Here is a 72089-nt window from a genome sequence, read left to right as displayed (position 1 = left end):
TTTGTAAAAGGCTCGAGTATGGACTATGTCGTTTTTATGGTCTATGGTTGATGCCATGGCTCGATATGGCCATGGCTTGCAATGTAATTTTTTGTTTTTAATATATTATACACACTCACTTTTTGTGAGTTTTGCAACAAAAAAAATCTTTTTTGAAATGTCTTCTTACCAAAAAAATTCCATACCAAAACTTTTCCGAACCATGGGAGATTCCTTTGGTATTTAAGCACTGCAAAGTTATATCTTCCTTGTACCTTATGCATCCCTTTCGTAAAATCAATAAGAAAGAAGGCAATTTTCCTTGTAACATATGCATCCCTTTCAAAAATCAATAACATATGCGTCCCTTTCAAAACTCAATAAGAAAGAAGGGCCTCTGGGTAGTTATAGGTAAGGGCAATGTGTTCATGCACCTGGGCACTCCACTTGGTGTGGGCATTATGGATAAGCAAAAATTTGACTAGTTCTTGACCAAAATAAACAACAAAATGAGAAGGCAGAAGTTTGTGCTCCTCCCCTTCTATAGCAGAGCCACGGTGATTAATACTGTCATGATCCCATACATCTCATTTGTCTCACCACTACTGAAACTGAGCAAATCCAATTGGAAAGAATTTCTAAAGCCTATCAAATGGTTCATGTGGAAAAGCAACACAAAAACCTCAACCCCCTGTCAATGGGGGAGATGGGAATGGGTAGTTAGACCAGAGAATCAAGGCGGAATTGATTAATGAGGCAAAGCTGGCCTCAAAAGGGGGCACTTGGAAGAATGCCACAGTGCAGGACAAGATTGAGGCGCCTTCTTGGACACTCCTGAAGCTTGGAGGCTGCATAGGGGAGTTAGTTCAAAAGTGCACCAAAGCAGCCTCAACCTTTTGGAATGGGGGGAGAATTTTAGGTACTCGAGAAATTCCTCCCTCAATTGGTCCCCCTGGCTCTCCAAACTTGGGAAGTGTTCCTTGGACCCCCTCTGGAGAGAAGTTGCACGCTTGGTAAACAATAGAGGAATCTCTAAACTCTCCCATCTTTGGGATGATAGAAGCTATTGCTGGAAGGATGTGGAGATCGTAGAGTGATGCAACATAACTTGGGTATGTATAAAAGGCTTCTGATTGTTAGAGTTTTGGAAGTGCTTGTAGCCTCACCTCCACCTGTCAATGGATCAAAAATTGATTGGAGAGCTTGGCATTGGCCGAAAGACGGAGTGTTCTCACTTCCCAAGACCCAGAGTACCTATAATGTGTTGATATACAAAGTGGATTGATTCAACCCACTCAACCAGAATCTTTAAGAAAAATTGGTCAGAAGAGCGTTGGGAAAAGAGTGTTAAGGCCATTTGGGAGAATAAAGGGCCGAAATACATGAAGGTATTCATTTGGAAGGTGCTCTGGGGAGCCTTGCCTGTAATGGAAATTCCCTATGAACTTTGAGAGTAGCGGAATTAGGAAATTAGGTGAAGCACTTTTGAGAGATTACTTTGTGAGCATAGCGGGTGAACTTAATTGATGGTAGCAACATAAACATGGTACTTAGTTAACTTGGCATGAACAATACTTTTGCAAGAGAGAGAGTTTAGAGAACATGACAATAATTGAGGACCGGATTCATATGGAGCCGGTCCCCCCTCCGATAGGCATTTGTATTATAGTTTCTCCCATCAAGAGAGACTTGGTACAATACAATCTTTGTGTTCCTTGTGACCTATGTGATGCAATGAAGATGGAAAGCTTCATGCATCACAAGCATAACATAAACTTGTAGGCATTTGTATTATAGTTTCTCCCATCAAGAGAGACTTGGTACAATACAATCTTTGTGTTCCTTGTGACCTACGTGATGCAATGAAGATGCATCACAAGCATAACATAAACTTGTAGAAAGCATTAACTATCCCAAGTCTTAGTCCCAAGGCCTCAAACACCTTCGAAGGTGGAGAGAGCTAGCGAGGAATGAGGATAGGGAAGAGGAAGAAGAAACATTCCATAGGAGAAAGAAATAGTTCCTCACTTATCATTACTCTTCTTGCTAGCATACATAATAGCATAGCAATGGAGATGGAGAAGATTGCAAGCTTAAGCATTGAAGCATGACTCTTGGTTGGATTTGCATTCCATAGCCAAGAGTGTTGGTGTAGGCTTTCACTCTCACAAGCTTGGAGAAGGAGGTGGTGTTCTTCAACTTCAACCAAGTGAGAATGGCTTTCCAAATGAGTGTGTGTGTGGAGTATATGCCCCTAGCACCCTCCTTCCTTTCTTTGGGCGAAAATTCTACATGCTACAAGCTCATTGGACCCCTTTCCCCTTAGCCAATCACATACAGCATGCAGTCAAGCATATGGGTAGTCTTTTGACAAGTGTCCTCCTTACCCTTAGAGAGAGACAGAGCTTGAAAATATCTAGATGTTTGTTAGATGGAAGTAGAATCTCATTGGACCCCTCTTTAGCCCAACCAATAGCATTCAAGCACACCATGTGGTTAAGCTTACTGAGAGTCTAACATGTGTTCCATGTGCTCTTTTAGAATTCCCCTAACGTTGAGATTTTTATGCATAGGAAGTTTCTCAAGCAACTTCTTCATTAAGTGAGTAGGTTCTTTTTTTTGACTCAAGCATCTTACCCCCCATGCATAGGAAGCTTCTCAAGCAACTTCCTCATTAAATGTGATAAGTACCTCGAGTACCTTAGTCATCAAGCATGACAAGCACCTTAGGTGGGGTTCCCACCTCAAGCACAGCCTTATCTTGCTTAAGTTTAGGTCGTGTTCCCACATCAAGCACATCCCTAGCTTGCATAAGTTTAGGTAAAGTTCCCACCTCAAGCACAACCCTAGCTTGCTTAAGGTTCCCACCTCAAGCACAGCCCTAGCTTGCTTAAGTTTAGATCGGGTTCCTACCTCAAGCTCAACCCTAGCTTGCTTAAGGTCAAAGGACTTTTAACATTAACCATTGGAGGTCTTTAATGAAGCTAACCCTAAGGTCTTTTAAGCTTCATTAGTTGCACATTTCTCTTTGATAGACTACTTCCTTTTGGACCCTTATTGAGATGTAACCATCTCTCCTTTTTGGTCCCGTGTTGAGATAGGTCTAGAAGCACATGTCTCTATTCTAACTCTTGTTCCCATTTATTCTCCCACATTAAATGATCAATTTAATATGAGAAAATCATTTGGTAAAGTTAGATATTATATTTTATGACATTGCCTACTCAAATCAAGGTGCGTGCTAGAGGGCTAGGCTCTAACACCTGTAGGCCAACCTCTGAAGATCCCCTTCATCTATTCTCCTAGTGCCCTACCGCACGGGGGCTAGCTGCTAAGGTTTGCAAATGGGTACGGAGGACTTGGAAGATCATCTTCTTCACTGATGACCTGATCTTGGGAGGGCATGGATTCCAAAGCCATGCCATTTTGGTGTGCATCCAAATTACTAGAATCTGCTACCTTAACCAGGTTTGGAAGTCTAGGAACCTTTGGGTATTTGAGGTTGAACTGGATGTAGCTCATTTTGAGCATATTGTGTGCATGAGCATTAAGCTCATCCATGGTTTTGGAGCAAGAAGAGAGTCATTGGACAAGGATGTAGAATGGAGTCATGCATTGATCTGCTTAGAACACTCAAGAGGGTAGGTTTGTCACCGTTGGTTTTGTATCCTCTGTGTTTGTGTACAAGCCTCTTTTGGAAACCTAGCCCCCCCAACTTGAGGAAAATTGTATTCTTTTCGAGTTAATATAACTTTTCTCAACTCACAATTGTGAGTATGGCTGAAAAAAAAAGTGAAAGGGTCAACTGTGGCTTTCTAAAACAATAAGAAAGTGATTAAATCATTAGGTTGAGTTTAACTAAAATTATATATGGTGAAGCATTGTTCGGGAATGTCTCTTTTCTTAAGCGATGGAGTTTCCTCCTCGCAAAAAATCAAAGAAAAAATATTCTCTTTTTTTCTTAAATTTGTAAAATTTTTGAACTAAGTTCTCACTTGGCGCTTCTCCACCGAGGCTCCAGAAGGTGGAAAGGGGGAATGGAAAAAACACACATATGCCTCTCTATAATGGTGAGTATAGCGGGACTATGGGAAGAGCACTTTGACCAAAAGGCCCTGCTAGCAACACTTTAGGCTCGTTTGTGGGAAGGCTCTCTTATTGTTCTATTGGTGGTTGCTTTATAAAAAGATTGTGACTACCAACAACCAGTACTAGAGGCCATTTGCACATTTGGGGGTGTGGTTCAACCACCTTCCAGCCTAAAGGCGATATCTCCTCCTAAACTTTTGGGTACCAAGCTCGATGGTATAGGTAGGCCTTTCAAACACCATTTTCCTGCCCTACACTTAGGAGACATAGATTGGTTTCAAGTGGAACAACAATGTGCGTCCACAATGGCAAGATTGTATTAGACAAAAAAACACAGCACCTTTCTAACCCCACAAAAATTTGGGCCACCCCCTTGTACACTTCACATTCCCAAATACCTTTCTAGCATCAATTGAGGATTTTGTGCATTGAACATTGACCATGGTCTCACTTTCTAGTTGAGCTATCTCTCATTGGTTGACAAGATGATCATTATTGTAGTGGAAATCGTAGCGTGGAAGGAAGTGAAAAGAGGAGATCTTCTAAACCCAACCACAGTGGGTTCGTATTGGCTATACAATTTTCAAGCAACAATAGAGAACAACCTCCTTAATTAGACCACGGTAGCCTTTTGCATGAAAAGAGGGGTTGAGAGAAAATTAAAGCTCCACCTAGCAAAATCTCAATATAGTCAAGCCTTGTTGCTATATTTAGGAACTCCAAGGTTAGCCACACTTTATCCTCATAGGATAGTTCCTAACGCTTAAGCTAATAGCCTTTAGGCTCCTAGCCCTTAGATGCAATGTAGGCCACTTGTTAGAACTTGTTTCTTGACACTAATCCCCCTCATTAATCGCCCTTAATGAATACTTTTTGTCATGGAAAACAAGAGTGAAAAATCTATGTTGGAGAACACCAAAATTTTTGCCCTTTTCCACGTTTTGGGGTGCACCATAAATATTGTTTTGGCGACAACATCTTATTTGTAGGCAACTTGTCTTATATGCAATTCAAGATCCATGTTGTGAAGATCTTATGTACATTATCACCTTAGACAAAAATGATTACAAATGGGTCAAACCCTACTACTCTTTGTACTCTAGAGAAGATCATGTTAATGATTTTTTTTTTAAAGAAACCAAATGTGTAGGTTTCTTAAAACTAGCATGGGCTAAAGCTTATGTAGCCCAAGGGAGATATAGCCTCTATGAATCTAGTATGCATACTTAAGTTTGCAATCACTCGAGTTTAATGTGCCCATATGTCGCACCTGTCAATGCAAGGAACTTGCCGATACACCGCGTGTGAGCCACAAATGGCTCCAAGCACACAACAAGCCTAAACTAGTAAGCTCAAAGATGACGATGGTGTGTCACTCATCGCTCTACGCTTGCTTCGTGGAGGATTCCTTGCCACGAAGAAGAGGGAGATGCCGCTACGCCGCGCTTAACCGCCTCGCCGCCGTCGTGCCGCCGCATGCTCGATCGCACTCTCTCTCTCTCTCTCTCTCTCTCTCTCTCTCTCTCTCTCTCACACACACACACACACACACACACGCATACACACACACACACACACAAGGAGATGAAGAAGAAGAAGATGGAGATGGAGCAGGAGCACTCTTCAATTGCACAAATGAGAGAATGAGTGAATTTTAGGTTTAATTGACTTTTATGAGAGCTCACCCCATTCACACTTGGGCGCCCATGCTTAGCCAACTAATCCCTTGAATGTTCCAGTTAGAGTGCGCCTCTCATTGGCGATCACTCTTACGCTTTTCCTATTGGACCGACAAGCCCGGTACCTGACTCTACCAAGTAAATAATACAACGTCCGTCGTAGCTGATAGAGTGTCCGTGAGCCGTGAGGGTTAACATGTCCCCCTTCCTGATGTAGATTCCGTCCTCGGAAGGTATTGAGTTGCAGCACGTTCGTCGAGGTGGAAGAGCATTTGAGATGAATGTCCTTAGCCTTCTTCAGTCATTGCAAAATCAAACAACATTGGCACAGTAATTGCATTCTCATTTACAATTAAAAAGCATATGCAGTTTTAGATAGACAAATTGATTGGTAACAGAATTTTAAACCATTTGTCAGCAATAAATATTAAATTGCAATATAATCAAATGCATAAACAGATGTAAAGGTAAAAATTAAACAAGTTTGGGGTCCTTAATTTAATGGTCGAAAGGCACTAAAGATCGACTATTAATACCATGGGTAAGCTTCTTAATTTTCTCTGGTCAATTAAGTTGTTTAATCGTGAGAGCCAAGTATTTCATGTTCGAGGGCTGACTAGAGACTATACCTAGAAGACCTTGTAGTTAAGCTACAATAAAAAGAAATTCTCATGAAATCATCCCCTAACTGATTACCTTTTCTTTGACCCCCCAAATTCTTTTCACAGTGATTCAATTTTGATGTGTGTGCTTATTTTATATGCCTTGGGTTTTTTGCTTTTCAAGGAAAAGCGCCCACACCGGGAACCTCTAGGGCTCTAGTACCATAGGCGATACATGTGAGTGAAGTACCAAATCAAGCTGAGATTACTCTTCCAGTTTAAGATTTTACATTGTGGCACTTTGATTTTTTGTTTGTTCATTTTCAGCATTTTAATTTTGTAACTTTGGGGGGTCATATGACACTATTACACCTCCCAAGGCTCATCACACTAGTAAACACCCTTTATAATACTTAAGCTAAAGGTCAATAGGGACAAAGCCCACTAGAAAGCCCTAGTACATTTCACACAATGCTGCCTAAATCAAATTAAGAACCTAAGTAACCATTGATTATTAGGAAGACATTCCCCATAGTATTAAGAGAAGATCTCTAACACCTAGCTTGGTCAAACTAGCTTAGTCGGACTGCGTGATTTTTAAATCTCGACAAGTGATTATGACAAAAAGTTACATTGAATTTAATGTTTGATACTAAGCAAAGGTACTGAATATTATGCTACCAATCACAATCAAAGCAGACAAACATGGATGCAAAAAGATAAGGGACATTGCTAATGGATAAGAAACACCTGTTTGTGTTGATGGTCGCGCTTGATTTGAAGTGTGAACGAGAGAAAGATCCCATGAAGGTCCAAATCCTAACAACAGCAACACGTTCTTGTACACACTAAGAAACACAAGAATACCTCTAGGAGGCACATCAGTGGGAAGAAAGAACTTTGCTAATCACTAAACTCTAAAATAGAAACACTCCTATTGTATGAATCCTACCTACCCTCCATCACTCGAGTGATGGGAATCAAAGGTGTTTGATGACATAGGTTTCTGTTTCAGTGTACCGGATGTGAATGTGTAGGTCTTGGTCAATGTTTTGTCTTTTATTGTGCATACTTGTTTGCTAATTGCTCTTGCTCTTTTTTTTTTTTTGTGAGTGTAAGGCTTTATATGTACATTCCCTAAGATTGGGAGATTGAGAGGTCACGGAAGAAGGTTGAGAGGGGAGTGAGTGAATGATGATTGTCTACAAACACTCCCCCCTTCCTTGGGTAGATCATACCGTTTGAAATGAGCTTGTCACCCTTTGAAACCAATTGTTCCAGTTGGTAATATGTGAGGATTTTTGCCATTAGTTTTCTATTACCTTAGGTGCCTCATCGAGTTGCAAGGGTGGTAAAGTACTCTCCCAAGATCGAACTTGAAGTGGTTCATCAGGTGATTCTTAAACACTATGAGGTGTGGATTCCTTTGTAGCTTTATGGAGGTCCAATATTGTAGGTGGAGGCTGTGGAGAAGCTTTTACCTCTATGGATGCATTACATGAGGAGCTAGAAGCTTCATGGGACTCCCCTCTTTCTGAGCTAGGTGGAACAAATCGTTCTTTCTTTGGTACCCAAACTAGCTTTGGAGCGGGTGTGTAGCATTCTGTGATTTTTTTCTTTCCACGATCGTTGATTCATTTTGGAGCTACGGGATTGGGCTTACATGGGTCAGGTGACAAGTAAGAACACAATCTATGTTTTGGCACCCATATCTGATCATTTCCTTCATAGTAGCCTTGGGCTTCCAATAGTCGTTTAGGAATCCAACGCCACGTTTTCTTACTTTTCTTGGAGCATGTGGTACGTTTCTTATAAGGCTTCTATTTTTTAGCATCAGCCATGCTCGCTAAAGAAGATTTAGGGACCCACTTGTATGTTTTCTTTGTTATATTAGGATGAGTCTTGTCAGAAGCTATATTCATTGCTTGTAGCATATTTAAGGGTACGGGCATTTCATCCCCCTCAGGTGTTACCCAGGTCGTTCCCCTATTTCCCCAAGTGTCTATGGTTGCTGCTAGGTAGACCCAATCCACATTGTTCGACTCAGTCATCCCAGGTAGTACATCCATATAAGGAGAATCGTCCCCAACATCAGTGTCCGCTTTACACGTGTAACAATACTGCAATGGAGCCGAGTGAACTATGGTGTCAAATCTATGATGAATTATAAACCTGTTTGCTAGAAGATGTGCTCGACCCGTCACAAGATTGACTCGAATGATAGAATCTTGGAACTGCAAGTAGACATGGTTTTTAGACCAGTCATGCATCATTTTTGCTTCCCTCATGAAAGGACGTCCTAAGATCATCTCCGATGCCATAGTGTGTTTGGAGAAATCCATAACAATGAAGGTAATTCTTATTTATGTCCAAAGACCTTGATCTTGAGATCTTCTAGCATCCCAATAGGTTTAACAATAGACCCATTGGCCATCTTCACTACTATGGTTGTGGTCGCAAGGTGAAGTCTCCCCATAGTTTCCCATCAATTTTTAGTCACAATGCTAACCCCAGCGCCACCATCAAGGATTACCTTCATGATTAATCCCTTAGTAGTAATCGGTATGGTCGCATTGGATTCATCATCCTCAAAATATTGTCCCAACTTGTTAACAGGTAATTCTATAACAAGGTTCTCATCTAGGTTGGGTTGTGGATCTAAGTGTTCCTCCTCTATTGGCATCTCCCCAGCTCCATCCATCTGTGCAAATTGTGGTAGCCTAAGCTTTAGTTCTCCATTGAGGAAGGCTCGAAGAGCTGAGACTAACTCAGGGTCTTTATATAGTTTGGACATGATGGTGGTTCTAACTTCTGAAGACATGAAATCCATCAATTTGGCAATGTTTAACGACACCTTTTGGGCTTCAGTGCCTTGACGTGGAGAAGATTGGATCTTCATTTCTTCGATAGGATTAGGTAGTCCCTCTGTAAACATTCTTTCCATCAAGAAGTGAGTACGCCCACTTTCCCATGACTTTAAGTCACTTTCTTCTTGGATGACACTAGGTATGGCTAAGGGTCTATGGACTTGGTGAGGTTGTTGTTGCGTAGGGAACACGCGGTCTATAATCTGGATCTGCCTAGGTGCTGGTTCCAGATCCCTTTGGGTATCTTCTACCAAACTCCTTAATTGCTTGACTCGCTCAATCTCCTTTGTAGGGTTTGGATAAGTTCCTATCTTCTTCTTGGATCCTGGCCATTGTGGCTCATGAAGATCTTCCTTGTTGGTTTCTATCTTAGTGGTTGTTTTGGTCTCCATGGTTTCTCCTGAATCAAAATCCTCTTCAACGTTGTTCATATATACGGGGTCGTCACCAGTCCCTATGTTGGTCTTTGAACTGGGGTCTGACTTCACTGCTTTTTGTGATCTCTTTCTTCGTGTTTTCTTCTTTTTCTGAGATTGGGTAATCGATGCCGTGTCTCTTTCCTCAAGAATATAATTTTGTTTTTGGAGCATCGATCGTGTGCGTATGTTTACTGATACCACATGTGTACTTTGTGATGGCTCCTTGGTAACTTCAATCAAGTTTAATGGCGTGATCTTCGGTGCATTTGGATTATTTGGACATTGGGTAATCAAATGATCTATGCCACATCGATTACACATGAGTATTGGCATTGTAGACGTGCTCACTTGATTGGTTTGCATTAGTGTGACGTTCTTTTGTAGCCTAATAGGACACTCGGCTACACGATGTGGGCCTCCACACTCATAGCATTGAAGAGGTGGTCTCTTAGCATTGTAATTGATATTTTGGCCTCTTACCACAAGAGCAGCTACTTGATATACAGGTTTCACTTGTCCCCAATAGTCCTGCATGTAGTATTGTGGACTTTCTTCAAGCACATCCATCCCATAGGCAATATTAGGATCTATATCTTCCTCACAGCCTTCCAAACAAGAAATAGATGACTCACAACTCACTTGATTCACATAAGTGATTCTCGGATGTGGTGGTTGCGGTCCTAGCACTAGAGGTGATAAAGGTGTTGTTTGAATAACATTTTGGGCCCTAGGGACCATGTGTTGTGACGGTTGTTCAAGAGGTGAGGCTGGGATCAATGCAGGCACTCGAGGTGTGTCTGTCCATGCTAAGGTTGGTCTATTGGCCATCGCGCGCTTAAATACTATGCAATCCTTAGCTTGATGACCATACCTCCCACAGGGCATTGCAATTCCCATTGAATTTCACTCTAAAGGTAGAGCATTCACTGGTACTATGCGGACCATAGCATACTGAGCACCATTGTTGCTCCCTTCTTGGATACATGTGATTGTTTTGCGGAGCACGATTGTCTCTAAGACTCTCTTGAATAGCCTTCGTGAGATCTGCTAAAGTCATCTCAGATATCTTTGGCTCCTTAGCAATAGGCTTTAGGGTCATTGGTTGATGCCTTGATGCTTGTGAGTTAATAGATTTAGACTCAACATACACTCTTTCTCCTTGAATCATTAAATTATCTTCCAATTGGATCGCATTGGTGGTGACTGCTTCCCAAGTGGTGATACCTCTAATGACTAAGCCATTGTAGATATCCTCATGTCGTAATCCCCTAATGAATTTGTCAAGAAATTGGTTATGGTTGAAGAGCTCATTTGGATTACATCGAGAATTCAAATGCTTCAAGCGACTAATAAAGTCTCTCACCGACTCTCCTTCCTCTCGTTGGGCTTTCTGGAGCTGAGAGGCTACACCCCAAAGTACTCCCTCTCGTATGTATTCTTTTAAGAACAGTCTCCTAAGAGTAGGGTAAATCATGTTTTCTTCCACCCTTAGGGTTCTATACCATTCCCCTGCCTTCCCACTTAAGGTTAAGGCTTAAAGCATTACTCTTATGTAAGTCATTGTGTTCTCCTAGAGAATCGCATATTTGTTCAAACACTTCGATATGCTTTCTCACATCCCCGTCTCCACTAAATTTTTGTGTTTGCTTGGCTATTTGTACTGCCTTACTTTTAGGCTCTCTATCAGGCACATTATGCATATTCTTAGCAATAGATCGACCAATAGCTTGAACAAATGTTGCCAAGTCACATAAATGAGCAGGAAACGTGGGTGGAGGTGCTCCAGAGACTACATGTGGAGTAGGTATTGGCATTGGGCTTGGCGCATAGGAAGCCCTTGGATTCCACATTGGGTACGATGTGCCATGGGCTTGGCGCATAGGAATCCCTTGGGTTCCACGTTGGGTACGATGTTGTGCCATGTGGTGGTCCAAAGTTCATATGTGTGGCCCTAGGCATTGCAGACGTCGGATGTGACATGTTAATGCTAGCCGGTATAGTCCCATGGAAATAAGAACTTGGGTGTTGTGGTTGTGGAGCATAGGTAGTTGAAACAATGGGAGGGGTAGAGACTACATGAGTACGAGGACCCATGGGTGTATACGATTGGTACACACTTATAGGTACTGTTGCAGGCATTGAGCTACCATGTATCGGTGCTTTACTAACAAATGAGGTCCATGGCATGTTTCTCGGCATGCCCATCATTGGGGTAGGCATGGTAGCCGTGGTGTCATCAAGGGAAAGATGAGCTAGACTTGGAAAGGTGAAGCTATCACTTGTGGGCTCAGATTGCGCTGAGACCCCTAGAGAAACAACATATGGAGGATCCATCAGACTTACCGAGGGAGTCTCCATTTGCGATAAGGTCGGTTGTTTAGCCTTTCCTGTATCCAAGAATCTCATGAGACCCGTTGAAGGCATGTTGATCTCCTTGTTCTGTCTCTCTAAGTCAATGACCCTATGGATGACCTCACAAACTCTTTGTTGTTGATCATCCACACTAGTAGCGCCCATTGTGGATTGTAGGACATCTAACCAACCCACGTGATAGGTATGACCTGTGTATAGGTCGGTCAGAGTTTCCGTTTGTAGTTCGTACTCCCAGTTCTCATTTAGGAACGCTCCATCTAGGATTGAGGTGCTAGGGGTGTCCTTTGAACCAGATGCAATGTTGCTTTCTAGGGGTTGGCCCTTAGTGGTGCTAAGTCAGGAGCACTTGATTGGTCTCTTAGCAAGGATATTGACATAGAGGCTTTCGCTTTTAACTCTCTTCGTTGCTCCGCCTTGAGTAAGCTCTCAATTTCCTTTTCCCTTGCTGCAAGGATATATCGCTCAACCTGTTGCACTTCGGCAAGGCTTCTACCATCAGGTAATATGACCTCGAAGGGAAATAACTATGAAGAGTCAGGAGGTGCAGTGAATGAAGTATTCACGTGCACATTCTCTAAGGGCATAGGCTCTACGTTGGTCATGAATGGAGAATTTACTTCCCCCACCCCCCTCATATACATCATTAGCTCCATGTTCAGAGCAAGTGGCTCTACTAAAGGTTTCCTTCAAGCGGCTAAGCACGCTCGGTCCGGACCCCGGGCCCATGGTATGCATGTCTTGTCTTGAGCTATCGGGATTAGGCATTGGGAAACCCTCCATGAAGTCGTAGTCAGAGGAAGAGTCACTAGCCGCTACGTTTGGGTCTTGGTTTGTACTACCTTGGGTCCCCGTCGAGGGCCCGGAACCTAATGTAGGTGGATGTTGAGAACTCGCGTAAGTTGAAATTCTCTCTAGTTGCTCCATCTCTAGCACACAACCAGAGCGCACATGCATGTGCCTTTGGCACCCTACAAGCGTCGGCGAATAACCTCGAAGGTTAACCGCTTACCTTTTTTAAGCGTCCGTTTTCACTCGACGTTTTTAATGTTTTTTAAATGTTTTTAAATGTTTTCTTTTTATTAAAGTGTGTGATAGCTCGAAACGAGCGTATCACTTAGAGGATCGTCGTGTGCTTCACAACACAATTTTCGGGCATCTGAAGTTCCATTGGTCCTCAAAAAATCAATTTTTAGCTATATGTGAAGCTAAAATTCGTAATTTTAAAAGGCGACTGAGGCCTAGGCGTGAGCGTGAGCTTGGGCTTGGGTCTGGGAGATATTCCCGATCCCGGTCCTACCTTTAAATTTTTTTAATTTTTTTTAAAATTTTTAATTTTTAAATTTTTTAAAGGATAAGGTCACCGCAGCCTGTGCGAGAGCACACACACACACTCTATCTACCTACTTCTAATTAATACACCTACTGTTACACACTAACACACTCTATTAGCTCTCATAGATCTACTTCCTACTTACTGTACACAGAAAACTAACAGCCTTAATACACAGAGAATAAACATAGTACCTTTGGAAACTCCATTAATAAAGAAAACTAACAACCTTAATACACAGAGAATAAACATAGTACCTTTGGAAACTCCATTAATAAAGAAAACTAACTCTTAAAGGATAAGGTCATCGCAGCCTGTGCGAGAGCACACACACACTCTATCTACCTACTTCTAATTAATACACCTACTGTTACACACTAACACACTCTATTAGCTCTCACAGATCTACTTCCTACTTACTGTACACAGAAAACTAACAGCCTTAATACACAGAGAATAAACATAGTACCTTTGGAAACTCCATTAATAAAGAAAACTAACAACCTTAATACACAAAGAATAAACACAGTACCTTTGAAAACTCCATTAACAAAAAAAATACACAGTATAACACAAAATCCTTCTTCTCAACACACACACCCTCCTTCCTTACCTTTCCTACAATTGAAATTGCACCACAAAAGAAGCACAGAGTGCCATTCAAGCTTAGTGCATGGCATTCCCCGGCAACGGCACCAAAAATGTGCGCGTATGTCGCACGTGTCAATGCAAGGAACTTGCCGGTACACCGCGTGTGAGCCACAAATGGCTCCAAGCACACAACAAGCCTAAACTAGTAAGCTCAAAGATGACGATGGTGTGTCACTCACCGCTCTACGCTTGCTTCGTGGAGGATTCCTCACCGCGAAGAAGAGGGAGACACCGCTACGCCGCGCTTAACCGCCTCGCCGCCGTCGTGCCGCCGCAATGCTCGATCGCACACACTCTCTCTCTCTCTCTCACGCATACACACACACACACACACACACACACACACACAAGGAGATGAAGAAGAAGGATATGGAGATGGACCAAGAGCACTCTTCAATTGCACAAATGGAATAATGAGTGAATTTTAGGTTTAGTTGACTTTTATATGAGCTCACCCTATTCACACTTGGGCGCCCATGCTTAGCCAACTAATCCCTTGAATGTTCTAGTTAGAGTGCGCCTCTCATCTGTGATCACTCTTACCCTTTTCCTATTGGACCGACAAGCCCGATACCTGAATCTACCAAGTAAATAATACAACGTCCGTCGTAGGTGATAGAGTGTCTGTGAGCCGTGAGGGTTAACATTTAACATAACAATTTTCCTCCATAATGGCTGCTTAGGATTGCAATTAGAACTAAGTAAACATAATACAACTTAACTCACCTTATCACACTTAGAGAACTAAGTGTGTAGAGTGATATCGTGGTCACTAGCAGCACTTAATAAAGTCCATCTAAATGGTTCCTTCCATTTGAAAAGATCTCGTATGGACTTAAGCCTACCTTTTGATGGTACTCCTTCTTGCGGTCATGCAATTCCAACAGTATAATTGCCATCAAAGTACTGCATAGTCTTTTAAGTTGCATTGACTTCAACTACATGGTAGAACCAAACAAGGCTATGCATAGACACAAGGTTTCAAGTTAGGTCAGAAATGCTATACGATCAATGTTTTCAGAGCTGGACTTGCAAATTTTTTGTGTTTTGAGTTTGAATTTTTTTGCAATTTTTATGTGGGCATCCTTTTCTTGCATTTTTTGTTGGGTAGGGTCAATTTTCCTCTCCAAAGAGGCAATAATTTGCTGTAATGCCACTGTTTTGACCTGAAGAGAGATTGACATTCGTGCATCCACAAATGCAAAGAAGCACCTATACCCATAGACAATCGCTTGCAATAGCCTAACAAGCCTGCTTCTCCCCTCTCAAGATATTGAAGAAAGGTTGAAAAGCTATTAAAGGATGGATGGAAGCGGCTTATAGGATCGTAAGGGTACAAATGGCCATCCACCCAAATATCAACATTCGTCTCACAGACGATGCGATGTTCCTATGATGGCCTCTGCTCACCCTCATGTGCGGCCCTCGATTCAAACTCCGTGGGCAAGCGAATATGTGCACTTTTGATGTGCGGAGTACGTAGTCGTGGAGGCACATGATATGTGATGTCCGTGAGCACCATGGCAGTTGATGCGTGAGGAAGCAAATGATGAAAAGAGAGAGGGGGGAGGGAGATGGGAGGAGAGAAGGAAGCAAGATGGGAGAGGGAGAGAGAGGGGAGGAGGACGAGAGAAGGGAGAAGGGAGAGAGAGGAGAGGGAGAGGGAGAGGAGAGAACAAAGGTTTTTTTTTTTGGGAAAGATTTTTGAAAAAGTGGACTTTCAGTGCTTGTAGATCAAAAAAAGGTCAAAATGGTTTTTTTGATATGCATATATTTTGGGGGAGAGTTTTAAGTGAAAAATAAGTAAAAAATTTTAATTAAAAAATGTCAAGTTTTGGCCCTTAGTGACACGTTTTTGCTAATGTGGCCACACTCCTTTACTCGCTTCACTTCCAAAAAGCTAGAGAGAGAAAGTGACCTCTTAGGTCCATATCGTACATGTGCCTAAAAAAAGGCTAGAAAAGCCTATTCAAAACTATCTTCTTGAATGCCCCTACACAACATTAGCATAAATCCCTAAAAATTAGGATTCCTTACAAGGCCCATGCAAAGTCTATATTTTTCCTAATGGTTGCAATGGCATGGCACTTTGGAATGCATACATTAAAGGTTTTTTTCTCAACTCCCCAAGGTTTTTGGTAATACTTACCGAGAGCTTCAAGATGAGCTATACATCTTGTCAATCGGATATATGTGCACGAAGATAAGTGCGTTTGTTGGCAAAAAACAAGAATAGATGGTAAATTTTGATTTTTCTTGATTTTTTTTGCGCTCGGTACCGGTGATGTGGGGTGAATGCTTCAATATGAAGCCGGAGATATAGGTCTTAGGCCAATCTTTATGGTTTGGCATTTGGATACTTGAGCATCAAGTGCAAGCATGGGAAGTAGCATCAAAAGACTTTGTTTTTTATGATGCCCAAGGTGTTTAAAGGGGATTTTGAAACAATGATTTGGAGGGTTCCCTCATGGTAGTGAGGTAAAACCCACATGTGCAATACTAAGTTGGACTTTTGGGGCATATATATATATAAGAGTTGGACTTTACTAATGGTATCACTAGTGGAAAGGAGAGAGTCCCCATTGGAGATGGTGTGGAATCTCCCATCTCGCTTACATAGATGCAAGTGCTACGCATGTCACGGTTGATGTCATCTGTTGGGCATTTGTGGTGGTGTTGGTGTTGTGGTTCGTGGTGCCGTCCATCACAATTGTGTCGTTTAGCAGTGTTCGCACATGGTCAAGCGCCCTTGGGGCCATCCCTGGACAATATAAAAACCTTTTACATGGTCTCCTTGGTGGTTCTATTTACATTACTTCTTTTGAATGGTTTTTGAGGATAAAACATGATCAAAATTGATAAAACATCCAAAATTAGTAATATTGATAATAGTCCTCCCCGATTGGGAACCAATTGCCCTAAGTTGCAAAAAATAGAGAAAACTAGGAATCTTCAAAATTTGTGTGGAGACAAGGCAAATCTCCACTTTTCTCCATACAAGTAAAGTACTCAAAGAGAACTTCCCAATATTCATCATAATAACCTCGAAAGAGTAAACCAAAAAGGTAATCGAAATCCACGTATCAAAATGTACAAAATTGAAAGAGATTTTTGTTAGCAAGCCCTCTAACAAAGATCAGAAGAGCACGACAATAGTGAAAATCAATCACCTTTAACATTGCTCAAAGGGCAAAACCCAAAAATCATTGCAAAAACGTATCTCTTGATCAGTTATGATAGATTTAGGCATCTTATGCAAACAAAAATATGCTTAAGAAACAATAGAGCCGCTTACTTAGCTAAAAAGGTCTTCTTACAAAGCAGAAAGTAAGCCTACTTGCTAAATCTATCTACGATGGTCCAAATCAAATTGTTTTGTGTATGAGTGAGTGGCAATCCAATGATAAATCCGTAGAAATCTGTTGCTAAGGAGAGTCGGGAATAGGTAAAGGCATCAACAAACCATTTTGCTTATCATGATGATGTTTGATTTGTTGACAAATAAAACATTGTGCAACATATATAACATCATCTTTTTGAAGATAGGGCCAATAAAATTGAGATTCTACTATATAAGTAGTTGTGGCAATCCCACGGTGGCCTGTATAAGGTGGTTCATGGTACTCTTGAAGAACAAGTTGATGAAATGCAAATGGTTATGCACAGTCTCTTTTCAAAAAACAAATACACATCATGAAAAGAGTATTGTGCATGAACAAAGGATGTATGGTTACAAAAGCAAGCATAAATGTCAGCAAAAGTCAGAGTCATAAGTATAAGTATTAACCCTTTGTGGAAAATTTTTACAAGACGAAACAAAAATGTTATTAATTGATGGCAAGCGACTTAGTGCATTTGCAACCTTATTTTCATGCCATCGTTGATATTAAATGAGTAGATGAAAACTTTGAATAAAGGATGCCTACTTTATATGAAAATCAAAGATAGTTGGTTGTGAAAGCAAAAAAATGAATGCTTTGTTGATCAATTTTAATAAAAAAATCAAATCCCATCAAGTACTGTTTGCCCAAATTCAAAGCATGCACAACATCTAGTAGTTCTTTGTCATAATTGCAACAATTGAGCTCATTGGGTTTCAGCTTTTTACTTTTGCATGCAATGGGATGATTATCTTACATTAATATATCACCAATACCACACCCACTAGCAATTGCATGCAAAGCCACGACCATGAAGTCCGACTCAATACATTCAATAATGGCAATGCTTGTTGGCGTTGTGATAGACAAGGCATCACACAAGCTCATCCAATACTGTAACACAATATTAACCACAATAATCGACATGGCGAGAGCTTGAAATTTGGAGGGATCCATTGGAGAGTGTGCTGGAAGCGAGGTTGGAAAGTGGGGGAGAGAGAATGCTCCCAAGTGACCGATGTTGCAAATGTCTCTATAGAGAGAGAGAGAGAGAGAGAGAGAGAGAGAGAGAGAGAGAGAGAGAGAGAGAGAGAGAGAGAGAGAGAAGCGCACAACAGGACGTCGCGAGACAAAGCAGGGAGGTGAGGGGAGGGAAAGATACAAGTAGATAGGCACAAAGCCACATATGGAGAAGAAGAAGTTATCTTCGTACATTGCTTGTGGGTGTCTTTAAAGGAAAATAAAAATGACCGAGGCTTCCACGTGAGATTGCAAGCTAGCGAGCAACGAACACACCCGGTTTGAAGCTCCCTATGGGGTGGCTGACAAATTTCAAAAGGGCTTTCCGAATTCAGAGGGCCTTCGTTACAAAATGCACTTTAAGGGCCCTATGAGAAGGCGCTCTAAAGATGGGTTCAGACGAAGTGACGACAAGGAGTGTGCAGAAACCATGGCACACAACCATTGGAGAGAAACGAAAACAAAGGTTTCGGACCCACCTCAAAGATGGGTGAACCCCCCCGGGAAGGCGCATATTTTTGCCTGCCTTTTTAGCGAGAAGGAAGCTCGAACACTTTTCATCCTCTACAAGGTCATTCCCAACCAATCAGCTATAGATCACTGAGCTCTACCGCCAGCTCTTGTGAACACGCAGGGCACAACTAGTGTCAAGATAGTGTTTAGTCAGCGCATCCTGAACCCAATCTAAGCTTCTCAACCGGACAATGCTTTGAGCGGCTCATGTATGTGGTTTTAGTACTTTCACCAGCAAGCCTCTTACTTAAAAGGCCTGCTTTTGCAAAAGCGATTTCATGTGCTTTATGGGCAGGTGCATTACCTTGCATATAAAACCCCTCCATTAACTACTCTATAAACTTTGAGTGGCTCATGTATGTGGTTTTAGTACTTTCACTAGCAGACCTCTTACTTAAAAGGCCTGCTTTCGCAGAAGCGATTATATGTGCTTTATGGGTAGGTGCATTACCTTGCATATAAAACCCCTCCATTAATTAGTCTTAGGGCCGGTTCAGACTAGGTGGCGGAAGAGAAATGCACAGGGACGTCAATGCTCCATGGTGAAATTTGGTTGGTTGGAGTTGATCACTCTTTTGTGGGGCCCTCCATTTTTCTTCCGACCCAACCCCCCCCCCCCCCTTCGCTTTTTCACCGTTCCTCCTCCATACTGTTCACACTAGGCGACGACAAATTTGCACACATGTGTTTCTTCCGGGGGGGTTCAGTCTTAACCCAGCCTTAGCAAGACTCATAAAAAATGGAGCCTTAGCAAGACTCATAAAAAATGGATGGGAGGGCAGTTTGTGAAATGTAGAAAGGAGACAAGCTACTTGCTTGTCCTAATGCATTCAAGCTTATCCTTAAGACATTTTACCATTGAAAATATCAAGGGAGCCCATGGGAATAGGGGGCTTTAAGAAAATCCGCTATGGTGTCTTTTACCTGCCATCTACTGGCCCTCACTACAATACACAATAAGCTTTTCCGCATCTCGAAGTGCAGTCGGAGTTCTTCGTCTTCTTTCAGGCCCTGCATGCAAGGGTTTCTTTTCTCTTTTGACCTTGCGAGGCGAAATTCACAAAGCTAAGCGCCCAAATTGAATCCAGAACTTCAGAAGAGGGGGCAGCTACATCGGCCCTTTCCATTTCTCTCTTCTTTGCAATTCTTGCACTAGATTGAATGGCGCTTAGTGGGTTGCAGAAGATTAGAAGCAAGTACATTCCCCAGCTGCCACCTGCCTTGCAGGTAAGAACTCGAGAAGCTCACCTACTTTGCTCAGGGGCTCTCCATCATTTTGCATATAGCGCCTTCTATGCATTTTGCAATCTAGGATCCCGGTCATGTGCTTTTGCATCCAGTAAATGATTTACCCCATCACTTTTTTCCACCTCCTGAACTCTACTTGTGTCAGGGATCCCGAGTTCATCTACTTCGAGGTGATCCTACGACAGCAGCAGACCCCTCTGATGCATTGGCAATCAGCAGAACTTTTCCTCATACTTATGGACAACCCCTGGTGCAATTGTTGCGAGACGAGACAAATGGACAGTCTTTAGCAAAGCTCAGGTTAAACATTTCTTTTTTGTTGCCCGTGTTTGCAGTTTGGCTGGTACATTTTCAATGCTCCTGTATGTAGGATAGTCGCTCACTTCTTTTATGTGGCAAAGCTAGAGTGGTTATCTACTCAGAAACTTTGGTATGCGGCCAACGTTTTCTGGACCTGGATGCGCTTCAGAACATGTGATTTGTTGATGAACATGGTTATGTTGTGCTACCTTTGTAGGATTGCTACTGTAATGTACGATGAGATTCCGAGGTCGTCACGGGTTTGTTTTTTATGACCACTGTCAAAGCTTGGGGTGTTTTTTGGTTGTCGATCTTCAACCTTGTGAAGCTTTTAGTGGATCTCAACTCTTCGAACTAGTAGAGGGTACAGGTACAAGCAATTTTGTGCAGATGGAGGAGGGCCACCTGTTTGGAGAGGCACTGAATTAATGTTCCTCCTGAGAACGAGCCCCTCATCTTCTCTTGTCCAAATCTAAGAAATGTCCAGTGATTGACCTTGTTTAACAACAGCATGGCCAATGAGGAGGGTAGAATGTGAAAGGGAGGATGGAAGAGGGGTCGAATGGGGGTGCCGGGGGGGAGGGTTTAGGGAAGGAGGGAGGGTTTTTCTCATGAAATTTTTTTTTGACATGTTTTTACTGTGGTTATAGAGTTGGACTTGTATTTTGTGGGCGGCAGTCTCCTGGCGGTCACAACATAATTTCAGGCCTGTATGATGCTTTGAAATCGCACAATCCTGATAGCACTCTACTCGGCTTTGTCGGTAAGTTAACATGTTTTGCTTAACAAGAACTTTTTTTAATCAGGCATCTGCTGTGCACAGGTTGTCATGAGCATGTACAAGTTCTAATCTAGAAAAAGAGTTCTTAATAATAATTGCATAAACTTCAAATTTCTAGCATTTGGCAGGGTTCTTTGACACTTTCTCTGCTGATGGCAGGGGGCACGGAGGGACTTTTCGCACAGCAGACCTTGGAGATAACAGAAGCTGAGCTAGCACCTTACCGCAATCAAGGTTAGTTTTTCCTAAGTGTCCAGAAGAATGCCCACAATCAGATCCACGCATGCCTTTCATGTTTCTCACTGACTTGCTCAATGTCATTGATCTGTAATTGGGCATATGTGACTTAGTAGCTAGGTTAGAAATGCAGGTGGCTATGATTTGTTGGGCCGGACGAAAGATCAAATTAGATCTGTGCAGCAGGTGAATGATGCTAGAGCAGCATGCGAAACCCTGAAACTTGATGGACTAGTTCTAGTTGGTGGTAAGTATGCCTGACATAGTACTATCCGTCCAGATGATTGTTATTTGTTGAGTGCATTTTCATGTTGTAACTTATTGATTCTCTGGTGTCGCTTTGAAGGCTGCACAAGTAATGCAGATGCAGCACAGCTTGCTGAAACGTTTGCTGCCTCAGGCTGTCAAACTAAGGTCTGAACTAAGAAGCCTGTTTGTGATAAGAGTTTTACTTTACTGGATTACATGATAGTTGAAGTAACCTCTTGAGTCAATCTGTTGTAGGTCATTGGAGTACCTGTAACTCTCAATGGCGACTTGAAAAATCAGTTTGTGGAAACTGACGTTGGATTTGATACAGTTTGCAAGGTACTTTGGGTAACCTTATGATGTGATATGGCTGTTGGTGCCTTGTGTTTTTGTGCATCTGCCAGAGACCGAGGTCAGATATAAGATATAGTGTCGTGTCAAGCAGCCAGACTTACTGAACTGCTTGTCTCTGTAAAGTTCTCTAGTTGTAGCTTTTTCCATTGGTGGATGGACTGCGATATTCACTTGCCGGACTTTCCACGGTGAAGTAGCAGCCGGCACCCTTCTGCTCTTGTTTCTGGCAAGCATCAGTGATGGAGATCAAGGGCCATAGCAGACAGGCTGTGTGAGTGAATGAGGTCAGAGCAGAAGCTGTTTTATTCTGGAGCCGTTTCTGTTCTCTAGGAGATCGCTGTGAACTGGTTCTGCGTGAACAATTAAATCTTTTCGTGCAAGGGAGTCGTGTAAGCAGTCTTTTCTCAGTACTTGTCTCCTTGATGTAAGGCAATGACTGCCGTAGGCTTGACGTTGTGTGTTCAGTCTTGATTCATTCAAATGGCTTCATTCCGTTGAGAGACTTTGATCTTGACAAGTCTAATATAGAGACATTTGGGAATGTGAATATGTTCGCTCACATCATGTAGTTCATTTGTGATGATGATATTTGGTAGCTGCCTTATGAAAGGCTGCCATTGAGACTTGAAAGCATGACTCTTCTTGGTAATGAGTTGCTATCCTCTCAAGTTTGACAAAAGCTACTGCAGGTCTTCACAATTTTAAAAGGAGAGCGTTTTCTAAGTGTGAGGAAATCTTCTATGTTGGACCGCAGGTTATACATCAATAACTTCTGAATGTCTTTTGTGTCGTCTGCAGGTCAACTCCCAGTTGATTAGTAATATATGCACGGATGCATTATCTGCAGAGAAGGTTATTTGTGTAAAGCATTTCTATTTCCTTGATGCACACACATATAAAGCTGCTTGTTCTGATCTGATCTTGTGATTCTGATTTGCAGTACTACTACTTTATTCGATTGATGGGAAGAAAGGCTTCACATGTTGCACTGGAGTGTGCACTTCAGTCCCAACCAAATATGGTTAGTTGCATGTTTGCCCTTGTTCTTCACGTTTTTGCCTTGGGAGTCTGTTTGTACATCTGAGCATACCATAGATATTGTCTCTGTCCAACCTAGTATGTCCATCTTTGATGAATAGGAATGTTTTGAGTTGGTGTGAGTTGCTGTTTTGGTGGCATGTAAAATGATGCAAACGTGCCAATGGGGTGTGTGAGCGAGAAAGAATCTGCCCCTGTTGAACCTGGTGCTTCAAAACCTTTGCGCAAGAAGTCTCAAGCTCGGCATAAGAAGGCAACGGATAAGCATCGACATGACTTATTGTTGAAGGAGGATGACTGGGTGCTTCCACGGTTTGAGAAGTGTACGCGTATGTCGCACGTGTCAATGCAAAGAACTTTCCGATACACTGTGTGCGAGCCACAAATGGCTCCAAGCACACAACAAGCCTAAACTAGTAAGCTCAAAGATGACGATGGTGTGCCACTCACCGCTCTACGCTTGTTGTCGTGGAGGATCTCCGCCGCGAAGAAGAGGGAGACGTTGCTATGCCGCGCTCAACCGCCTCACCGCTGTCGTGCCGCCGCAATGCTCGATCACGCACACTCTCTCTCTCTCTCTCATGCATACACACACACACAAGGAGATGAAGAAGAAGAAGATGGAGATAGAGCAAGAGCACTCTTCGATTGCATAAATGAGAGTGAGTGAATTTTAAGTTTAGTTGACTTTTATATGAGCTCGTCCCATTCACACTTGGGCGTCCATGCTTAGCCAACTAATCCCTTGAATGTTCGAGTTAGAGTGCGTCTCTCATCGGCGATCACTTTTACCCTTTTCCTATTGGACCGACAAGCCCGGTACCTGACTCTACCAAATAAATAATATAGCGTCCGTCGTAGGTGATAGGAATGTGCGTGAGAGTTAACATGCCCCCCTTCCTGATGTAGATTCTGTCCTCGGAAGCTATTGAGTGCAAGCTCGTTCGTTGAGGTGGAAGAGCATTTGAGATGAATATCCTTGGCCTTCTTTAGTCTCACTGCAAAATCAAACAACATTGGCACAGTAATTGCATTCTCATATACAATTAAAAAGCATATGCAGTTTTAGGCAGATAAATTGATTGGTAGCATAATTCTAAACCATTTGTCAGCAATAAACATTAAATTTCAATATAATCAAACGCATAAACAGTTGTAAAGATAAAAAATTAAACAAGTATGGGGTCGTTAATTTAACGGTCGAAAGACACTAAAGATCGACTATTGATATCATGGGTAAGCTTCTTAATTTTCTCTGGTCAATTAAGTTGTTTAATCGTGAGAGTCAAGTATTTCATGTTCGAGGGCTGACTATAGGCTATACCTAGAAGACCTTGTAGTTAAGCTACGATAAAAGGAATTTCTCATGAAATCATCGCTTGAGTGATTACCTTTTCTTTGACTTCCCAAAGTCTTTTCACAGCGATTCAATTTTGATGTGTGTGCTTACTTTTTATGTCTTGGGTTTTTTGCTTTTCAAGGAAAGACGCACACACTGGGAACCTCTAGGGCTCTAGTACCATAGGCGATATATGTGAGTGGAGTACCAAATCAAGCTGAGATTTCTCTTCCAGCTTAAGATTTTACATTGTGGCACTTTGATTTTTTTTTTTTCGTTTTCAACATTTTAATTTTGTAACTTTGGGGGGTCATATAATGCTGTTAGTATGTTACCCTCCCCAGGCTCATCACACTAGTAAACTCCCTTTATAATACTTAAGCTAAAGGTCAATAGGGACTAAACCCACTAGAAAGTCCTAGTATATTGCACACAATGCTGCTTAAATCGGATTAAGAACCTAAGTAACCATAGATTATTAGGAAGGCATTCCCCATGGTATTAAGAGAAGATCTCTAACACCTAACTTGGTCAAACTAGCTTAGTCAAACTGCTTGATTTTTAAACCTACACAAGTGATTATGACAAAAAATTACATTGAATTTAATGTTTGATACTAAGCAAATGCACTGAATACTATGCTACCAATCACAATTAAAGCAAACAAACATGGATGCAAAAAAGATAAGGGACATGCTAATGGACAAGAACTACCTGTTTGTGTTGATGCTTGATTTGAAAAGTGGATGAGAGAAAGATTCCATGAAGGTCCAAATCCTAATCACAGTAACATGTTCTGTACACACGAGGAAACACAAAGAATATCTCTAGGAGGCACATCAGTGGGAAGAAAGAACTTTGCTAATCACTAAGCTCTAAAACAGAAACACTACTATCGTACTAATTCTACCTACCCTCCATCACTCGAGTGATGAGGATCAAAGGTGTTTTATGACATAGGTTTCTGTTTCGGTGTACTGGATGCGAATGTGTAGGTGTGAGTCAATGTTTTGACTTTTATTGTGCACAGTTGTTTGCTAATTGCTCTTGCTCTTTACTATTTTTGTTTTTTGTGAGTATAAGGCTTTATATATACATTTCCTAAGATTGGGAGATTGAGAGGTTAGGGAGGAAGGTTGAAAGGAGAGTGAGTGAATGATGACTGTCAGCAAACACTTCCCCCTTCCTTGGGTAGATCATACCGTTTGAAATGTGCTCGTCACCCTTTGAAACCAATTGTTCTAGTTGGTAATCGGTGAGGATTTTTGTCAGTAGTTTTCTATTACCTTAGGTGCCTCGTAGAGTTGCAAGGGTGGTAAGGTACTCTCCCAGGATCGAACTTGAAGTGGTTAATCAGGTGATTCTTGAACACTGGAAGGTGTGGATTACTTTGTAGCTTCATGGAGGTCCACTATTGTAGGTGGAGGCTGTGGAGAAGCTTTTACCTCTATGGATGTATCACATGAGGAGTTAGAAGATTCATGCGACTCCGGCGTGCCTTCTCAAAACGTAAGAGCACCCAATCATCCTCCTTCAATTTCAAGTCGCGACGATGGCGATCCGCTGCCTTTTTCTGTCGTTCTTGAGACTCCTGCAAAGTCTCTCGAACCTTGGCAAAAGCCGTATCCAAATCTCGCGAATATTCATCCGCTTCAAATATCTAATCTTTCGTGCTCAGGAAGGATGGAACCTTCGCAGCACTTTCAACAATCTCACATGGCGTCTTCCCCGTCGAAGAGTGTATCGTGTTATTGTAGGCAAATTCCACCAAAGGTAAGTTCTTTTCCCATTGAGTCTTCTGATCCGAGATACAAGACTTCAATAAATCTAAAATCACCGAATTGGCAATCTCAAATTGCCCATCAGTCTACAAGTGGAACGATGACGAGAACTGCAACTGCGTGCCAATGTTCTCCCAAATTTCCTTCCAAAACAAACCCATAAATCTGGGGTCTCTATCGGAGACAATCGTCTCAGACGCTCCATGTAATCGGAAAATTATCGTGATCATTCTGTGTTCTCGGGAGATCAAAAATGAAATCCATTTCAATACTTCCCCAGGGGCGGGTGGGTATGGGTAAAAGGGTGTAACAATCTTTGTGTCTTATGCCTGTCAAATGTCGACCGACGACCCAAATATCCCGGGAAGTAAGTGCCTTTCTTCTGCTTTTTGCCTTTCTTTTGCACATGGAAAAGTTGAGCAATCCGTGCATCAACCACGTTCTCCAGTTCCTTCTCCGTATATTTCTTGGAGGCAGAAGGTTTCTTGAGAGCAGGTTTCGGGAGTGGTGTTGTGGTTCTTTGCCACTCCATCTGTACCTCTTCCAAAGAGGTCTGGTTCATATATTTTGCCATCTTCGGGTCCTTGGCAAAACTGAGCATCATCTTCGTTGCATCGCCGATCAATTGACGACGCGTCATCTCTCTTTGCTCCGCGTGAGTAGGCCAAGGCGGGCCATACTCCGTGCCGGAATCTTCGTTGTGATCCCTGCCTCTGCATCTCCAGATGCAGAGGGAGTCGACTGATCCTTGCGTGAAGCCATAGGTGCCGTGGAAAAAAAATTGGGGATCGGATTTCCCGTAGAAGAGAAATCGGTCGTGCTCCGATACCACTGTAACAAACTTGGACACTCCAAGTCAAGAATCAACTGCGACAACACCAAATAACCGCTTCAAAGCAAGTCACAGATCACAATAGATGTACACTGGCCCGACGGAGTTCCGTGCCTAGAGATATTGGCCCCAAAGACTGATGCCCCTTTCGGTATTTCTTTTTATATTAATCAATTTGAAGTACAAGAGAGTGGCTAGGGTTTCACTCTCAGACTCTGTGTCGAGATGCTCTGAGAAGTGAGGCCCTCACCACTAATTTAAAGGTTACAAGGGACGCCCAAAAGCAGAGCCCCAAAAGCTTCAAATCAAAAGCAATTGCTCTCTCTCTCTCTCTCTCTCACAGAGAGTCAAAACTTGAAAGCAAAAGCATTCTCTCTCTTTCTCATTAGGTAGAGAAAAAGAAAAATTTGTGTCGCTCATCTTTCTATAAAAGAATTTAAAAGCCTCCGCGATTTCCGGAAATTAGGGTTTTTGGCAAAAATTAGGGTTTGCAAGAATTTTAGGGTTTTTGGCAGAAATTAGGGTTTCTGTTGTTCGTAGCCATGTCAACACTTTGTGACAGAAGTCCGTACCGTATAGCCTGCCACGTCATCATGTCAACGCAATTTTCAAAAATCTGCCACGTCATCAGTTTGTGTAAGTCTTTTGTGTGTGTGTGAGAGTCAAGCTTTATTTGAATCCTTTATGACACTTGGGGCCCCATCGGACGGGGTCCCCATAAGCTGGTAGGACCTCTTCTTCTGTTACCCATTCTTCTAAGGGTTTAGGCCCCTCGGCCGACATCTGCAAGTTGGCTCCCTTCTTCAGGGCTTTGACACGTCAGCAGTTTGTGACACACCCTCACCCAAAAGATTGTCATAGAATGAGCCTTCTGCACATATTTAAAGGCCCTTGGCCTTGAAAAGGAGTTACATGAAAAACTTAAACCTCAAAAGTAGCTGTTTAAAAGCTGGCGCTGAAAATCAGCCAGCGTAAATCACGAAAATCAGTACAGGTTGCCACATCAGCAAGATAGCGTAGTTCCGTGCAGATTGCCATGTCAGCAAGTGAGTGCAGATTGCGGAAATCCGTACAGCAGCTGCTACGTCATCAAGTTTCCACATTAGAGTTTCAGTATGTGTGTGTGGTCCTGCTTTATTTAAATGTCTTTAGGTCAATTGGGCCCCAGTGGATGGGGTCCCATAAGTTGGTGGGAACTTCTTCCACTTCTTCTTCTTCTTCACTTAGGGTTTAGGCCCCTCGGTTGGGATCTGAAGGCTGGCTCCGTTCTTCAGTGACTTGACACGTCAGCAGTTTGTGCATCCCCTTGCTTGAAAGAAAGTAATCGTCTGCGATTATAGCATATCTGCAAAACAACTTAAGTTAGCTAAAAAAAAATAAAATTTCCGAGGGTCATTCCGTGGAACAATCCGAGGGAGAATCAGCTTTCTCATTCCAAATCTGAGCTCTTGATTTCCTGGGTCGCTGGCTTTAGAATCTCATTCAATAAGGAGTCTCATTCCAAATTGGAGCTCTTGATATCTTGGGTTGTTGGTTTCCCAAAAATATCTCATCCAATAAGGAGTCTCATTTCAGATCGAAACTCTTGATTGAAGTGCGCATGCGAGAGCGTGTGTGTGTGCGCAACAATGGAGAAGAGAGAAGAAGAGAGGAGACAGGTTTGGATGGACTCCAAACGCAATATGTAGGGTTATGAGCCCTTATTGTTTTATGTATAATGAATGGTCAGTGTTAGTTCCCGGTTAGTCTCAGGCCCCCCAACACTTGAGCACGGCACATTGGGCTTTACCACCCCAACAACTTCCCACTTAAAGGACAATGTGTCTTTAAGCTGGGGTGACAATGTTTATATACATACAATACAGGTAGACAATGACCATGATCATCTACCAGTGCCCGACAATGTGCAAACCGCTGTGAAGGTAAGCCTTTTGTTAGAAGATCAGCAGGATTCTCAGTGGTGTGAATCTTGGCAAGTTGCAATCGCTCGTCCTTAAGCACCTCAGGAATGAAGTGATACTTCACATCCACATGCTTTGTCTTTGCATGAAACACTGGATTCATCATTCTTTGTTAATTGTATAGCACTTTGGCTATCTCAATGTAACACAGGCATCTCAACATTGATTTCCAAGTCTCCCACAAGCCGACCAAGCCATATAGCTTTCTTGCAAGCTTCTGAAGCTGCAACATATGCAGCCTCTGTAGTAGACAAGGTAACACAATCTTGCAAACGAGATTGCCATGAAACTGCACCTCCAGTGAATTCAAAAACATAGCCTGAAGTGGACATTCTCTTGTCCAAGTCTCCTGCATAATTTGCATCCGTGTAACCGATTACACATGCTTCCTTTCTTCCAAAGCAAATGCACACGTCTTTTGTACCATTGAAATATCACATAACCCCTTTCACTGCCTCCCAATGTTTCTTGCCTGGATTTGACATATATCTGCTAACAACTCCCACTGCAAAAGCAATATCAGGCTGTGTAGCTGTAAGTGCAGCGGAAGTGAATGTTGAGCTTTGCTCAAGATGAGTGCTCCGAACTGTGCTCAAGGGTTCCTTTTACTTACGAAAGGGAGAGCCTTCCGTTCCTTTAATGAGAGAGTGCAAATGATCGCAAACAAAGCGGAAGACATTGTGAATGAAGGTTTCTGAGACTGAGAGATAGAGAGAGAAGTTAATACGACACCAGAATGTTGTGAAACCCTCCTCCAAGGGCCCCTCTCTCGATGGCGAGAGAAGTCTATGCTATTGATTGCACAATTTGATACAAAGGTGCTGATGCAAGTTCTTGATGCTATGATGCAATGAGGATCTAAGTCAGAGATGACGGCGATGACGAGGACGACGGCTGGCTGGAAAACGTTGTCTTTAGAGGCTAGAGACGCGGCTGAATCTGGCTGAAAACGCTAGTGCACCTGGCTGTAAAAATGCTGAAGTATCTGGCTGTAAAAACGCTGATGCTGGCTGCTCTTATCTGCTGAAAAACGCTGAGACAAAGCTGTGTAAAAACGCTGATTCGCAGATCTTGGAAAACGCTGGTACAAGGTGTGCAAAACGCTGATTTGCAGATCTTGGAAACGCTGGTACAAGCTGATTTGCAAACACTGAAATGCAGAGGAATCTTGGCGCTTGTAGAAAATGCCGTTCTTGCTGAGGAGAAATCTAGAGGGCCTGCTGTAGATTCTACCTGTGCTCTCTTGGTTTCTTCTGCTCTACTGAGTGACTGCCAGGTTTCTTTTATATCAACTTAGCAAAATTGCCCTACCGAGTTTCCCAACAAAGTCACTTATTAATAATAAGTGTAAAATGGCTAAAATAGGAAAAATAAGTTCTGTGTATTGTAAAATGCTCCTGATGGCTACTGACTGTAATGTTGATGATCATGCTGTGTGCAACCAGAGGATATGCAACTACTTTAAGTACCTAGACATGCACGGCCTGCGAACAGACTCACAAAGGTACCAGAACACTTCTTAAGCCGAACTAAACCCTAGACATGAAGTAGCTTGTCCACCTGCACATAGGGTTAGATGTGCACGTGACAGTAGCAATCATAGCATACATCAAACTCCCTACTGCAGATGAATAAGGCACTTGTGCCATTTCAACCTTTTCCTCTTGAGACTTAAGGCAATCATTTTTAGAAAGTTTCACATACGGAGGCAATGGAGTACTCAATGCCTTTCCCCTCTCCATATTGAAACGCTTGAGCACTTTAGCAATGTACTCAGATTGAGACAAATAGACCAATTTCTTGCATCTGTCTCGCTTAATGCGCATGCCAAGGATATTTTTGGGCTTCACATTTGAGTATATGAGTAAGTGACTAGGGGGCCATTCACACTTGGGCCCCCTCACTTATAAGTCTTTTTAACTTATAAGTTAATAAGTACAAGGCACTTAGGCCTTTATTCCCTAACAATGATACCACTAGTCACTTACTCATATACTCAAATGTGAAGCCCAAAAAGAAAATAGCGTGACTTTTCCCAATCTTCTACGATTTCTCTCTCTCTCACGTTTTTCTCTGCGCAAGCTTCTTCTGCGCCACTCTCCCCTTCTCCTTCACTCTCATTGCATAGGACAGCAAGTGGGCTCTCTCTCCTGCTCCCCCACACATGGTATCAGAGCTTTAGGGTTTCCAAGAGAGCCATTTTTGCAACATAGATCAGAATCCTGTTCTTGCTCGCTGCGGGAAGGATATTCAACCGTTTTCGATCAACTCTGTCGCGAAGGGATCCTCTCACCGTGTAGAATCGACCTCCGGTGACAGTTTCCCCAAAATTAGGGTTTCAAAAACTGGCGAACAGCAGCCTATTTCTGCTGAAATTGACCAATTTCGGGGTCAATTTGATGCAATTTCATTAGGGCAAGTCTCACAGGTCAATCTTACAGGTGTTTCCACCAACGAGGTTCTGAAAATTCAGCAAAACAGGTGTTTACAGGTCTGATTTTTGCCCTAAAACAGGGAATTTCAGCAAGCAAATGATGTATACACCTTGTGGAAACCTTTGGTAAGGGTTTGGCAGTGAATGTACGCTGTTTTGAGGTGATTTCGCGTGAAACTTGCTCGCTGTTTTTCTGTAACAGCAAGTTGTTTTTTGCCCGATTGCGCACATTTGGGCGTGTTTAGGTCGGCAAAACAGGGTTTCAGTGTTTGCAATCACTCAGAATGGCTTCTAGCAGTGAAAGTGGCAATTTGTTGCACATTCGCTAGCTTGAAGGTGCCCATAACTTTGCTATATGGAAGAAGCAATGTTATAATGTGATGTTGCAGAAGAAACAGGCGAAACCTATTAAGTTACAGGGTGTGAAACCGGTTGATATGGAGGTTGAATAATGGGAAGAAGTGGACGAGTTGGCTCGCTCCACGATCATGCTTTCGGTGTCTGACAATTTACTCTTCAATGTAGAGAATGAACAGACAGCATGGGGCATGTGGAAGCGTTTAGACGAGTTGTGTGCACAGCAGAGTGCTGCCAGTAAAGTGTATTGGCTTAAGAAGCTTATGGATCTCCGCATGAAGGAGGGCACGCACATGTCAGTGCACCTCAATGAATTCAATTCTATTTTCAGCCAATTGACAGAGCTGAAATTCACGATTGATGAGGAGTTCAAAGCTACTTTTCTGCTATGCACATTGCCCGAGAGTTGGATGTATTCCGGACAGCTCTTAGTAACTCAAGTGCGTCACTTAAGTATGCAGATGTAGAGAGTTCTCTCTTGATGGAAGAGATGAACAGGAAGAACACCACAGGTGGGTCTTCTAATGCATTGCACTTGAGAGGCAGGTCTCAACAGAGGGAGAAATCTGACAGTAAGGACAGGGCATGCAGCAAATCTCGTAGGAAAGATGTTGTGTGTCATCATTGTGGAAAGAAAGGGCATTATAAACGGGAATGCTATGAGTGGAAGAAAGAGAAGAACAAGGGTGCAAAGGACAAGGGAAATGCCAAGAAGAGCACTGTGTTGATTGAGGAAATCAATGTTGCTAGTAGTTGTGACAGTGACAGCAGCACTGATGTACTCAATGCCTCTTCTGTGGATGCACATACCCTTGCTATGGGTTCTGATGTGGACATGCATACTTGGATTCTTGATTCAAGTGCCTCCTTTCATGTAACACCTCATAGGGATTGGTTTACACAGTACTCAGGTGAGGTGCAGGGCACTGTTTATTTGGGAGATAACTATGCATGTGACATTGCAGGTATTGGCAGTGTCCAGTTTTCCTTTGCTGATGGTATGACTTTTGTTTTGCACAAAGTGCGCCATGTGCCACAACTCAAGAAGAGTTTGATTAGTACAGGGCAGCTAGATGATGCAGGCTATCACACCACTTTTGGTGATAGCAAGTGGAAAATTTGTGAAGGGGCCCGGATTGTAGCCAAGGGTTGTAAATCGAACACTTTGTATCCTTTGCATGTATCTAGTGTGCGTGACCATGTTGTCGCCGTAACCGAGCAGCCAAGTGTTTCTTTGTGGCATGGCCGGTTGGGACACATGAGTAAAAGAGGAATGGAAACTTTGTCTCGTTGTGGTTATTTGCCGTGTTTGAGGTATGCTGATTTTTCTCATTGTGAGCACTGCATTTATGGTAAGCACAGTCAAACACCGCACAAAAGGTCTCTTTCTTTGAAGTCTGACAGGTTAGACTTAGTGCATTCCGATGTATGTGAAATGCCACAGTTGTCCTTAGGGGGAAAGAAATATTTTGTCTCGTTTATCGATGATGCTACACGTAAGGTGTGGGTGTATCCAATACGTGCTAAAAGCGATGTTTTGGATACTTTCAAGAAGTTTCTTGCGTTTGTTGAGAATCAAACTGACAAGAAGCTTAGGTCTTTGCGCTCAGACAATGGGGGGGAGTATGTATCAAAAGCATTTATTGACTTTTGTGCTACTAAAGGTATTAAAAGAGAGCTCACGGCTCCTTTTAATCCCTCTCACAATGGAGTTGCAGAGATGTTGAACCGGACTATCCAAGAGAAAGTTCGGAGTATGCTGTCACATGCTGCATTACCTCATGGTTTTTGGGCAGAAGCTGTGCAAACAGCTATTCACTTGATTAATCGCTCACCTAGCAAGGCTTTGGGTGGAAAGGTGCCTGAGGAGGTGTGGTCTGGCAAGCCACCCTCATATGCACATTTAAGAGTGTTTGGTTGTGAGGCTTATGTTCACATCCGGAGTGAACTGCGCACCAAACTAGAACCAAAGTCTCATAAATGCATTTTCCTAGGATATGGTGAGGATGGTGAAATGGGGTATAGATTATGGGATCCCGCATTACGGAAAATCATACGCAGCAATGATGTCATCTTCAATGAGGATTGCATGCACAAACAGCCCACAAAGGTCGAGGAAGTGCGCCGGGTTGTTTTTCGTGAAGATGTTACATATGGACAGCCAAGAAGGCCCAATGTGCAACAGCCTTTACATGCTGAAAATGCTGCTGAAAATCAGCCATTAGCTGCTGAAAATCAGCCCCAACAAGTTGCCATTGATGCACCACAGGTAGGGGAACAGGTTGATGCTCCTAGACCGCCCGTTGTTGCGATGCAACCGGCTGAACAGCCTGCTGTTTTTGATGGTTTACAGGCTGAAAATCCACCTGTTATGGATCATTGGGTGCGTAGGTCTACTCGGGTGACAAGGCTCCTCGATAGATATGAACCGTCTTTGGACTATGTCATGCTTACTGATTGTGGTGAGCCGTCTTGCTATAAAGAGGCTATGCAACGGGAAGACAGTAAGAAATGGTTCAAAGCAATGGTTTCGGAAATGCAGTCTTTGGAGAAAAACCATACATGGGACTTGGTTGATTTGCCTAAAGGGCATAAGGCTCTGCCATGTAAATGGGTTTACAAGACCAAGGTCACATCTGATGCTTCTTCTAAGTACAAGGCACGTTTGGTTGCTAAAGGGTACAAGCAAAAGCATGGTGTTGATTTTGATGAGATTTTTTCTCCTGTTGTAAAGCTTGCCACATTACGTCTTGTTTTAGGCCTGGTTGCTTCTGAAGATATGGAGTTAAAGCAAATGGATGTCAAAACAGCGTTTTTGCATGGCGATTTGCTTGAGATGATCTATATGATGCAGCCAGAAGGTTTTGTGTCAAAAGGGCAAGAGAAGAAAGTATGTAGACTCTTGAAGAGCTTGTATGGTTTGAAACAGTCTCCCCGTGCATGGTATCACAAGTTTGATACATTCATGAGGTCTCAAGGATACAAAAGAAGTAATTCTGATCACTGTTTGTATATCAAAACGGCAAGTGATGGATCTCTTCTATTGCTGATTTTGTATGTTGATGACATGCTTATTGCGGGTAAAAATGTCACGGAGTTGGATGCATTACAACAAAGCTTAAAGAATCGCTTTGACATGAAGGATCTTGGTAATGCTAATCATATTTTGGGCATGCGTATCTCTCGAGATAGACTCAACAGGCGTCTGTATCTATCTCAACGAGATTATGTTAATAAGGTGCTACATCGTTTTCATATGGATGGGGGAAAGGCACTTGGTACTCCGCTGCCTCCATATGTAAAACTGACTGCACATGACTGCCCAAACACAGATGATATGCGGGCTGAAATGGCCAAGATTCCTTATGCATCAGCCGTTGGCAGTTTGATGTATGCTATGGTTGCTACACGTCCGGACATTGCATTTGCGGTGGGAGTGGTAAGCAGGTACATGAGCAATCCTGGCAAAAAGCATTGGGAAGCAGTGAAGTGTATCTTGAGATACTTGAAAGGCACTAAAGACTTGTGCATTTGTTTTGGGAAGAGTGAGACATCTGTGCATGGCTTTACAGATGCAGATTTTGCTGGACATCCAGATTGCAGGAAGTCTACCTCTGGATATGTGTTTACATTCACAGGAGGTGCAGTTTCTTGGATTTCTAGACTGCAAAAATGTGTTGCTTTGTCTACCACTGAGGCTGAGTATGTGGCTGCCACTGAGGCATGCAAAGAAGCTTTGTGGCTCATGCGTTTGGTAGAAGAGCTTGGCATTAAGTCACCGGTTCCTGTGCTACACTGTGATAGTCAGAGTGCTATTATGCTTGCAAGGAATCCTGTTTTTCATGCCAAGACAAAGCACATAGAGGTGAAGTATCATTTTATCAGGAGTGTGCTTGATGACAAGTGCATTACACTTGTCAAGGTGCACACAGATGACAATCCTGCAGATCTTTTGACCAAGAGTCTTCCAGCAAAGCGGTCTGCATATTGCCGTCAGATGATGGGTGTTGGATGAGTAAGTGCATGATCAGCTGATGTATCATAGTTAGTTGATTCTTTGATCTCCCAAGGTACATTGCCTTTAGGTGGGAGGTTGTTAGGGAATAAAGGCCTAAGTGCCTTGTACTTATTAACTTATAAGTTAAAAAGACTTATAAGTGAGGGGGCCCAAGTGTGAATGGCCCCCTAGTCACTTACTCATATACTCAAATGTGAAGCCCAAAAAGAAAATAGCGTGACTTTTCCCAATCTTCTACGATTTCTCTCTCTCTCACGTTTTTCTCTGCGCAAGCTTCTTCTGCGCCACTCTCCCCTTCTCCTTCACTCTCATTGCATAGGACAGCAAGTGGGCTCTCTCTCCTGCTCCCCCACAGGATATGACTTGCTTCACCCATGTCTTTCATTTCAAAGTTTGCATGTAACTCTGACTTCAAGGGTGAAATCTCATCCCTGCATTGCCTGGCAATTAACATATCATCCACATAAAGGACCAAAATCAACAAACTACCATCTTTAGCTCGCTTAGTGTAGAGGCAATGGTCCATATCGCTACGTTTGTAGCCTTGAGAGAGCATGAACGTGTAGTATCTACGATACCACTCCCTTGATGACTGTTTTAAACCATAAAGAGTCATTTCTAACCGCCACACCAAGTCTTCATTGCCCTTCTCAAGAAAACCTTATGGTTGCTGTCACGAGAACGTGGCAACTGCTAACCTTAGTTGTTGGTTTGTTTCCAATGATTTTTGTTTAGTTTTTGAGACCCTCTTTTTGAAGTTGCAAATGGTCGGACATTGTATGGCCAATGTTAACGGTAGTTTCACCCGCAAACGGAAAGTTGGTCGGCACTGGAACTCGTAAAGTAAAAGGATGTCTAGGCTCAGTTCAAGATCATGTAGGTATCCCCGTCGCACTTAGCAAGTTGGTGGATACTAGGAAGTGAACCAATAAAGGCATAGAGTCAAGGTGGGATCACCAACAAAAAGTATCCGATAGTTGGGCCACATTGCACTTTTGGATGCGGTCCCAATGAGGATAGATGGTCAGCAGACCAGTGGGAGCCCAACGGAAGCATCTCCTAAAATTTAGGGAACTGCTATTTTGGGCTATGAAATGTGTTCGCGTCATTAACATCAGCATGACAAGGGGAACATTTTATTACTCTGCTGCAAAGTCAATTGATGCACCAGTTGAGAGATTTTTAAGCGGGAAGCCCAATGCGGGGAAATTGCATGTATGAGTGCCAAGTGGCACTTTTTGGCCAATTTACCAAGTCTGGGAGAAGAGAACTCGTAACTGACTCTTTGGAGCAGTTTTGGAGGCTGATAACTCTGATTTTCTGTCATTTCTCTCCATTTTTGAGCTTCCCATGACTTTATCTAGGACCAAGGAGCTCATTTCAGCATTGGAAGGCATCAGATGTGTGTTTACAGGGCTGTTTTGCTTTCAGCGATACGCAGGTTTTGGCAGCCATGGAAATCTTCTCCTTTTTGCATCTATTTGTTCACAGATGCATTATAGGTCAAGCGTAGCAGAGGGGGCGCTCGATTTATGCTTGGGAATGCTTCATTGAGAACCCGTCACAGGTTAAGAGCTATGGAGTGCTTGCTTTCCTCTCTATGTACAGTGTGGTGCTAGGAGTGATGACCACCTGCACACTACACACTGCTCTCTCCCCCCCCTATGTTATGTGATGCCCCACAAGAGGGCTCTTCATTTGACTGATGTACAGCTGTGTGGTTTCATGCTTTTGTGCTGAGGCAAGAGCCTCCTTGAGCAGGAACATGGGTAGCTAATTGCTGCTCCAAAGCAGGCATCGGTGAGTGTCAAAACCTCATTGTACATGTGCTTTTTCAGCGTTGTGTATGCGCGGTAATTTGACAGTTTTTCAGCCATACGGACGCCAGAACCATTGGGAATAGTGCCCCATTGGCAGAGGACAGTTAGGGGACTGTTTGGGGCTGAAAACAGGGCAAAAACCAGTAAATACAGCATGCTGAATTTACTGTTTTTGGTCACGAATCAGAGGGTGTATGCCAGTGGAAGAGAGTTCCAGTAGGGGATTTGGTTTCGCGCAAGTTTTGGGGCTGTTATGTTGCTGAAATTTGGCCAAAACAAGTGGTATCTAGCTTGATACAGATAAAGGATTCCCAGGGCTCTTCTTTGGTATCTAGCTTGATACAGATAAAGAAATACCAAAAGGGTCGCCAATTTTGGGGCCTACAGGTTGTCGGCGTCTGCTCGGAGCATTCTAGCTTCCGAGCCGTGTTTGTGCATAAGTGTTAAGTCCTGTTGTAGGTTCCCTTTGCACGTTCTCTCTATGTGTGTCTGAAGTAAAGAATTTCAGGTGAAAGCCAAAGCCGACCGCCCCACGGGTTGGTTTTAGCTGCTGCATATAAACTTCTTCTTGAAGATCACCATGCAAGAACGACGTCTTGACATCCATCTGGTCAAGTTCCATGTCCTCTTTAGCAACCAACGTAAGTACACACCTCAGAGTAGTCATCTTGACAACCAGAGAAAAGATCTTATCAAAGTCAATACCCTGTTGCTACTGCTTAAATCCACAAGTCGTGCCTTGTACTTGGTTTATTATCATGAGGTGTAATTTTCTGCTTATACACCCAATTACATGGTAATGCCTTTTTACCTTTAGGCAACAGAACCAACTTCCAAGTTTGATTTTTATGCAACGAGTCCATTTCTGATTGCATAGCTTTCTCCCACTTTGCCTTGTCATTCATTGACATGGCTTTCTTATAGCAGGAAGGCTCTCCGTAATTTGTCAATATAATGTAGTGCAATGAGGGAGTAAAGCTATCAGGAGGCCTTGAAACTCTTGTAGACCTAATAACTGCTTGAGTCGGTTGTCCCTCAGCAACATCTTGTTGTGGAGAACTTCATCTTCTTGGAAGATAACTCTCCTGACCTCCACTGTATGCACAGGCTTCTTATGCATCTTTTTTTCATTAAAGTCTTCATTAAAGTATACGTCATTGCTGCGAACTATCTATTTAGATTCAAGATCCCATAACAAAAATCCCATCTCGCTAGGATTTCCATAGCCAAGAAATATGCATTTCTTTGACTTAAGAGCCAACTTGCTTCAAAACTCCTTTGGAACATGGCAATACGCTTCACAGCCAAAGACTCTAAGATGCTTGTAAGAAGGTGGCTTCCAGATCAAAGCTCTTCAATTACCTTCTCATCTATCTTCATGTGACCCTTTTTGTGACAATGATAGCACTCAATGTCTTTTCGGCCGTGTGATTTACTACGAGATTTTCCCCTTTGATTCTGCTTGCCCTTTTCCTGTGATCAACCACGAACAATGAGAGCATTGCTAGTACCACGAGAAGCATCAAGATTCTTCCTGCTAACCTCTTCAGTAAACAAACTACCCTCAACATCAGCACGTGTTAAACCATCAGGAGGCGCTGAGTTACTTATGGTTGTGAGAAAAGTATCCCAACTTTGTGGCAACGTAACTAGCAAGAACATTGCTTTGACCGAATAGTCGAAATTGACTCCTTGTGTAGAAAGCGGACTGAAAATTATGTTGAACTCATTGAGATGGTTGCACATGGGTGTGCCTTTATCCATCTTCAAATCAACTAACTTTTCAGGCGATAAACCTGTGATGCTGTACCTCGCTTCTCATATAAGTCACATAACTTCTTCCTCATCTCATAGCTAGTCTTTTCCTTGTTCACATTGAAGTACACATTCTTTGACAAAGTAAGCATGATGGTGGACCAGGCAAGCTCATCCAACTCTTGCCAATCATACTCTGTTAGGTGCAGCGGAATGAATGTTGTATTTTCTCAAGATTAGTGATCTTTACTGCTCAAGGTTCCTTTTAGTTCTTAGGGAAAGAGAGAGCTTTCCGTCTTATGGAGAATGCTATGATCACGAACAAAGTGAGTGGATATTGTGCGTGCAAGTGAATGAGACTGAGAGAAGGAGAGAGAAGAGATACGACACCGAGGGGTTTGTAAAACCCTCCTCCGAAGGCCCCACTCTCGTCGGCGAGAGTGGTCTACTTGATTGCACAAATGCGTACAATGCAAATGCAATGGATTGATGCAATGGAACTATGCCGATGACGACGACGACGGTGACGGTGACGACTTGGCTGAAATCTGAGATCTTCTAGATGCTGAGTTTCTTGGACTGTTTTGGGGCTGAATTGGTCTACTTCTATCTGCTGTCAAAAGGGGGTAACTGCTGCGGTCCTGAGAGGTCTTAGGGCTAATTCACATGGCTGAAATTCCCTGTTTTGACGAGGAAATTAGGGCTGAACAAAACGCTGGAAAACAGGGGTCAAGGCTGCGTTTTTGAAGAAGCTGCCTTGGCTGAAAACGCTGGCTTGTTGCGGTTCTAAGGGCTGAAATCTTTGCCGTGTTTAGGTGCTGCAAACCTGGCTGAAAACGCTGCCACTCATGGTCCAAAAACGCTGCCCAGGTTGATCCAAAAACGCTGGAAAGGCTGGTTATCAACGATCCCAAAAACGCTGGCTGAATTGGATTGCTGGCTGGCGTTAGTAATTCTTGAGGGACTGCTGCCAGGGAGGTCTGGAAACGCCAGGCTTGAGGGGGGAGGGATGGCGATGTTGATCCTAGAAACGCCAAGGTAAGGGAGGTTATGGCGATGGTCTACTGCGGCGGGGGGGTACTGCTGAGAAGTTGCTTGTTGAGCGGGAAGCTCCTGCTGCCTCTTCTGCTGTGGAGTGCTAGCTTTGGGTTGCTTATATATTAACTTAGCAAAATTGCCCTACCTACTTTTGTAGGAAAGTCACTTAAAAATAATAAGTGAAAATCCCAATAAATAGGAAAATAGGCTAAATGCACTGGAAATTCCCCTAATTGATGCTAATGGATTCTGATGGGAATTCCGATGATCATGTTGTGTGCAACCGGAGGATATGCATCTATGCTAAGTGACTGGGCATGCACGGTCTACGAATAGACTCACAAAAGTGCCAGATCACTGCTATTCTAGACTTGATTGAACTGACGGGAACCCTGTTGTGGTGTAGCTTGTCCACGGACACATAGGGTTGGGATGTGTCACGTGACATACTCATCCATATCCTCAAGCTTTATCCCCTTCATCTTTATCAGCCGAATCTGCTTCTTTTGTTCTAAGACATTGTAAATATGTCCTTTTTAAAAGGGGAAGTTAGTGCCATCTAATTTCTCAATGTTGAACAAAGAGTTCTCTAATGATGAAGGCATCACTCGACAAGGAAAAAAAGTGACGAATCCGCTGCACTAAAGAAGATGATAGAAAACCTAAAAAAATTCGACAGTCTCCCCTGCAAAATTGACTTCTGAACCCAAAACAAATGTTTACAATAACTAAAACGCTGATCAAAGTGGCTAAATTGGCAATATAGAATCTCAAAGAATTGTCACTGTGAGAGTCTCCAACTCTAGAAGATTGTTTTTGACCAGCTGAACTGTTAGGTGCAGCGGAATGAACGTTTGCGCTTTGCTCAAGATGAGTGCTCCGAACTGTACTCGAGGTTCCTTCTGTTGTTATGGAAGGGAGAGCCTTCCGTTCTTAATGAGAGATGTGTAATGATTACAAACAAAGTGAATGGACACTGTGCGTGCAAGTGTATGAGACCGAGAGATAGAGAGAGAAGAGAGATACGACACAAGAGACGTTGTAAAACCCTCCTCCGAAGGCCCCACTCTCGTCGACGAGAGTGGTTTACTTATGATTGCACAAGCTGGTACAAACGGTATGCATGAGACTGATGCAAGTCTAGGCTATGTCGGCGATGACGACGGGGACGACGAGATCGACCTAAGGGCTGAAATCTGCAATCTTTTATCTGCTGTCCAAAAACGCTATGGGCTGAAATCTGCTACAGTCGAAAACGCTGGTTTTGGGGGCTGTTTCTATGGGTCTTTGTCGTTGAGATTCTGCAGGTTTAAGGCTGAAAACTGAGGTTCTTTAAGGCTGAAAACTGATGGTCTTTCCGGGCTGAATCTGCTACTTTCTTAGGGGCTGAACTTGCAGGTTCTTCATTGCTGAAAACGCTGCATTGCTGTGGCTCAAAACGCTGCAAATATGCAAAAATGCTAGGCTGACGTGTCTCCAAAAACGCTAGCTTGCTGGGATAAAAAACGCTAGGTCAGGGATTTCTATGGCGATGAGGCTGATGCAAAACGCTAGGCTTGGGACTTGCTTGGCGATGGTTGCTGATGCTGAATGTGGAAACGCTAGGGGATGTTGATGGTTCTTCTTGCTTGGAGGGGGAAACCGCCAAGGTCTTGTTGGAGAAGTTGCCCGTTGAGCTTGGCTCCTGTTGCCTCTGCTGCCATTTAGTGCTAGTCTAGGTTTGCTTATATACAAACTTACTCAATTTGCCCTACCTACTTTCCAACAAAAGTCACTTAAAAATAATAAGTGAAAAATGTCAAGAATAGGTAAAATAGGCTAAATGCACTGAAAAATTCCCTTGAAGGATTCTGATGAATTCTAATGGGAATGCTTATGATCATGTTGTGTGCAACGAGAGGATATGCATCTATACTAAGTGACTGGACATGCATGGTCTGCGAACAGACTCACAAAAGTGCCAAATCACTTCTAATCTAGACTGACTGGACTGATTGAACCCTGATCATGCTATAGCTTGTCCACGGACACATAGGGTTGGATGTATCACGTGACATGAACACTGTCAAGACTCAAACGATACGTATAAAGATGACAGCAATGCCAACAATGGCGATGCACACTAATACTGCACTAACTGTATAAACTTACATCTTATGTCGATGTCGAAAGTATGGGGATGTCGGAGGCTCGCTTCAAAACTGTATCACCGAAGGGGTCTCCACATTTGAGAATCCCTCAGCTCAATAAAACCTTACCATGACCCTCAACAATAGGCTTTGCATATTTCCATCACAATACATAAACCGCATAAGGTCTTACATCTACTGCAGAAACCCTTTTTTGTAAGCGTTGCGGCAGTTTGTCTGATTTACAGATCCTCAAGATCTTGCATCAAATATGCATGTGACAGAGATTGCAGAATGAGTCTGCAGTGAAAACGTGTACGCAGAAGAATCGACGAAGGTAGACTACCATGCTGTCTGAACTGAATATCTCTCAAATCGTGCGAAATTTGCAGAAACTTCCTTTTTTGCGAAGTTGTAGACCACACGAAGACAGTTGGGAATTGTGGAGATGGACATGAAATGAGTTGTTTTTACAGGTCAAACCCAATCTGTAAAAATCTGTAGCTTGTACTTCACGACCTACAAGCAGTCAGAGTGACCTCAAAATTCGTGAAGATTTTAAGAAAACTTTCTTCTACAAAGTTGAAGAGGACAAAAAATTGGACAGGAACTGCGGGAATCGGCTTGAATGAAGACGTTTTGATAGGCAAGAACGTGCTGCAGTTTTTGCTGCTTCTTCGCCTGCTTCCCCATAGAACTCCAATGGTGCTCCCAATCCCTGAGCTCTGATACCAGTTGAAGTGCGCATGCGCATGCAAGAGTGCATACGTGTGTGTGCAACAATGGAGAAGAGAGAAGAAGAGAGGGGACACAGGTTTGGGTGGACTGCAAATACAATAGTGTTAGGGTTATGAGTCCTTATTGTTTTATGTAGAATGAATGGTCAGTGTTAGTTCCCGGTTAGTCTCCGGTTGCCCAACACTCAGGCGCGACACATTGGGCTTTACCACCCCAACATTGATATCTTGTGTCGTTAATTTCTTAGAAGTATCTCATCCAATAAGGAATATTCAGTGGTTGGCACATCACAATGCAACACGAATGCTCAGCCGATAAGCATTGCAGAGACATGAGCTTAAAGAGAATGATTGGGTGCTACTCAAGTTTGAGAAAGCACGCCTCAGAAAGAAAAAGGGGCTTTATCCAAAGCTGAGGATGCGATACTATGGTCCTTTCATGATGTTGCTTTCAGCTGCCAGATCATTGGAAGATTCACAATGCTTTTCATGTGAATGTGAGTCTTTTGTGTCGTTTTAAAGGACAAGTGCTAGAGGATATGGTTGCTGACGAGCAACCTGAAGTTGAGGAAACAAAGAAAATCCTTCAATCTGAACAAATACTAGCACAAAAGAAAATAAAGATTAAAGGAAAGCTAATTTAGAAATATTTGGTCATTGATAACTTTGATTCTGCACATGAAGCTGCTAATGATGATACTGCCATGTTTGTCAATTATCTTGTTACTAGGTTGCAGCAAGCTATGGGTAACCTTGCTTTGCAAGCGGAAGTTACTCAACAACTTCGTGCTTATGGGATTTCTCTTCCTCTCCAAGAGGAGAGAGAGCTTAGGAGGCCTCTTGATGAGACCCCCTAAAGTAGACTTCCTCCGATACGAGAGGAGGAATCCAAAGAACGAGAAAGTAGTGAATCCCTAAGTTTTCAGAATTATCAAGCCTTGGATGCCAAATGGATGGAGGAGGAGATCTTGACATATACTCCTCAATTATTAGAGCTTTACCTTGAGGCTTTTGGATTGGCTCCTACTTTGCCACCAAGAGTTCAGGATGATCCAGCGGTTGAGTCTGGTGCAGGACTTGCTGCATAGAGGAGAGCTCCTTCACTCTCTTGTCACAAATCAACACAAATGATTGACAATGGTTTTTACTGACTGGTTGTTATCCTTTTAGGGGTGTTGAGCTGACAACACTCTGCCATCACTATGTATTTTGATAGAAGTTGCAACAAGAATGATTTACTCTCTCTTTTTGAATAATGTCTTATTATTTGATTGAGTATGATTTGATGGAATGTCTACAACATTCTATCTTGATGATGTACTAATTCATTAGAGACATTCGTAAAGTTTGAGTTAGAGTTGGATGTGATGCTTAGTATGAATAAATCTAGCGTATCAAAAGTTCCAATTTGGATGAGATAATCTGGGTATGTGGTTTTAGTGCATCAAGACATCTGTCAAAGATCGGTGAGATCTGGACGTGATGGCTAATATTGCTACTCCAGGATATCAAAGGTTCTAAAGAGGATGAGATGGCTTGATAGAAATCTGATTGATTCTAGTGCATCAGAGACATCCAAGATAAGAACCGGATGTGATGACTAGTCGGATTGATTTTAGTGCATATGGAGTATGTGAGAGTTCAAGATTGAACTCGATAGTTATGCATAGATACATGTGATGCATGCCATGTGGTTTGTACCATTCATCCATGTACATGATTGATTGGCTAATTGATAAATATTATTGTTTACCCTTGTTCAGTTTTGCTGATGTAATCGAGGACGATTACTATGTTTCAACAGGAGGGTATGTCACAAATTAGCCCTAAAAGTGAGGCGCATAACACAATTCAACCCTAGAAAGTGGGGTGCTCTTCTTTTTATAAGCCAAGGGATTGGACAAATGAAAAGCCAAAGGTCAGACAAATGAAAAGCCAAAGGTTGGATAAATGAAAAGCGGAAAAGCCAAGGGTCAAGGGAACCCAAAAGTCTAGGCTTTTACCTATATAAAGACCTCTTGAGGGCATTTGTGGGGATCAATAGTTTTGGGCTATCTCTTTCTTTAAGCATTTCTTGAAGACGAAAAAGGCTTGAGTCTTGTGAAGAACAAGAAGGCTTTGAGCACTTGTGACAATAACTTGTATTAGCAATATAAAAGAAATACCCTTCGGGGGCGCTCAGTCTTGAGGGCCAACGCTTTTAGGGAAGGAATTCCACCTTCCTGTCTCTCATGTTTGGTTTCTCTCTCTCTCTCTCTCTCTCTCTCTCTCTCTCTCTCTCTCTCTCTCTCCACACACATATATATATATATATATATATATATATATATATATATATATATATACATATATATATACATATACATATATATATATATATATACATATATATATATATACATATATATATATATATATATATATATATATATATATATATATATATATATATATATACATACATATATTTTCAAGTAGAAGTGTTTGCTATTTTGATTCACCTTTTGTGCTTAACGTACATAAAGGTTTCATTTTGTCACAAACTAGTGACGTGGCTAACCCAGACACACACAGACACGGATAAGGATGACACGTGGCAGCAATACGAAACCCCCACAGAATGCGTCGACAGGTTGACGTGGCAAATCGTACGGGATTTGCGGCGTTGATGACGTGGCAGCGTACGGATTTCTTGAAATTACGCTGGCTGTTTTTTTTATGGCAGCTTTTGGGCAAACTGCTTTTGAAGTTGAAAAGCTGTTATTATTAGTGATTTTGGGGCTCTGCTTTTGGGGCATCTTGTACCTTTAAATAAGTAAGTAGGCAAGGCCTCACTTCTAAGAGCATCTGGACGTAGATATGAGAGTGAGCACCTATCCACTCTCTTGTACTTTGAACACAAATTAATACAAAAAGAAATACCGAAATGGGCGCCAGTCTCTTGGGCCAATACCTCTTGGCACGGAATTACTCCGGGCCGTGTTGACCTAATTGTGAATTGTGAACTGTTCTAAAGTGAATGTCTGCTGTGTCGCGGTAGAATCTTGACTTGGGCTGTCCAAGTTTGTTATAGTGGTATCTGAGCGCGGCCAATTTCTCTTCTATCGGGAAATCCGATCCTTTTCTCGCGGCACTTCTGGATTTCAACAAGAATCAGTCGACTTCTTTTGCATCTGCGAGTGCGGGAGGAGATCACGGAGAAGATTCTCATGAGCAATCAGAAGAGTATGCCGACCTCGGCCTACTCAGTCTAAAATTGAAGAGATGGAACCTCGACAATTGGTTGACGAGACAACAAAGCAGATGATTAAAATTGCGAAGGATCCAAAATTTGCAAATTTTTTGACTCAGCAATCCCTCGCAGAAGTACACACCCAGTGGTAGAAGGCCACAGAGCCACCCATCAAACCGGCAATCAAGAAACCTCCTTCTCCGAGGATGTTTACAGAACAAGAATTACAAGAGGTGGTTCAGACACAAATCAACCGGCTTTTGGACGCGAACAACAAAGCATAAAGAAAGGAAACTGATTTCTCACATTATTTGGGTCGTCAATCTACTTTTGCATTGGCAAGAAAGCAGAAAAAGCATGTACGATTTGAAGGACTACCTAGTTCTTCTTCTTCTTCTTTTGACAGTTCTTTTAGCTCTTCTGACTCGAGCGAAGAAGACAGAAAAGGCAATAAGCGAAGCAAAAAGCAAAGCTTTGGAAAGGGCAAGAAAAAGGCAAAGAAGCCTAAATTTCGCCCAGTTTTTGATAGTTCTACAAAGAACTCATTCTCAGACAGTTCGAACTCGGACGATCACATGTTTTATGCAAAGAAGAAGAATTTTTATAAAGCCAACCAATATGACTTCCTCGAAGATAAAAGCAAGAAAGTAAGAGAATTCAAAGAAGTGGATAGTCAATTAAGTTTGACTCTTTTTCTGGATTTTGAGATGCTCCGAGATCTTTCTCTGGAGGGCATTACTCAGAGCACTCCAAGATTAGGAGAGCTACGTCTTTCTTCAAGGGAAATGCTCGAACATGGTGGTCCACCCTTCTACTGAGAAAGGAAGCTCCAATTAAATGGTTGAAATTCAAAAGGCTTTTTATTCTTCTTGGCTGACTCCGGAGTATGAACGAGATATACGAACTGCTTGGAATCATCTTTGGATGACTAAGAGAGATTCTCTGGACGCTTATTGTGAGAGATGTTGGAGCTCTTTTCTACCGGCCTCTTCATTTAAGGTCTCATTTAAAGAACAGATTGAGCGGTTTTGCTGCGGACTTTCTACATAGATCTGAGACTACTGCTTGGAACAAGAGTCAAATTCTATTCAAGAATTGATGGGTCATGCGAATGGGGTTTTGCGATAAATTCAGGCAATTTGATTTACCTCAGTGATGAGATCTTGACTCAGAGAACCCAACTGACTTCTAATAATGAAAGTAGAAAGAGAGAGAGTTCCCAAAAAAAGAAAGACAAGGATTCACGACCTAGGCTCACTCTTCGAGAGAGAGCCTACTACATCGATGCGGGAAACATGGGCACGTCTCCGCGAAATGCCCTAAAAAGGCACAGCAAGAACAGGATGAAGACAAGCCAAAGAGTTCGAGAGCAACCGAGGAACGTGGCAGAAAAAGGCAAGATAAGAGCAAGACTGGTTCGAGATTGCATGGGTACTGACCCAAGCACGAACGATGAAATTACAGATCTTTGCCGAGTTTGGGGCAAAGTGAAAGATCAAGAAGCCCTGATTTTCTTTGATGGAGGAGCCAAGGCCAACTTCATTTCACCTGCATTGGCGGCACGGCTCGAGATTACACCTGATCGGATGGGACCACAAGGAGAGGCAGTTCTAGCAGCACCCGGACGGGACATAGCCATTACACCTGTCATTGGAAAACTTCAGTTGCATTGTCGGGGGTATTTGGGGCTCGAGGACTTTTACATAATGCCCTTGGAAGGTTGTGATGTCCTCCTTGGAGTCCCGTGGTATCATAAGAACAATGCCGTGGTCGATTATCGGGCGAAGAAAGCGACATTGACAAATGAAAAGGGCCAAAAAATCGTACTTGATGTGAAATCGAAGGGCAAGTCTGTCCCTATTGGATCGGCTTTGGCCGTTTCTAAATTAATGAAATCCAGTCTGTTTGTTTACTCGATCTATTTTAAAGAGAAAAGATGAACACAGGACGAATATGTCTGAACTTGATAAAGAATGCCAAGATTTTCTCCACACTCATGTCGATTGCTTTTCTGAGGGCCTGCCAGGTGAGTTCCCACTTTCTCGTCCTGAGGATCATACTATTGATGTGATACCAGGAAGCACACCACCAAACTGGCCACCTTACCGTGTGAGCCAAGCCCAGAATGACGAGATTATGAACCAAGTGAAATTCCTCTTGGAAAAGGGTCTTATCCAGCCGAGTACTCACCCTACTGCTCTCCGATGTTGTTGGTTTGAAAGAAAGACGGATCTTGGAGAATGTGCATTGATTATAGAGCTCTCAATAAAATCACCATCAAGAAGAGATTTCCGATTCCTAACCGACTACAAAGATCCTCTTGTTTTAGCAGGATCGATTTGAAGAGCAGATATCATCATATTCGAATCACGCCGTGAGATATCTACAAGACAGCTTTTCGGATGAGCTTTGATTTATATGAATTTTTGGTGTTGCCTTTAACAGACTTGGACACTCCAAGTCGAGATTCTACCGCGACACCACAAGAATTCCCTTCAAAACAGTTCACAGTTGATGATTGATTCGACACGGCCCTGCGGAGTTCCGTGCCAAGAGATATTGGCCCCAGAGACTGGCGCCCCTTTCAATATTTCTTTTTATATTAATCTGTTGCACAAAGTACACGGAGTGGCTGGGTCTCACTCTCAGACTCTCCCTTCAAAACAGTTCACAGTTGACAATTAATTCGACACAGCCTTGCGGAGTTCCGGGCCAAGAGATATTGGCCCCAAAGACTGGCGCCCCTTTCAGTATTTCTTTTTATATTAATCTGTTGCACAAAGTACACGGAGTGGCTGGGCCTCACTCTCAAACTCTACGTCTAGATGCTCTGAGAATTGAGAGCCCAATACCACTTATTTATTCATTACAAGGGATGCCAAAAGCAGAGCCTCAAAAGCTTCTCAATTCAAAAGCTCCTTTTAAATAAAGCAAATAGCCCCAAAAGCTTCAAAATCTTCTTGCTTAGAATTCAGCAACAATCGATAAGCAAAATTTCCGTATGCAACATGTTACGTCAGCAGCTTCCGCAATTTACGCCGCAAATCACAGGGTCCGTACTGCGTACACTGCCACGTCAGCAATTCAACGTGTTTTCCGTGCTGTTTTCCCTGCTGCCTGCCACGTCAGCAATGCAGAATTTACCTGCTTTCCCCCGTGTGTGTCTGTGTGTGTGTTAGCCACGTCACCATTTTGTGACATACCCCCCTCTTGAAAGCATTGTAATCGCCCTCGATTACGCCTGGAAAACAGACAGAAGCCATAAATTGTCTTAGCAGACACTGACTGTTAGTACCGATGCACTAGGAACACACATCTAGCACATGTACTAATCGACAGCCACATCACACAACATCACAGGACATCACTTGACATCACAGGACATCACATGACAAATCACATTCAACATTCATTCGGATCTCAGACCATGATTTATCGGCAATGCAATTAGCAATCGCATCTAGATCCACTCAGGACCTCATAGATGCGCGATTGACCAATCCTTATTGCAACCATGTCTATCGAGATCATTTGGACCAAAATGCTGCAGTCATTTTGTCTATCAGTTCCTACACTTAAACAAGTCAAGAACAAGTTAGTATCATGTTATTGGGAATTCCAATTTATAAAGTCATTACAGCAGAATACTGTCAGCTCGCAGTATCCCTGAAACTCAAAGAGACATCAGTGACTTTAGCATCAAAAATCGAGGCAATCTGTTGACAAAGGAGTGGAGTGACTCGTGGTCATTGACTCTCCTATCAGGTTGGGACGAAAGCTGAAAGGACAAACGAGTGTAGAAAAACGGAAGGTGTACTTGTAGAAAGAGTTGGACAGAGCTCTTGAAAAGAAGATGAACTAGAGAATGAAAGGCTTGAACCACTCTTGGAAGAAGAGGAAATCAACAGATTTTTTTGGTTATTTGGGCTGGAAGTGGACTTTCGAGGTGGCAAGCAGATCCAAGAAGCGTGTTCGTTTCGAGGATGACTCAGATTTTTCTTCGGCTTCAGAGAGTTTCGATAGTTCGTCGTTCTTTAGTTCCAGTGAGGGTGAGAGAAGGCGGAAGAAGCGGAGAAAAAGGAAGAAAAGCATATTTGTGAAAAAGTCTAGGAGGCATGGGAGGCCATCTTGCAATTCAGAAGAGTGCTTGTCCTCTTCTAACAGTGAACAAATGAGCAAGCAGACCAAGGAGTTCAAGGAAGGGGGTCAGGTCGTCAAGTTTGAGATGTTTTCAGGCTACGAGGACACCCATCAAGGCCTTGAGTTTATACATCAGTTTGATGTCGCCTTCCTAGCAGGTCAGTTCATGGAACACTCCAAGGTGCAAAGGGCGGCATGCAAGGAAATGCACAGACATGGTGGTCTACTCTGTTGTTACGCAGAGAAGCACCTGCGACGTGGCTAAAATTCAAGAAAATTTTCACGTCAACTTGGATATTAGGCCAATATGAAAGAGATGTCATTACAACTTGGCATCATTTGAGGGTAACTAAGAAAGACATGTTGGATGACTATTGCTAGAGGTTTTGGGTGCACAAGACGGGCCTCACGTGCCAATAGAAATGAACAGACTGAGCAAACTTTAACACTTCAATAACAACTGAACTGAAAGAGAGAGACGACACGTGGCACGGAGTGGTGAAATTCCACCCCAGAGAGTATTGGCCCCAAACCTTGGCGCCCCTTTTGTTATTTCTTTATATTGCATCAACATAGTACAAGCCTGTACTCCACGCTATGCACCTTCTCCTAGAAGAGTGCTAGAGAATGAGCCCTAGCCTCATATTTAAAGGCCCTTGGCCATTAAAAGCAGTTACAGTGAAAAGCTTCAAACTCAAAAGCAACAGGTTCAAGAGCTGGCGCTGAAAATCAGCAAGCGCAATTTACGAAAATCCGTACAGACCGCCATGTCAACACAGTTAGCGTGAAACGCGAAAATTTGTACAGTTCTGCCACGTCAGCAATCAATGGAAAATCTGGAATTCTGTACAATTCTGCCATGTCAGCAGTCAACAAAAAATTTGTAATTCCATAGTCGCCACGTCATCAGTTCCATGTGTGTGTGTGTGGGTCCTGCTTTGTTTTATTCTCTTGTCACTTGGGTCCCATCGGACACGGTCCCATAAGTTGGTAGGAACTTCTTCTTCTTCGTCTGCTTATTCTTAGGGTTTAGGCCCCTTGGCCGGGATCTTAAGGTTGGCTTTGTTGTCCAGTGGCTTGACATGTCAGCAGTTTGTGGCATCCCCCCTTCTTGAAAGAAAGTAATCGTCTGCAATTACAACATATCTGCAAACAACCTAAGTTAGCTCAAAAATTTTCGAGGGTCATTCCGAGGGACAATTAGTTTGCTCTTTTTTTTGTTAAGGAGTTGGCTTCTCCTCTCGGCTCTTTTGTTAAGGAGTTGACTTCTCCTTTCGTCCAAATCGGAACTCTTGATCCTCCGGCGTAGTAAAATTAGCCATCACACCCAGACTGCACTGATCTTCCACGGGTGCCTTGATATACTAAAATTACATACCCAGGCAATCTCATCCAATTAGGAATATTCAGTGGTTGGCACATCACAATGTAACATAAATGCTCACATATGCATGTTACAAGACATAGAAACATAAAGTCGCCGATGAACACTCCCCTTGCAAATAACCATCCAGGTCCGGACCATGAGATATAGAGGCCTTTTACAACCAAACGCCCCCCAGACTGCAGCTTGCGTCGATTGGAGGTGCTAAGAGTAACCACTGCTTAGACTTCTTAATACTCCCCCCCTGGTCGTTCTTCTTGTGCACTTTTCTGGTGTATGCGGAGGGCGGCCGGGAGTGCCCTACCTGACTCCTTATTTAAAAAAAAAAAAAAAAAACTCCCCCCCGTTAATAACCATCCTGGCTCGGACCATGAGTAACAACAACAATACTCCCCTCGTAAATAACCACAAGGGTTCGGGCCATGAGTAAAAACAACACGTTTCAAACATTTCAATACTCCCCCCGCAAATAACCACAAGGGTTTGGGCGATGAGTATGATCAAGCATTTTCAAACATCATTTCTCTGTACTGCACCTGGGAGTAAAGTCACCAATCATTGAAACTAGTATTAAAACCAGAGTCAAACATTTCAAATCGGCTCCAAGACAAGCTCAAAACAGATACCATCTATTTCAAACAAATTCCAAATAGGATCACCAAACAAGTTCTCAAACAGATTTCAAACTTAAAAAGCAATCTCGACATCAGTCGAGCTCGAAAAGTCGATTGACTTTCCATCTTGAAACCTGCACCAAAAATTAGGGCTAGGTTCCTTCCATAAGGTCGTAGCCGACCTGAGCATGATCCACAAACTCTTGAATAGTTGAAACAAGCCTCGACAAGCAATGTTCCTGTGGTGGTGATGGTAGTCCCAAGACCTTGCGATCACACTGGACCTCCAAATTTTTTAGCTCGAAAAGAGACACGAATTGAGAGATGTCGAGAAATTTCAAGTTATAATCTGCTTGGGTTTCCCATTCCAAGCATTTCAAGATACCCCACTTTGCCAGAAGTTGCACTCCGAAGGAAGATGTCAAAAACCATATAACTTTGGACAAAATTTTTCTTGAAAGCTTGCCAAGTCCTTAGAGTGTGTGGCTTGGTAGTTGTAAACTTCCACCACTGCATGGCACTGCCTCTAAAAAAACAGCAGCTCGAAACAAATCTTGGATCCTTCTTTTGCAAGTGATCTTTATGGTTTATGCCCTGTAAGACATGAGCGGTGAAGATGGGAGCGCGCCCGATGCGCGATGAAGTAAGGGTGGGAGTGGCTAATAAGTTTGGGTTTGGGACTCGAAGATACTTCAAAAAAAATTCCAGTAGTCTCTGGTTTGCTTTGTCTGCTCTTTTGTCGGATCGGTATGCTTTCAGAAAAGCACACGCTTGATGCTCTGATACCACCGTCACAAGACGGGCACCACGTGCCAATAGAAAAGAACAAATTGAACAGACTTTTAACACTTCAATAACAACTGAAGATTACACGTGACACGGAGTGACAGAGTTCTACCCAGAGAGTATTGGCCCCAAACTTGGCGTCCCTTTCAGTATTTCTTTATATTGCATCAACACAGTACAAGCTAGTACTCCACGCTATGCACCTTCTCTTAGAAGAGTGCCAGAGAATGAGCCCTAGTCTCATATTTAAAGGCCCTTGGCCATTAAAAGCAGTTACAGTGAAAAGCTTCAAACTCAAAAGCAACTGGCCCAAAAGCTGGTGCAGATAATGAGCAAGCGCAATTTACGAAAAGTCGTACAGGCTGCCATGTCAGCATAGTCAGTGTGAAATGCGAAAATCTGTACAGTTCTGCCCATCAACAGTCAACAGAAAATCTGGAATTCTGTACAATTTTGCCATGCTAGCCATCAGTGGAAAATTTGGAATTCTGTACAATCGCCACATCATCAGTTCCACACGTGTGTGTGTGTGTGGGTCCTGCTTTATTTTATTCTCTTGTGTCACTTGGGCCCCATTGATCAGGGTCCCATAAGTTGGTACAAACTTCTTCTTCGTCTTCTTATTCATAGGGTTTAGGCCCCTTGGCCAGGATCTGAAGGTTGGCTCCGTTCTTCAGTGCAGTAGTTTGTGGCATTGGGATACTTACTTTCTAGTGTCCTCGTTTTGGAAGATTACTTTGAGGGACCAGATTGAGCGGTTTTGCTGTGGTTTGCCAAAAAGAGATTTGAGAGTATTGTTTAAAAGAGATGTGTGACTCTATTAAGAGACTTCTGGGATGTCACAAAGTGATGACGTGGCGGATAACAGAAACCCTAAAATTCCTGCAAACCCTAATTTTTGCTAGAAACCCTAATTTTCGAAAATCGCGGAGACTTAATTTTTTTTTGTTGAAAATAATGAGCGACGCAAATTTCGCTTTTTCTCTACTTAATGAGAAAGAGAGAGAGAATGCTTTTGCTTTCAAGTTTTAACTCTCTGTGAGAGAGAGAGCAATTGCTTTTGATTTGAAGCTTTTGGCCAAAGGCTCTGCTTTTGGGCATCCCTTGTAACCTTTAAATTAGTGGTGAGGGCCTCACTTCTCAGAGCATCTGGACGCAGAGTCTGAGAGTGAATCCCGACTCACTCTCTTGTACTTTGAACTGATTAATATAAAAAGAAATACCGAAAGGGGCGCCGGTCTTTGGGGCCAATATCTCTAGGCACGGAACTCCGCCGGGCCAGTGCAAATCTATTGTGATCTGTGAATTGTTTTGAAGTGGTTATTTGGTGCTGCCGCGGTTGATTCTTGACTTGGAGTGTCCAAGTCTGTTACAGTGGTATCAGAGCACGGCCGATTTCTCTTCTATGGGAAATCCGATCCCCGAATTTTTTTTCTGCGGCATCTATGGCTTCAGGCAATGATCAATCGACTCTCTCTGCATCTGGAGATGCAGGCAGGTATCACAACGAAGATTCCGGCACGGAGTATGACCCGCCTAGGCCTCTCAGGCGGAGCAGCAAGAGATGGAGCGTCGTGAATTGATTGACGATGCAACAAAGATGATGCTCAATTTTGCCAAGGACCCGAAGATGGCAAAATATATGAACCAGACCTCTTTGGAAGAGGTACAGACGGAGCGGCAGAGAACCACAACACCACTCCCGAAACCCGCTCTCAAGAAACCTTCTGCCTCCAAGAAATATACGGAGAAGGAACTGGAGAACGTGGTTGATGCACGGATTGCTCATCTTTTCGACAAGCAAAAGAAAGACAAAAAGCACGGCTAAAAGCAGAAGAAAGGCACTGACTTCTCGGGATATTTGGGTCGTCGGTCGACATTTGACAAGGCAAAGAAATTGAAGAAGCGCGTCAAGTTTGAAGACCTACCCAATTCTTCTTCTTCTTCTTCTTCTTCTGACAGTTCTTCTAGCTCTTCAGACTCGAGCGAAGAAGACAGGAAAAGCAAAAAGCGAAGCAAGAAACAACGCTTCGGAAAGGGCAAGAAAAAGGCAAGGAAGTCTAAGTCTCGCCCAGTGAGTGACACTTCTACAGAGGACTCGTCTACGGACAGTTCAGACTCTGACAACGGAAACTTATATGCGAACAAGAAGAATTTTTATAAAGCCAACCAGTATGACTTTCTCGAGGATAAAAGCAAGAAAGTCCGAGAGTTTAAGGAAGGTGGCCACTCGATCAAGTTTGATACTTTTTCAGGATACTCAGATGCTTCGAAGGCTTTGTCTTTTATATAGTAGTTTGACATTGATCTCGCGGGAGGACGCCATTCAGAGCACTCCAAGATTCGGAGAGCTGTCTCTTACTGTAAGGGGAATGCTCGTACTTGGTGGTCCACTCTTCTTTTAAACAAGATTGCGCCAGTTAAATGGCTGAAATTTAAGAAGCTTTTTATTTCTTCTTGGTTGACGCAAGAATATGAACGAGATGTACGAGTTGCTTGGAACCATCTTCGAATGACCAAGAAAGATACAATCAATGCTTATTGTGAAAGATTCTGGAGCTCTTTTCTACCCGCCTCTTCATTGAAGAAGACCTCATTCAAAGAACAGATTGAGCGGTTTACCTTTGGTCTACTGACAGAGATCCGAGATCTCTGCTTGGAACACAAGTCAGCTTTTATTCAGGAGTTGATGAGCCATGCGAAGCGGGGCTTTGCCATTCACTCTGGCAGTCTGACCTACCCCACAGATGAGGCCATGACACAACGAGCCGAACATACTTTTGGGAATGAAAGTAGAAAGAAAAAGAGCAACCCAGAGAAAAAGGATGCACGACCCAAGCTTACTCCCGAGGAGAGAGCTCGCTTCATTAGAGAGGGGAAGTGCTTTGGATGTGGGGAACATGGACATATCTCCGCGAAGTGCCCTAAAAAGGAACAGAAAGAACAACATGATAAAGACGACGACAGGCCTGAGAGTTCGAGAGCAGCTGAGGAACGTGGCAGAAAAGGCAGATAGAAAAACAGAACTGGTATCACATGGCGTGGGACCTGCACCGAATCTAATGAATGAAAGTACAAACTTTGCCGCTTTTGAAAGTACAAACTTTGCCGCTTTTGGGACAAAGTGAAGGATCAGGAAGCTCTTTTGAAGGAGCCAAGGCCAACTTCTTTTCACTTGGAATTGGCGGCTCAATTTGGAAATTACGCCCGACAGACTGATGCCACAGGCGGAGGTAGTTCGACTGGCACCAAGATGGGATGTTGCCATTACACAGAGCATTGGAAAACTTCGTTTGCAGTGACAGGGGTGTTCAGGGCACGCGAGTGACGTTCTACTCAGGATCCCTTGGTACCACAAGAACTACGCCGTGGTTGACTACCGGGCCGAGAAAGCGACTTTGATAAATGAAGGGCTTAGAGATTGTACTTGATGAACTTCAATTTCTTATTCATTCTTTTGGGAGAGAATTGAACGATGGATAAAGGTTGAATATGTTTTGACCTGATCAAAAGAACGCCAAGATTTTTCTCCACACTCATGCCGATTGCTTTTCAGAGGGCCTGAAGATCAAACCATTGATCTGATACCTGGAAGCATGCCACCGAATCGGCCACCTTACGGTGTGAGCCGAGTGCAGAATGAAAAGATGATGAACCCAGTGAAAGACCTCTTGGAAAAGGGTCTTGTCCAGCCTAGTACTTCACCGTATTGCTCTCCAGTGTTGTTGGTTTTGAAGAAAGACGGATCTTGGAGAATGTGCATTGATTATAGCACTCTCAACGAAATCACCATCAAGAACAAATTTCCGATTCCTAGGATCGATGATATACTTCACAGGTTACAGGGATCCTCGTGCTTTAGCAGGATTGACTTGAAGAGTGGATATCATCAGATCAAGATAGCGCCAGGAGATGTCTACAAGACAGCTTTTCGGACGACTTTTGGGTTATTTGAGTTTTTGGTGATGCCTTTTGGCTTAACCAATGCTCCTGCGACATTTAACCGGATGATGGACAGGATTTTTCGAGAGTACAGGCTATTTGTTGGCACTTTCTTTGACGACATCATTGTTTTCTCCAAGAATGAGGCAGAACATAGAGATCATCTGCTTCAAGTCTTTCAGGCATTACGATATCACACGTTAGTGATTAATGCAAAGAAAAGTGAATTTTTCCTACTAGAGATACATTTTTTGGGACACATTGTGTCAGCACAGCAGGAGTGCAAATGGACCCGGCCAAGATAGAGACTATCCGTGATTGGTCCGATTTGAGGAATGTCCATGAAGTTAGAAGCTTCTTGGGACTGTGTTCGTACTACAGGCGGTTCATATGAAAGTATGCAGAGGTTGCTTCCCCTTTGCATACCTTGACACAGAAATGAGTACCTTTTTCGTGGGGACCCACAAAGGTGACTACCTTTCGAACATTGAAAGAGAAATTGACTACGGGACCTATTTTGACTTTGCCGGACTTGCACAAGTCATTTGAAGTATATTGTGATGCTTGTGGTCGTAGTTTGGGTGCGGTCTTGATGCAAGAAGGCCATGTCATAGCTTACGAGAGCCGTTCGTTCTCTAGGCCGGAGATGACAGTACAGATCTATGAGAAAGAGCTTTTGGCGGTTATCCATGCATGCTCTTACTCAGTGGCGGCATTACCTACTCGGAGCGGATTTTACTGTCTTTACAGACCATCAGAGTTTGCGCTACTTCTTGTCACAGAAGCAGCTTTCGGAAAAGCAGATGCGGTGGGCGAACATCTTGTCACAGTTCCACTTCCAGATTGTCCATGTGCAGGGACAGAAGAATGTGGTGGTAGATGCTTTGTCTCTGAAACCGTTGGTTCTGGCTATTTCCGCGATACATCATAGGAGCTTCGAGGATATGGTCGATCAGTATGCCACAGATACAGATTTTGCAGATATTTTCACACGGATACGGGATGGGGAGACAATAGCTGGATACTCCCTTCGGGAAGGCTACTTGATGAGAAAGACTATGTTGTGCGTTACACAGCCGTTGAGGGATAAGGTTATGACTGAATGCCACTGTCCACCTTTTACGGGTCACCGCGGCATTGCTACCACCATGAAAGGGGTAGAGAGAGACTTCTTTTGGTCGTGACTCAAAAAGGACGTGGAAGAGTTGTGCGCAGTATGCCAGAAGGTCAAGTTTGACAGGCATAAGACACAGGGATTGTTACACGCTATTACCCATACCCACCCGCCCCTGGGAAAGTATTGAAATGGATCTCAGTTTTCATCTCCCGATTACACAGAATGATCACGATGATTTTCGGATTACATGGCACGTCTGAGACGATTGTCTCCGATAGAGACCCCAAATTTATGAGTTTGTTTTGGAAGGCAATTTGGGAGAACATTGGCACGCGGTTGCAGTTCTCGTCATCGTTCCACTTGCAGACTGACGGGCAATTTGAGATTGCCAATTCAGTGATTTTAGATTTATTGAAGTCTTGTATCTCGAATCAGAAGACTCAATGGGAAAAGAACTTACCTTTGGTGGAATTTGCCTACAATAATACGATACACTCTTCGACGGGGAAGACGCCATGTGAGATTGTTGAAAGTGCTACGAAGGTTCCATCTTTCCTGAGCACGAAAGATTAGATATTTGAAGCGGATGAATATTTGTGAGATTTGGATCCGGCTTTTGCCAAGGTTTAGATATTTGAAGCGGATGAATATTTGTGAGATTTGGATCCGGCTTTTGCCAAGGTTCTCGAGACTTTGTAGGAGTCTCAAGAACGACAGAAAAAGGCAGCGGATCGCCATCGTCGTGACATGAAATTGAAGGAGGATGATTGGGTGCTCTTACGTTTTGAGAAGGCACGCCTATGAAACAAAAAGGGAAAGGAGAGGCTTTTTCCAAAGCTTAGTATGCGATACTATCGACCTTTCCAGATTACTGAAAAGATAAATGATGTCTCCTTCCGATTGAAACTGCCAGATACTTGGAGGATTCACAATGCATTGCATGTGAGTCTCTTGAAACCTGTTAAGGGTGATGTGCCTGATGATGGGGAGCCTGATGAGCAACCCGAAGTGGAAGAAAAGGAGGAGATCCTTGTTCCTGAACAGATTTTGGCACATAACGATACGAAGAAAGGTAAAGTCCGAAGGCGGTACTTGGTGGATGGAGGAGGAGGACCTAGCAGATACTCCTCGGATTGTGAAACTTTACCTCGGTGTTTTGGTTTAGCATAGTCTACTCCAAACGGAACCCAGAATTCAGCTTGGCCGGAGATCTGGTTCAGTGGGATGCACAAGAGGGGAGTCACTCCGCTCCTTAGTCAACAGATGCCTCGATTTTGATACTAAAGTCACTGATGTCTCTTTGAGCTTCAGGGATACTGAGAGCTGACAGTATTCTGCTGGATGACTTTATGAAATGGAATTCCTGATTATGATACTGATTTGTTCTTGACTTCTTGTGAGTGCAAGAACTGATAGACGAAATGACTGCAACATTTTGTCTGATTGATCTCGAATAGACATGGTTGTAATAGGGGTTAGTCAATCGGACATCGATGAGGTCCCGATTGGACCTAGATGTGATTGCTAGCTACATTACCGATAAATCATGGTCTAAGATCCGAATGAATGTTGAATGTCCTGTGATGTGACCGTCGATTTTGTACATGTGCTAGATGTGTGTTCCTAGTACGTAGGTACTAACAGTCAGTGTCTGCTAAGACGGTTTATGGCTTTTGTCGGTTTTGCAGGCGTAATCGCGGTCGATTACAATGCTTTCAAGAGGGGAGTATGTCACGAAGTGATGACGTGGCAGACAGCAAAAACCCTTATTTTTGCCAGAAACCCTAAAATTCTTGCAAACCTTAATTTTTGCCAGAAACCCTAATTTTTGGAAATCGCGGAGGCTTAAATTTTTTTTTTTTTGATTGAAAATGATGAGCGACGCAAATTTTGCTTTTTCTCTACCTAATGAGAAAGAGAGAGAGAATGCTTTTGCTTTCAAGTTTTGACTCTCCGTGAGAGAGAGAGAGAAGAGAGAGAGAGCAATTGCTTTTGATTTGAAGCTTTTGGGGCTCTGCTTTTGGGCATCCCTTGTAACCTTTAAATTAGTGGTGAGGGCCTCACTTCTCAGAGCATCTGGACGCAGAGTCTGAGAGTGAATCCCGACCCACTCTCTTGTACTTTGAACTGATTAATATAAAAAGAAATACCGAAAGGGGCGCCAGTCTTTGGGGCCAATATCTCTAGGCACGGAACTCCGCCGGGCCAGTGCAAATCTATTGTGATCTGTGAATTGTTTTGAAGTGGTTATTTGGTGCTGTCGCGGTTGATTCTTGACTTGGAGTGTCCAAGTCTGTTACATGGGACATGTTAAGCAAAGAATTGGGATGCACGCTGGTTCATTCACATCCTACAAACAGGGTAGTATCCACCTCAGCAAGGCAAGAGTCTTCAAAACAAAGAAAGAATAAGGGAACCATATGATCCCGGATCTGCAAGCGAATAACCCCATCGGATAGGGTCCCATAAGTTGGTGGGATTTTCTTCTGCTACTGCTTCTTCTTTTTAGGGTTTAGGCCCCTTGGCCGGGATCTTCAAGATGGCTGAGCTCTTCAGTCGCTTGATACGTCAGCAGTTTGTGACACGGTCCATTGTGGTTATTTGCGTGGGGAGTATTGTTGTTGTTACTCACGGCCTGAACCTGGATGATTATTTACGGGGGGAGTATTAAGAAGTATGAGCAATGGTTACTCTCAACACCTCCAAGCGAGGCAAGTTGTGGTATGGGTTGCGTTTGGTTGTAAAAGGCCTCTATCTCTCATGGCCTGGACCTTTTTAGTTTTTTTATGGGAGGGGTGATGAGGGAGTCGTTGAACATCTCATGGCCCGGACCAAGATGGTCATTTGGGGGGGAGTGTTTATTGACGGCTATATGTTTCTTTGTCTTGTAACATGCATATGTGAGCATTCGTGCTGCATTGTGATGTGCCAACCACTAGATATTCCTAATTGGGTGAGATTACCTCGGTATGTAAATATTTGTGCATCAAGACACTCGTTACAGATCAGCGTGGTGTGAGTGTGATGGCTAACTTTGCTACGTCGTAATATCAAGAGCTCCAATCTGGAATGAGAAAACCGATTGTCCCTCGAAATGACCCTCGGAAATTTTTGAGCTAACTTGAGTTGTTTTGCAGAAATACGGTAATTGCGGACGATTACTCTCAAGAAGGGGGGATGTCACAAACTACTGACGTGTCAAGCCACTGAAGACCTGAACTAACTAGCAGATCTCGACAAACTACTGACGTGTCAAGCCACTGAAGACCTGAACTAACTAGCAGATCTCGACCGAAGGGCCTAAACCCTAGAAGCAATAGAAGAAGAAGAAGAAGAAGCAAAAGTCTCACCAACTTGCAAATCCTCGTCGAGTGGGGGCCAATTTATTGAAAGGTTTTTACCAACTTATGGGACCCTGTCCGATGGGGCCCTAGTGATTGACACAAGACAATTAATCAAAGCAGGACCAACACACACACACACACTCAAGAACCAGTGCTAAAACGTAATGACGTGGAAGCTGTATGGATGTCCTCAAATTGCGTTGACTTCCACGTGGCACTGTACGGATTTCCACGCCTTGCGTTGACACTTGCTACGTGGCAAAACTGTCTGGAATTGCCAGATTTAGTGTTGGCTGCTTTTGGAAAGCGAGAGGCTTTTAGAACTGGATGCTTTTCATTGGATAGGCTCAGGGCCTTTAAATATGTGCCATGGGTTAAGTTTCTGACACGTCTCCGTGGGGGAGTGCAGAGGACAGAGGACCGGCTTGTACCGCGTTGCAGCAATATAAAGAAATACCGAAAGGGGTTTGGGGCCTGTGCTTTCTTGGGGTGGAACTACATCACTGTCTCTCTCGTGTCTCTCTCTCTCTCTCTCTCTCTCTCTCTCTCTCAGTTCAATTGTTTTGAAGCGTCTAAAGTCTGTTCAGTTTGTTCTTTTCGGTTGACACGTGGTGATCTCCCGCTACATGTTCCGCAATTCATGGGCATAGTGTTGACGTGGGATTTGTGCTGCTTTTGGAGGGCCAATGGCTTTTTGAACTGGTGTTTTTGAACTTATGTTTTTGGGGCTTCGCTTTTGGGCATCCTGTGTATTGTTTATAAGTGCCGTGAGGGTCACGCTATGGACCATTTGGAAGCAGAGTCTTGGAGAGAACTGGACCCTCGAGGAGTTGTACCTTTGCGAAGCAATAAATAATAAAGAAATACCAGAAGGGGTGCAAGTCTTTGCGGCCTGTGCATCTGGGGACGGAACTCCGCCGTTCTATGTCGACTCTTCTCTTCTTTGTGTTTTTTTATTCAAGTTCAGTTATTTACAAATTCTATGCGTGTCACTTTTGATTTCTCACTTGGGAGTGTCCAAGCGTGTAACATCCTATTATCAATTGGATCTTTATTACAGGTGGTATCATTGCATGAGCTTCATTTGTGCTACATTAGTTATTTGAAGTAGTGTGTATCAACTGCTTGCAGGTCATACTTGGAGAGGAGGTTTCGACATCAAAGATGACCTTATTTGAGGTCACGAAGCAGATATGCGACGCTGTGCAAGCAAGGGCTGAAAAAGGTAATAATATCATTCGGGCCATGTGTGTATGCTGTGTGCTGTGTTTGAACCATACATATTGAAGCCTAGGTCAGTCCCCCACCCAGGATCAGTAACTGATGACGTCATTGTGAAGGACATAATATTTAGTCCATTATGCATGATGATTCTACTAGTTGTACTGTTTTGTGGATGACTACCATGAGTGTATAGCTTGCACTTTCCTTTTGGATTAATCTGGCCGTTCCCTGGATTCATCTAGGTATATGTACTAAGCTTGCAACACTCTGAGCTACTACCGGCTTTTACTTTTACACCTAGGTGTGATTGAATGTTTGGATTGTGAACATGTGTATCCTAGTCAGAGTGCGTCTTGCTGCCCTGTCAAAAGGGATTTGGTAAACCTAAGAATAGCTATTTCCCGTCATCAATATACATACAGTGACAAGAAATGAGCATGGAGTTTGTCTGATACTTGTCCATCACATGAAGGGCTTCCAGGAACAAAGGCAATGTTTCTGAAATAGGCGTTTGCTGCAGAGTAGGAAATTGTCTCAGAAAAAGGTTTTATTAGCCTTGCACTAAAATGTCCATCACTCTCATTGCATCAACAAGCCTTAGATGGTTGCATGGAACTGCAGGTTCAGATATCATAAGACCTAATTGTCAAGCCAAAACAAATCGTCCCTCTCCCCACCCAAAACTTCCAAACGTTGCAACACCCACACTCACACACAAAAGGCTCATTTTAGACTTCAGATGCTAAAGACTAGGCTTCAAGGTTTTTCAAGTTTCAAACTTTTTGGGTTGCTTTCAATGGTTTTAATGTGGCATGTGCATCAGATATAGAAAGCAAACCTTTAGGAAAAAAACTGTGAAAATCTGAAACATTGTAGATAGCGGGTGTCTGGAACTTTCAGATACTTCGAAACGAATTGGAAGTATGCTGTGCAGCTGTCGTTTGTCCTTGGAAATAGTTTCCATGACAATCTGGGTTTTATGGAAGTGCCTAAATGGGTCCAAATTGGTTTTGTACGAATTGATTTCTGGCAAAGGTTGTTTTTGAAGTGGTCAAAAGGGCAAAAATAATACTGGTGCTTGGGGCAGCATACTACTGATTGGCATAGGCCAGGCACTTGGCAACTGCCACTCATGGCAACTCAGCTACAAGGGTTCTGCTTGCACTGGCCATCTCAGGAAATTTCTGCAGCTTTTGTATCTAAAAATGGAGGCAAAAAAATGTGGCTACCTTTGAGTGTCGCAGCTATTTTAATACAATCAATCCATTATTCCAAACATATAACGTTGCAGAAAGAACAAGCACCCCTGCCGCCCCCGCCCCCGCCCCCGCCCCCGGGCACCCTAGTGGGGCTTTTCTAAACCTGACAGGAATGCTTACTCAGGCGATGCCCTAAGCAAGCCGTTACTGCCTTATCAAGTTCTAAATGAAAACAAACATCATGCTTGCAAATATTGCTTTCTTTTTGTTGTGCCAGCCTGATTCTTTTACTGGGTCAATCTCATCTGTGAAAGTTAAGGCTTTGTGTGGTTGCTTTGTCGATGATTTACACAATGCATGTATCTTTTTACCTGCAGACAAGTATCATGGTGTCGTCCTGTTACCGGAAGGTCTTATAGAGAGCATTCCTGAAGTTTATGCACTTCTTGAGGTATGCAGAACAAGTGATTTTTATATGGGGCCGATTGCTCTTGAGCTGTACAAGTGGAAACAGCACATGAATTTTTTAGTTATGTACTATTTCCCAGATCTGATTTATACTGATTTTTCTTGTCTACCATTTTCTTTTCATTTCTGCTGTAAGAAAGTTCTTCCACTGGACATGGCCGTCTCTTAAAAAAATTATGAAATGTTTGAACTTGACCTCTGGTACACACAATTCACGATTGATAATCCAACTTTTAAAGTAACCTTGGCAGGAAATCCATGGTCTCATGAGGCAAGGTGTTCATGTTGAAAAGATTCCTTCCCAGCTTTCACCTTGGGCGTCGGCATTATTTGAATTTTTGCCTCCATTTATCCGCGGCCAGGCAAGCATTCTACTACACTTCCAAGTATGTGTTGCAAGTGTAAAAACTTAAATGTTTACAAGAGATTGTATTTTTTGCAGTTTTTGCTTGAAAAAGAGTCAGACGATTCTGCACAGCTTTCTCAGGTGATAACATAAAGCTTAGTTTCTGATGCATTAGGCTTGCTATGTCAGTCCCTCATCATACAATGTATGCAATTAGATTGAGACAGAGAAGCTGCTTGTACAACTGGTGGAGACCGAAATGAACAGACGAACAGTGAGCTATTTTATGCTAAAAAAGCTTTATTGCTTCTTATTTAGGCTTTTCACATAGTAGCTTCTCTCTAGTCGTCCCTAATCAGGTGGGGTTTGCTGTTTCAGAAAGCTGGAACCTATACTGGAAAGAAGTTCAATGCTATTTGCCACTTCTTTGGTTACCAAGCAAGGGGATCTTTGCCTTCGAACTTTGACTGTGACTATGCTTATGTAAGCAGTCTTACCAATTTTGGAACTCGTTAAGTGCTTGTTTCCGCGGAATTTTGTAAAATTAGCTGGCTGGGGTTCTAAGCATATTTGCAACCACAGGCTTTAGGTCAGATCTGCTACCACCTTGTTGGTGCTGGATTAAATGGCTATATGGCAACAGTTACAAACTTGAAGCAAGATGTCTCAGCCTGGCGATGCGGAGCTGCTCCGTTAACGGTCTGTTATTTGTTGGTTATCTTCAAAAATTGTCTGAGATAGAAAAGTAAACTTAGCAAGGTTACTTTGTGCTGAAGTGGTAGTAAACATGCTGTAACGCCTGGCATAGTTTGCGACCTTGAAAGGCTTGTAGAGTTTTTGGCATGTCAAATCGTACAATTTTTTCGCACGCCTTTGTTGAGGTTAGTGAATGGGTCCCTTCATAAGGGGTCAGGTCACATTGACTTCCTTTACATTCGGTTTTAAAATGCCTACCTGAGGGTTCACCTTCACCTTGTTTTTAATGCCATAAATGGTTAAAGAACATATTTGTGCAGGCTATGATGACTGTCAAGAGATGGTTGAGGGGTCCAGGTGTCTCCCACATTGGAAAGCCAGATGTCCATTTTGCCAAAGTGGATTTGAATGGAAAGCCACACCAGTAAGGAAATCACTCGTAATAATTTCTAGGTTATGTTATGGTGGGAAAACTAAGGTGTTTGCTTTGTGCAGAACATTGGCACAAAATGCATCGTCCTGGCTCATGGATGATCTCTACAGAAACCCTGGACCCATCCAATACAGTGGTCCGGGGGCCAATCTCAAAACTGTTACTCTCTCTCTTCAAGATCAAGACTACATTGGCCGCATTCAGGAACTTTGGGCTTATCTAGAAAAGGTACAAAGTTCTCTTCAACTGAGCATATATGAAAATAGCTTGTCGTTTGAATGAGATTTCCTAACATAATTGTGGGGGGTGGTTTGTAGGTTAAAAAGATGGTCCAACCTGGATGCCCTGAGGAGGTACTAAAGGCTGCCTTGAGCTCCATGAATTCAGTCATTGAGGTTCTTTCAGTCATCTCTACGCCAGCATTCCGAGGAGCAACTCCTTATTGATCACCCTTGTTAGCAAAAAGCCCAAAACACTGACTGCTTTTTTATTTATGCAAGTGGCTGTTCTAGAGTTTAGACACGTCAATGATTGGCGCAAGTTCGGCTAGCTTAGCTCTAATTTTCCATCGCTGAGCTTGAAATAGAGTCTCATAGCGTGTGCTTACTAAGGTTTCTAGTTGAAAGCTGAGGAATGATGAGGCCGAGGCATTTTTTTTAATGGAGTAAAGGGTTTGCATCAGGTTCAGACAGTGTAATCAAAATTGGCTGGGCATTGGTGCTTACTTTTGTTGACCGCATGGGATTGTCGTATGCAGCTGATTAATGGCTTGGTGTAGTGAATAATGATGTCCACATTGTCAGTTGGTATGCAGCTCTGGAGAGCAGAGTGTATAGTATGTGCAACATTGCATGCCCAAAAGGCGGCAGTGACATTCAGCTTTTGGATATGAGCTGCTGGACTGTGCCTATATTATGTACGTAGCTAAATCAGAGCTCCAGCTGTTGGCATGAAATATGCCAGATCAAAAGACCCTTGGAAGAGATAAAAGTTTTGACGCATTGCATCCTTCAAACCTGCATTCAAGAGTCATTTGACAATAATTGGAGCTGCTACTGGGAGATTAAAACTTCCAGACGTGGTATTAACAGATCTGAAGAAGTGCCATTGGTGTGCTTTGCTTTTCTGTGAAGTAACATTTGCAATACTACCCTTTGCTTTACAAAAGGTGCGCCACTTGCTTGCTCATGAGATGGGCTTAGCTGAAGCTGATTAGGTTGTGCCACTTGGTTATCTTTAAGAATTTTGTGCACGACATAATCACCGATGAGTAGGAGAGGAGATGGATCACGTTGCTATCTTGGAGGCCCACCGGCCCATTTCACCATTTGAAAGCATGGGGCCTGTCACTACATTTCCTAGTTTCCATTGTGAGCATTTGTGGCCTGCCAACACTTCCATATCAGTTATGATTCACAGTTCCATATCAGCTCTCTGCACTGTGAATCAGTTTATATCGAAGGAATTTCCATTTCGCAGATATCAAAATAAGCCTTTTGTCTGGTGGCATTTCTGTGTAGCATGTGCTCAATCCTGCAGGTCACTTTGTTTACTCAAGCTTCACTTCCCACATCTGACTCATATTAATAAGCGTTAAAAGTTTCAGAATTTTGCAAGGGTGGGTCTATCTATGGGAGCATAGAGTTGGATATCTGTTGGGTCCAAAAGTTCACTAGTTCACTCAGATGATCTGAGGAGTCGGCCAGGGGTACTCAAAGAATTTAACTGTTCTTGAAGGGTGAAAGTACCCCCGAAGTGCTTAAATTAAGGGAAAATTACCAAAATACCCCTCTAATTTGTGGAAATTCCCAAAATACCCTATTTTGGTTGGATTTTTCAAAATCTTCTAGTCTTTATTCCTTTTCTACAATTGAGATCCGTTTTTGAGTGCTTAGCATGTAATTTGTCACAAATTATCTCGCGTAAAAAGGCAATTATGTCTAACAATAATGAAGCAATTCATCTCCAAAGGCTACATAACCAACTTAAATTCTAGTTTTAGCATCTTGTATTGATAGACAACCATTCTTCTTATGAAAAGCTACACTTTTTTTAAGCTTTGGAGATATTTAGTCTCACAACCACGGGTATTTTGGGAATTTTGGAGAATTTGAAGGGGATTTTGGGAATTTATGACAAAATATTGGGGGAATTTTGGGACTTTTTGAAATTAGAAGGATATTTTGGTAATTTTCCCTTTCAATAATCAGCACTATTGGTGGCCCCGACACAGACATGCAGGCCATCTCTCCATATGATCTGACATATGCGTGTATCTCATAGAAGACGACTTTACAAGAAAATTCCCAATGATATCTTTATTGTGTGACTTTCTCAATAACCTAGCCATGCTTGGCTGGCCTTTTGGTGGCTATTTCTATTTTGTCAGTAAAATTTTTTGGTGGGATGGTGATTTGCTGGTTACCCATTTTCTAGGAGGGGGGCTCAACGGAGCTGCCTAGAGCATCTGTCCTTGTCAATGTATGGTTACTTTAAGCAACTTACACATCAAAAAACATGGTCCTATCCAAGATTTGCCTCTTAGAGAGGTAGTTTTACCACCCTAAACAATCACAATGCACCTCTTCCATGGGCTTCTACTCTGCCATAGGTCAATTCATAAAAACGAAGAGAAATTGACCTTTTTTTTTGGGGCTATACTACACATTGAGGTCTGTGATACACCACTAATGTGGGTTAATTGGTATGGGTCGTGAACCTCGTTCTCAAAGGTCCCCTAAACTAAATATATATCAAGATGAATATAAAATACTAAGATATGCTAGAATTTGATATATTGAAATCAAATACTTACTCTTTGTAAAGCATGGGTCAAGTACATTGTGGCAGAGCACTAACCTTGTGAATGACATACTTGTACAAGTTCACTACGACTAAGTCCCAACTTGTCTATTTGTCCTATGTTAGCAGGCAGATAAGGTGCAATGAGTTGTCTAGAAATTAGTTTTAAAAAGTGAAGAAATGCAAACAAAGTCATCCAATTCATTTCCAAGTATTATGACCTCTAAAACAACACTTTATCTCTTCAGAGCCTAGATCCAAGACTTTAACACGTGCACTCACCTATCTTGAAAGGCCTATAACAGTGTGCAAGATGCAAATTGATTCATGATGAAATTGCTAGGTAGGATTTGAGAAAGAAGATGATGGTTGACATGCATGTCAAATGTGGTTTGTTTACCAAATCACAAACTGTTCTTGACATGCAAATGTTGTCCCTAATTGTGCATTGATTGAAGGATATGTTCAGTAGGGTAGCAGAAGAATTGTGTTTGAAGGATGTAATCAATGAAAATGTGAATGAAAGGACAAGGAATTAATGCATGCTCATCTCCACCCAACCACCTTCACTTATAGCTCCTTGGCTCTAATTTTAGAAGAACTTGATTGCATGCCTCTTGCCTAGGGGGCTTCCCGCCTCCCCCCTTCGTCCTAACAGTGAAGCAACAAAACTAGACGAAAACATTAGGCCTTAAAGATAATAGCCAAGACCAAGGCTTAAATTTGTCTGTAAGTATCATGCCCTATTCCGTTGCCTTCGAGACTTGATGCAAGTCTTTTTTTTTTTTTGTTTATGCCTTGCATTGTTGGTGTTTTGATTGATTTGAAAGAACGTTCCAGTAAGTGCTTAATGGAGGTCCAAGAGTCGGCATTACAATTTGCGTCTTTGTTTGTAGATGGACATGCTGAAGAGATGGGTAGTTGAGCAATAAATTGATATAGGCAATTTTTATGTTGAACACTCCATAAAAAGATTCTACAAATGGAGAGGCTAGAGAGATGGAAAAGTGGCCGAAGTAATCGACTGGCTGAAAATGCTTTCACAATAAGCAATTTTAATGAAACTTATTGCTCGTGCCAAAATATCTTGCTTTAGGAACAATATATATTCTTATAAATGGGGGAGGGATCCCCCCCTGCCCTTCGGCAACACGTGGCAAAAGCTCCTTGAAGCGGCATTGTACCCTGCAACCTCCGACAAGATAGGGGACTGAGCGTCACAGAGAGAGAGAGAGAGAGAGAGAGAGAGAGAGAGAGAGAGAGGCGGCCTTCGCTGGTGTTTTAGGGCAAACTACTCCTCTGTTTATGCTCACAAGCACGACACAGACAACATACTTATCATCCGATGACACGACTAACCCATAGGTGCACAGAGGCAATCTCGTTAGCTTGTCAGGCTGAGACCAACCTACACATGCGCACTTCTATGATGCATCAATCAATAACCCTTGTTGACTGCAACCCACTCTATCCCTAAACGCTCACAACACCGTTTACACATCAAATGAACTCGGAATCGCATCAAACTTGCTAGGCACCATCCTCTCACTAGGATATACTTACCTATAAGTCTAATCTCACCAGATTTTAACCCTAGTTATCTCGAATACTGTTGCGATAGACTCACAGGTCGTAATCTAAAAGTGTGCGAAACCTAAGTCTATGAGTATCTATGCGTAGCTAATCTCTCACTCATTCCACAGAGTACTTGATTGTTGAAAACAGACATTGTTTGTGCTACTTACAAGCAAAACAAGCTTGTGGAAGGATCGCTCGCGAACAGCTCGAAAATGCGAATGCGTGACGTGGGCGCGTAGCTCTCGGAGAGGCTACCGCGATGGTGTGGTCGCTTCATGAATCCGGTGAGGGAGATGCGCGTAGCGAAGAAGATAAGATCATGCACTCTCTCTCTCTCTCTCTCAGACTCGTACGACACATGATTAATTATTCAAATGTTATTTCAAAAATGGTTCTAAGGTGACTTTTATACTTTAGTCACCTTAGCTCAAAAAATGTACATGGGGTTCTACTCATCATAATTACAAAGTGGAAACACATCTGGGTCCCGGCTGACTCATTAATCTTTACATAACCCAAACAAGTGGATCAAAATGATAAGACGTCTTTGACATAAAAATGGGAATTTGATAGGCTTTACAAGGTGGGCTCATTACAACAGTTGGACAAGTTGGGCTCCAACACTCCCCCCCTCCTAGTTCATGTCTACCACGACATGACTGTCTTTGTCTTCAATGTCGTCGTCTTTCTTCCTGGTTTATTTGATGTAGAAACGCATCGTATCGCATAGATTCGCTCGCCATTAATGGGCCAAAACTTTTTGACTTGTACATGAAGAAGTTGGTGTAAAATGCTTTTTCGAATGTTTGGAGATGATAGCTGGGCAAAAACATGAGCCGTCTGAAGTATGCATACAAAACTGGCTCTGTAGGTGGCCCACTTAGATCATATGATAGCTCTGATATGTTTCTTTCTCTATTCATGTACTCTGAACTCAGCTTTCTAAGAACGCTATGAGACAGGCCAAAAAAGTCCAAGCTATTTTACAAAGCATCTTGCTGGATAGGTCGGGAGAGCCTCTGAATTCCGCAATGGCGCCCTGAAGGGTTTTCACCATGTAAGAACCGGATATTCTCTCTCCTTTGACAGGTCCTGGCAATACTGGATAGTTCAGCCATGTGGGATTTCTGCTTTGTAAGGCTTTATGTTGGCTGTAAGTATAAGTTCTGGGTGTTGGGCAAAAAGTCCTATCGTCTCTCAGCTCAGGTGGTGCATTGACTAAGTGGATCAGGTTGTTAGGATGATCCAAAAGCCATTGACGCCTCCACTTTGGCTGGCTATCTACTATTCTGCTTTGCTATTTCCGAACCTGTAATTCTCCTTCAAATAATGGCACTTGTTCTTCCTTTTCGAGCTGTCGTTGATATGTCAGTGTTTCATATTTCAACAGAGCATAGGGTAACATCGGGGCATTACACTCTTCCCGTAGCTCTATTGCTGTCTTGCCTGATCTGGAGAGTCCTTGTAGCATCTC

At 42.8% G+C, this 72089-nt stretch overlaps 1 protein-coding gene across 1 annotated transcript; it reads left to right on the top strand.

Annotated features, from left to right (window-relative positions):
- Positions 1-19809: 19809 nt before the first annotated feature.
- LOC147431415 (pyrophosphate--fructose 6-phosphate 1-phosphotransferase subunit alpha-like) lies at positions 19810-67236 on the top strand. Its single transcript, XM_086494031.1, has 19 exons — positions 19810-20129; positions 20296-20450; positions 21101-21213; positions 21391-21465; positions 21602-21715; positions 21815-21882; positions 21973-22056; positions 22870-22923; positions 23012-23092; positions 63001-63094; positions 64670-64743; positions 65012-65122; positions 65203-65247; positions 65324-65380; positions 65485-65589; positions 65689-65805; positions 66123-66226; positions 66298-66463; positions 66553-67236. Exons 1-19 carry the CDS (start codon positions 20064-20066, stop codon positions 66679-66681), a joined length of 1812 nt encoding a protein of 603 aa, XP_086350157.1. The 5' UTR covers positions 19810-20063; the 3' UTR covers positions 66682-67236.
- The last annotated feature ends 4853 nt before the right edge of the window (positions 67237-72089 follow it).

Source organism: Adiantum capillus-veneris, chromosome 21, assembly GCF_014529385.1.
Source record: "Adiantum capillus-veneris isolate H3 chromosome 21, ASM1452938v2, whole genome shotgun sequence".
NCBI lineage: Eukaryota > Viridiplantae > Streptophyta > Polypodiopsida > Polypodiales > Pteridaceae > Adiantum > Adiantum capillus-veneris.
This window is presented reverse-complemented; position numbering and strand designations above follow the sequence as displayed.

Bases quoted from the DNA above. Each gene is read 5' to 3' on its own strand.
- LOC147431415 (XM_086494031.1), top strand. From the start codon at position 20,064: ATGGCGCTTAGTGGGTTGCAGAAGATTAGAAGCAAGTACATTCCCCAG. The intron at 22,924-23,011 runs GTTATTTGTGTA...TCTGATTTGCAG, and splicing joins ATGCATTATCTGCAGAGAAG to TACTACTACTTTATTCGATT. The intron at 65,381-65,484 runs GTGAGCTATTTT...TTGCTGTTTCAG, and splicing joins CCGAAATGAACAGACGAACA to AAAGCTGGAACCTATACTGG.